The 71,588-nt window shown below is 41.0% G+C and overlaps 1 protein-coding gene and 8 non-coding genes across 9 annotated transcripts; 4 read left to right on the forward strand and 5 right to left on the reverse strand.

Moving 5' to 3' along the window:
- Positions 1-897: 897 nt before the first annotated feature.
- On the forward strand, positions 898-1,003 carry TRNAL-CAA (transfer RNA leucine (anticodon CAA)). Its single transcript has 2 exons — positions 898-935; positions 958-1,003. It is a non-coding gene; the product is annotated as a tRNA-Leu (tRNA).
- Positions 1,004-1,399: 396 nt separating this feature from the next.
- TRNAQ-CUG (transfer RNA glutamine (anticodon CUG)) lies at positions 1,400-1,471 on the reverse strand. The gene has a single exon. It is a non-coding gene; the product is annotated as a tRNA-Gln (tRNA).
- Positions 1,472-6,638: 5,167 nt separating this feature from the next.
- TRNAL-AAG (transfer RNA leucine (anticodon AAG)) lies at positions 6,639-6,720 on the reverse strand. The gene has a single exon. It is a non-coding gene; the product is annotated as a tRNA-Leu (tRNA).
- Positions 6,721-7,561: 841 nt separating this feature from the next.
- Positions 7,562-7,634, forward strand: TRNAM-CAU (transfer RNA methionine (anticodon CAU)). The gene has a single exon. It is a non-coding gene; the product is annotated as a tRNA-Met (tRNA).
- An 11,982-nt stretch (positions 7,635-19,616) lies between these two features.
- Positions 19,617-19,689, reverse strand: TRNAM-CAU (transfer RNA methionine (anticodon CAU)). Its single transcript has one exon. It is a non-coding gene; the product is annotated as a tRNA-Met (tRNA).
- A 12,270-nt stretch (positions 19,690-31,959) lies between these two features.
- On the reverse strand, positions 31,960-32,032 carry TRNAF-GAA (transfer RNA phenylalanine (anticodon GAA)). The gene has a single exon. It is a non-coding gene; the product is annotated as a tRNA-Phe (tRNA).
- A 667-nt stretch (positions 32,033-32,699) lies between these two features.
- On the forward strand, positions 32,700-32,771 carry TRNAE-CUC (transfer RNA glutamic acid (anticodon CUC)). The gene has a single exon. It is a non-coding gene; the product is annotated as a tRNA-Glu (tRNA).
- A 2,073-nt stretch (positions 32,772-34,844) lies between these two features.
- On the forward strand, positions 34,845-34,926 carry TRNAL-AAG (transfer RNA leucine (anticodon AAG)). Its single transcript has one exon. It is a non-coding gene; the product is annotated as a tRNA-Leu (tRNA).
- Positions 34,927-37,722: 2,796 nt separating this feature from the next.
- On the reverse strand, positions 37,723-54,217 carry ZNF311 (zinc finger protein 311). Its single transcript, XM_010601501.3, has 6 exons — positions 52,581-54,217; positions 49,027-49,105; positions 45,729-45,820; positions 45,286-45,436; positions 44,561-44,665; positions 37,723-42,241 (listed from the first exon to the last, which is right to left on the reverse strand). The coding sequence occupies exons 1-6, from the start codon at positions 52,803-52,805 to the stop codon at positions 40,665-40,667; spliced, it is 2,229 nt and encodes a 742-aa protein (XP_010599803.2). The 5' UTR covers positions 52,806-54,217; the 3' UTR covers positions 37,723-40,664.
- Positions 54,218-71,588: the final 17,371 nt, after the last annotated feature.

A 71,588-nucleotide genomic window follows, 5' to 3' on the forward strand; every position in this document is an offset into this window, starting at 1 on the left:
TTTATTGTAGAGGTATTTTCACAAACATCTGATCTTTGGTTATAATTAACATTTAAAATAAGGAACTAAAAAGCTGATTGTAGAAGCCCTGAAGGCAGCGCAAGCTTGTAGACTGGAAAGCCTTACTTAGGGAGTCTCATGGCGGCCTGGGCACTTCGTTGGGGGTACCTTCAAATGTCAGTGTCTGTCGTTCTTTATCTCTGGGGCCAGTTTCCTCTGACATATCTGGACCTCTTGCCAGAAGAGGGCGAAGGGGGCTATAAGTCTGATTCTTGAGTTCTGGAGGTCTGGCAGCGGAAGGTATCTAGGAATTCTCGGCTCTGTGCCTACGTTCCATCAGGCCTCTCTGGGTTTTTACCCCGCGTTTCTCCTCTTTCAACTTCTGACTATGCTAACTTCTGCAACTCACCTCAACAGCCAGTCTCAATGTCCAAGGCTCCGAAACCCCACACTCACTTTACCACTTGCTGGTCTACATTAGCTCGCCTGCTTTCTCCCCAGGTCTATACTAGTTCACTCACTTCCACCCGGTTGGGCTCCCGCCGATTCAATTGGTTTGCCAGGCAGCTTCTGGTGTCCCTCCTCGTCACACGGGTAACGGAAGCTCTCTCTTGTCCAATCCGGAGTTGGTGCGGGGTTGATAGGATCCTCGCGCTGTTGCGGCCTGAGAAGGAAAGGGCGGGGCGATAAACACTGAATTGTAGCTGGGACCGGGAGGAAAACCTCCGGCGGAGAATCAAAGTTTCTGATATCACTGAGAAGGAAGGTTCTGTTTTTCATTTACACAGATTTACATCCCCATTTCTTGGAGGAACCCTAAATCAAAGAACGACTAGTAGTTGGCCCACATTCACTAGAATTGAGTATTACGATCATTTAGAATAGTTCGTCTCAGGTGTCAGGATGGCCGAGTGGTCTAAGGCGCCAGACTCAAGTTTCACTTCCTCTGAGTGGGGATTCTGGTCTCCGAATGGAGGCGTGGGTTCGAATCCCACTCCTGACATAGCACTCCGTTTTCTTAGTTTTAACCATTTTCTAAATTTTCATTTTTCCCTCCACCTTCCCCCTCCCCCCCCATCCTAACTAAAATGACGGACCCTCAGTAAGGTCTGTTTCCTTTGTCTCCCGTTTTCGTTGCTACTTAATCATGGGTCACGTTTTGTTCTGTGTCCTGGTCAGTTCATTATCCTGAACGCACACAAATTCGGGGGCATCCTGGGGAAAAGCAGTCTGGTGGGGACAGAAAGAAGCTGCACACAGACACCGTGATAACAGGCTAGTCCTCAGCTCATGGTCCGTCGGCAGTGTCCTTCCACACTGCCGGAGTTCATCACCTCGAGCATGAGCTGAAACTAAAAGAAGCGTGGTTGAAATAGATAGGTGTCGGAAAATTACAGGAAGGTTCCACCGAGATTTGAACTCGGATCGCTGGATTCAGAGTCCAGAGTGCTAACCATTACACCATGGAACCCACGTTAACACGCACTGGACACACTGTGCATCTGAGGTTTGGTTTCCTCGTGTTCCTTTTTTTTTTCTTCCTCTTTAATAAGAAAGAGACGTATAGAGTACAATTCGAAAAAGAAACGCCACCCCAAACAACAGCTCTCCCTCTTTGTTCTAACTGACTCAAAAATTTTTACAAGGACAATTTTTTTCGCTAAATGATGATGATAATACTTTCTCACAGATGGCAGTATCTCTGCACTCCTCATCCACCCGGCTCTGGAAAAGCCAAACACAACCCCGGCGGTGTAGGGGTGGCGTTCACGGTTTCCACGCCCCCTCCCCCTTTTTTTTTTGTCTCTGATTTTATTCCCTCCTCGATCGTTGGGGCAGAGCAGGGTCCTGATCCACGAATATTGCTCCCTGTGGCGATTTTGATTGCTTTTATTTCCAACCTATACAAGGACAAAGTGGATTTTAGTCTCATCGTTTGTAAGGGAGAAAAGAAAATTACAATATCTCCTTTCTACAGCTTCACTTATTCGTTCTGTGGTACGTGAAGACCACTCTAGATCAATCCCTGAGTATCTTCGCTCTTCAGGTCTGCTGTGACTGTGGGCTTGAATTTTTAAAATCTACCCTTGCCCTCCAAACTGTCTGAAGCGCAGGGACCAGGGCTCATTCCTCTTTGACATCCCTACGTCTGGACGAAGTAAGAACTGAACAATGCTAGTTGCATGAATGCATAGATACAAGGATGAAGGAAAGCTTAGTGGGACAGCACGGCGTTAGAATTTTCTTTATTTGTTTGTTTGTTTTTGTGCCTTCAATCCATAGGGCCTAATCTGGCAAATAGAAAGAGGGTATATTATTCCTTTTTTTTTTTTCTTTCTAGGTCCCAGCTTCCAGATGGGCATCTCAGTGTTCAGATGGCTCCAGGAAGAGGTGTTCTGGAGTGTGGACGACCAAGAGAGGACGGCATAGTGCTGGACATTTTTTCCCCCCCAAATCTTAACTTTATTAAAATAACATGATTATCTGGTAAATGTAAGAACAGTATATAACACAGAGACCATATGTATAGCGTGGCTGGAAGATACACTCAGGTATAAATTACAATTTTAGTCAATCTAAATACTAATTATTGGCCATCTGTATTTAATGTGTCTCTGGTAGTCTCCCTAGGCTGAAGCGCTAAAAAAAAAAAAGGAATCTCTAAATCGTTTTCTGGCATTAATCCCTTATTCTATCTCCAATTAAGCAAAGTGCCTGTCACAAAACAGGTACTAAATAAAAGTGAGTTGAATTGAATATATCTTTTCTGGAGTGGAGTGGAAGCCAAGGAATTTTAAGACTTCTGGCTAGGTGACTATGCAGTGCTCTTAAATGTCTACCTCCGCCACCTCCCCCCACACATAACCTGTCCAGTCTGTCTTCACCAGTCTCCTGGTCTTGTTAAAAGATTGTATAACCTATCCCAGATCCAGCTGAATAATGGATCTAGTTCTTAGCACAGGCAGCATTCTTTTCATTCCACTAGCCATATCTTATTACTTAAAGAAAAACAAATGTCCCCTAGTCCTAAAATGATACTAGAAGCTCAAAAGCCCGCTCCTCACATGCAGATACTAAACTGTCTACTGAGGACTGGCAAGGGGAAGGATTTAGGTGATCTTTTTTTTTTTTTTTTTTCAGCTTTGGCACATTTATCCCCAAGGAATAGACAGTAGATAAAGACTTAGGAAATAGGGCAGATGGCCATGGAGGTCTGTTTATTTCTTCTTCTTCTTTTTTTTTAAAAAAACATTTTATTGTGGTTTAGGTGAAAGTATACAGAGCATGTTAATTTCCCATTCAACAATTTATACACGAGTTTATGTATTCTTGAGTCTGGAGTCTAAAAGGATTGCACCTTTTTCTTACAATTGTTCATGGCTGGTTCTTTTTTTGGTTCACAAAAATTGCAAAGCAAATGCAAGCACCTGAAGGCTACTGAGGAGAATAACTCTGGGAAAAGATGCCAGGACCACACAATACACAATCAATTCGTTCCCTGATAATCTGAGCAAAAATGTTTGCTGTCACTTCATAGCAGAAATAAGTGCAGAAAGAGCAAATCAGTGTGGCATAATTAGCAGTCCAGAACCAAGCTTGGCTGGAGCGCCCTGTGGAAAGGAAATGTCAAATGCATGGCTCTACCTAAAACTGAAGATCCCAGGGTCCTCTCGGCTCTTTCTCTCTGTATACCTTACCCATTTCACAAATTAGAAAGTTATTCTTTCATGTATTTATTCATTGAAGCCTACCACAAATATTTATTTAGTTTTCATGAGGTAGGGAATTTTTTAGGGAAGCAAGAGAAGTAAGGTTCTATATCTGACAAAGCTTATGGTTTCTGGGGAAAAGCAGACTATTACACAGAAATGTCCATATGGTGGGAATAATAATGCCCTAAGATAAGTGATGGATTGAGTGATAACAGAGCATACCCAATGCATACCAACCAGAGTGCCCAATTAAGGGACAGGGGGAGATGAGAAAAGCATGCCTGAGGGAGGAATGGCTGAGCTGAGGCCTACTCTATGTTCCTCAGTATATTGCATTTTCCTTTGTGAAGTTTATCAGCATTGGGGTATTTTTTAAATTCAGTTATTCTATTTACGAAATCACTCATTATGACCATACATATTTTTTTTTTTTTTTTTTTGGTGCCTAAAGTAAAATTTATAATCTTCCTATTTCCTCTCCGATCTCCCCCACCGTTAATCATTGGAAACAATTTCATGTGTGTGTTTCTATACATTGTACTGCGTACTACTTGGTAACATTCTGTGTTCTCATTACAATATACCTAAAACATCATTCATAGGTCAATCTCCTTCTTTGCAGTAGAAGTTGTACCATATTGGGGGCATTATGTGTTTAATGCTTTTCCTCCACAGTAGGCATGAGGGCAGGGATCCTCTGTCCTGTTCCCCTTCTTATCCTCAGTGGCTAGTTGTAACTCTGAAGGTGGATGGGGGAAATCAAGGGAAGCTTCCAGGAGGAAGCAACTTCCAAGCTGGGGTCTAGAAGATAAAGAGAAACGACGAGAGCAGAGGGACTGCTTTGAGCAGAGAGAGAGCGTGCGCCCTGGAAAACGCAGAGAGGAGGGCATAGCAGCAAGGGTGCCCCACGGGTGGAATCTGCGTGCAGAGGCTTACCTAAACTATGGCAGGTATGGCACATGCTCTGGACGCCACTTGAAGGGGAGGAGGGAAGTCACCCCAGTAATTTCTATTAACTATCGCAGTTCCCATCGCAGCTGTGAGAGATCACTCAGCAAGCTAAAACTAACACTTTCGTATTTGAGAACCCCCATGGGTAAAGGCTGACTGTGTGATCTTGCTCTACTGAGTGTAGAAAGATAAGAAACTAAAAAAAAAAAAAAAAAAAGACTTTGAGCACGTGGTAGATCAATTTTCATCAGTGAAAGCAAGGAAGGTGCAGTTGTAATTTTTATGTAGTGTCATAATGTGTTAAGTAAAACATTAATAAGCCTAACTTGTATTTTTGATCTAATATTATGGTAAAATTATCTAAAAGATGGGTGTCAGATGTTTGGACAAGCGAGCAATGTCAGTGCTTTCCAGAGGCACTACTTTCAGTTGACAACGCCTCTGCTGCAGCCAACCAAGTCCCTGCTCCTAATTTAGAGTCACCACAGCTCAGCTCATCACAATTAGAGTTCAAATGTGAAATGAGGAATCTGCAAGGATACTGAGAAGAACAAAGACTGGTTCTGGATAGAATTCACTCCTTCGGTGACATAGGCAGGACCTGTCTCCAGTGGGTTTTCGGGAGGCTCACAGCCATTCATTCATGAATCATTTATTGAATAATGTATTAAGAAAGTACTGCTGTATCTACAGACCCTGGTATTTTAGTTAACTAGTGGTGCTATAACAGAAATACCACAAGTGGGTGGCTTTAACAAACGGGAATTCATTTTCGTACAGTCTAGGAGGCTAGAAGTTCAAATTCAGGGCACCAGCTGCAGGGGAATGCTTCCTCTCTTTGTTGGCTCTGGAGGAAGGTCCTTGTCATGAATCATCCCCTGGTCTAGGATCTTCTCAGCCTGGGACCCCGGATCCAAAGGAATGCGCTCTTGCTCCTGGCACCTCTTTCTTGGTGATATGAAGTCCCTCTTCTTTCCTTTCGGATTCTCTCTTTTATACCTCAAAGGAGATTGACTCAAGATACAACTAATCCTGTAGATTTAGTCCTGCCTCATTAACCTGTTTCTAATCCTGCCTTATTAACGTCATAGAGGTTAGGATTTACAACACAAAGGATAATCACAAAGTGGTGGACAACCACACAATGCTGGGAATCATGGCCTAGCAAGCTGACACATATTTTGCGGGGACACAATTCAATCTATCTCACCTGGTAAGTACCTGCAAGTAGTAGGCACTGAATAAATGTTTTTACAATAAACAAGTGAATTAAGGCTTGGTTTTTTGGGGTTTTTTTTTTTGGTTTTATGTATTATATGGAAACCCTGGTGGCGTAGTGGTTAAGTGCTACGGCTGCTAACCAAAGGGTTAGGCAGTTTGAGTCTGCCAGGCGCCCCTTAGAAACTCAATGGGGTAGTTCTACTCTGTCCTATAGGTTCGCCGTGAGTTGGAATTGACCCTACAGCGCTGGGCTGGGTTTTTTTTTTTTTTTAAATGTGTTATATACTTTTCGGTGTCGAAAATACAATGGTGATCAGGGAGTAAATATCATGCATGTTGTTAGTTGCCCTCCGGTCGGCTCCGACTCATGGAGGCCTTATACATAACAGAAGGAAACATCGCCCCACCTTGAGCCATCCTCACAATTTTTGGTATGTTTCAGTCCATTGTTGCAGCTATTGTGCCAATCATACCAGCCCTCTACTTTATCAAGCATGTCCTTTTCTATAGAGAAGGGCTATCATATACAGTAGGTGCTCAATAAGTATTAACTATTGTTGAAATAATTCATAGGAGGCCTTAATGTGTTGGGCACTGTTCCGAGGGCGGTGCGTCTGGGCGTTATCACTGGCCCCGTGAAAACAGAAGTTGGGAGACGTTAAGAACCCGCCTGGCCTTAGAGTCTATGAGAACTGGATAAAACCAAGAATGCAGAAAGGAAGTCTGTTAGGCCTGAGTCAGGCGGAAAAGCCTTGGCAGCGGTGGGATTCGAACCCACGCCTCCGAAGAGACTGGAGCCTTAATCCAGCGCCTTAGACCGCTCGGCCACGCTACCACCCACAGGGAGCACATTTCTCTGCACTTTCCCGAAAGCAAATAGTGCCCCTTTCTGGTTCTTTTTCATCTCCCCTTCCTGCCGAGCTCAGCGCTCTCCCGGAGGTTTCTTTCCTCAGAACTCCCCGCCATAGCCTGGGAAGCCCCCTGCTCAGCCCGAGCCCGACAGTTCGCTTCCTTGCAGCTATCAGGATGACCCTGGACAGGACGCTGCGGGTGGCCCGAGAAGAGACGCTTGCCTAGTTTGTCGCCAGCACAGGAGGAAGGAGTCACGCGGACCGAGAATTCCCGAGAACTCGGGGGGCTTCAGATCCGTTCGGACTCCCGGGAGTACAGAAAGAGCAAGCCTCGGCGTTTGGTTTGAGGCCGGGAGCTGCTGAGGAGAAGCGAGGAGAGAATTCGCCCTGCACTCTCCCCCTCGCCCTCTTTCATTCACCTCAGGGAACCGAGCGCCTCCACGGGACCTCACGAGGGAGGCAAAAGAGTGCAGCCCGTGCTATTTAAATCTTGCTTCCTTTTCAGAAGGTGGCGCATCTACGCAGGCTTCGATCATAAAGGGAAACGCTGATGACCCTGGCCAGGCAGTGAGGCGAGAATCCAAGGACTCGTACAGAATTTCAGCAAAGACTGGACTTAGTTGCCCTCGCGGGCCCTAAAGTCTCCGCAGAAAAGTCTGAAGTGGAAATGGAATCGGTCCTTGTTCTGCGTGGCTTCGTCATCTGTGTTTTAAGTGTGAATTAAATCACAGTACCATTTTACTTTAAAAAGGTTGCGACTCAAAGAATTTGAAAGTTTCTTACAGTTAGCATGGTAGATATTTCGAGCAAGTGGGAGGGACAGTTGCCTCCTTAGCGCAGTAGGCAGCGCGTCAGTCTCATAATCTGAAGGTCCTGAGTTCGAACCTCAGAGGGGGCAGCGGGGTTTTTTGTTTTTTAATTTCTTAACCCAAAAGCAGACTGACAAATCCTTATTGTTTCTCTTTTTTTTGCCACAAAGTATACAGTATCGTCTTTCTAAAAAAGTCGAAGAAAGTGCTTCGATGAGACTGAACGGGTAATTTGCTGTTTAAAAGCATATAACGTTCCTTATGAAATAGTGATTTTCACTAAAAATTAAACACTTCAAAATTTCTTCCTTTTTCTTTTTTTAAATACTAATTGAAAATGGAGCTAGGTGATGTTTTAAATGCCTTTCAGATAAGCAGATGTCCCTTGCAGTTGTCTTTGCTACAAAAACACCAGGGTCAAGAAACTTACTGGTTCTAAGGGGCCAACTTGGGGCAGGAGGGATTGGATGGTTGTACTAGGAATGTGGACGGTTCAGTATGGTGTGAAATAAAAAATTTTATTAAGTACTGATTGGTTCTCTTACCATTCTTCTGAAACTGCTTATCACTAAGTCACCAATGAAGTTTCACATGAAAAAGGAAAAAAAAAAATACAACCTTAAGTCTCATTGGGTTGGACCTGGTCTCCTGTTTCCAATGCTGTTGACTACACCTTAAAATCAACTAAGATGCAGTAGTGCAGGAGGGGGTAAAAGAAAAAGGAGAAGACAAACTAATATTTAGAGAGGTAAGACAGGCACCTGATTCAAGTAATAAAGAACAAGATTGCTATTTAATACTCTGCTCTTAACATCTCAGTTTACTGAGTGACAAGTTTTCAACAGATATTTATTGAACACCTACTGTGTGCCAGCCACTGCTCAAAGCTGTGTCCCTATTAGTCTATTCTTTCTCAGCTTCAAATCAACTCTGGTCTGTGAGATTGGGGCTGGAAGTCTACAAACTGTATTTCCCACACTCCTTTGCCAGCTGGCTTCCTCTTAGGTTCTGTTAATAACAGGAGCCAGAAGGAGACTGGAAGGCAGGAACACAGAAGGGGCTGTTTTTCTAACTTTTTGTCTTCCTGTCAGGATCACGCCAACTATGGCAGTTGGCTCCAACCTCCATTCTCTTTATGCAATCTCTGAACAATTTCATTGTGCCCTTACAGAGATTCTACCACCACCAGCAGCAGAGCATGCTTTCACCTCGGAGATGTATGAACCCAAGCAATCTGGGAACTGGGCCCCTTAGATAATAGCAACACAGAAGGGCGGTGCCCTCTTCTTAGATCTCGATAGGGCTCTTCCTCAGAGCTCCCAATCTTTTCCCTTTTGTTCCCTCAGCCCTAGAAGGTGATGGCTGCTTCCCACAGTTCTTATCTCTGGGTTTCTGCAGTGTTTCGTGTTGAAATACCTAATGTTATTTCTTAACTAGTGCCTGACTGATACATAGGAGCTGGGGGCTTCACCACTGTACACAACAGAAAAGGCTCCTGCTCCAACGGACTTTACATTTTAGTGGGCAACGATGACAATAAATCTTTAACCAAGTATATAAGATGTCAAGTAATGATACAAACTAGGAAGAAAAAGAAACCAGAGTAAAGGGAATAAAGAATAGAGGGGAGGGAGTTTGCTTTATTATAAAGGGCAGCCAGGGAAGGCATTTCTGCTGAGGGGATATTTGAGCAGAGATCTGAAGGAAGTGCATGAGTGAGCCATGAGGCTTTCAGGATGAGTTCCAGGTCAAGGGAGCACTAGCGACAAAGCCTTGACAGGAGTGTGCTTGGCATGTTCCAGGAATAGCAAGAAGACTAGTGTGGCTGAAGGTCAGTTAGCAAGAGGGAACTTGGTAGGAGTTGAGAGTATAAGTGTATGTATAGATCATGTAGAGTCTTTCAGGTCATGGTAATGATCAGAGAGGAAATTTATTGCATAGGAGAAAGAAAAGACACCAAGAAAGCAAGTTAGGAAATTCAGGAGAAATTGTAGAAGTCAGCTAGACTGTCAGAAAGAGATTCTTAGTAAGGGAACAAAACAAGTACTAGCAACTATAATTCAAGAAAATTTTCCTAATTAGAAAAAAAAAAAAGAATTGAATCTACATATTGAAAGACTACCTTGTTTTCCTGAGAATATCAGCCTGAAAAGACAACTCCAATGACATATTCTAGTAACTGGATTTTTAAAGAAAAAATAAAAGAATAATTTGGGCATTTAGGCAAAGAGAACATGTGACTTTAAAAACATTTTTTTTTTTTAATGTGCATTAGGCAAAAGTTTAAATAGCAAATTAGTTTCCTATTTGTACATAAAGTGTTCCATAATGCTGGTTTCATTCCCCACAAGGGATCAGCACTCTCCCATTTCCATCCTAGCTTCCCCACTTTCTTTCTTCCTGATTTTCTACCCCTTCCTGCCTTCTCATTTTTACTTTTGGGCAAATATTGCATTTTTGATCTTGTATAATTGATTGTTCTGAGGAGCACTTGGGTGTTAGTGTTTATTCTATGGGCCTGTCTGTGGTTTGGCTGAAAGGTGGTGTCTGGGAATGGTTTAAGTTCCAGTTCAGAAGGGTGTCTTAGGGCCATCATCTTGGGGGTTCCTCCAGTCTTTGTCAGACCAGTAAATCTAATCTTCTTTGTGAATTTGATTTTTTGTTTTACAATTTTTCTCCCTCTCTGTCTAGGACCCTTTGTTGTGATCCCAGTCAAAGTGGTCAGTAGTGGTAGCCGGGCATCATCTAGTTCTTCTGGTCTGTGGATTGTGTATGCTATGGTCATATGGTATTTTTAATTCTAGCTTTTTAGAATAGGATGCACCATACCATTTTCCGTAGTGGTTGTGCCATTTTATGTTCCTACCAGTAGTAGATAAGAGTCCCAATCTCCCCACAACCTCTCTAACATTTGTTATTTTTTGTTTTTTTAATTAGTGCCAGTAATATTGGAGTGTGATGGTATCTCATTGTAGTTTTTGGGGAAATCTTGGTGGTATAGTCGTTAAGTGCTACAGCTGCTAATCAAAAGGTCAGCAGTTCAAATCCACCAGGAGCTCCTTGGAAACTCTATGGGGCAATTCTACTCTGTTCTATAGGGTCTTTCTGAGTCGTAATTGACTCGATGGCAATGGGTTTTTAAGGTTTTTATTAGCTAATGATCATGAGCATTTCCTCATGTGTTTGTTAACCATTCAAATATCCGTTTTGGTAAAGTAGAACATGTGACTTTAAGGGATGCAAATTAGGTTATAATTAACCTTTCCAATAGCAGTTCTTTGTGCCAGAATATATTGAGGTAGTTTACTTAAGATAGTCAAAGGAAGAAGAAATTGTGAGGCAAGCATTTCATATCCTGTAAACTGATTTACAAATATAAAAAGCACAAAGTGTTATCAACATGCAAGAACACGCATCAGGAATATATTTTGCTTGAAGGCTTTCTAAGTAATCTACTAAAGAGTAAGCTCCCGGTAATACAGCCTGTGATACAGTGAATTACTTAATATGGCCTTTGTAGCCATAATCTTCATAACTCCCCACCAAATGACTGGGTGAAAGCATGCAAAGGAAGTGCTTGTGGCCCACCCAGGGGCTTGAATAGCTTGGTAATAATGTAAATAAGGTGCATGTCACCCTTGTGGGGTTGGTACCACGCAAATAAGGTGTATGGAACCCTAAAGAGAGGATTGGTCCGTTTTGCCATCCTGTTAGGCTGAGGCTCACTGGCCCAGTTGGGTGACTCCTGGCACTTATTGGCATTGTTAATGAACTTTGTAACACTTACCCAAGCAGGGTAGAGGCTGGGTTAACCAAAAGGCCTGCCCACAGGCATGTTTTGAGAAGAGGCTATCCTGATGGAAGAACTGTATCCTGAGTGTTCCCGAGCCTGAGTTGTAACCTGTTATTTCCCTAATAAACCCCATAATCTTGAGTTTTGTCTGTGAGTTCTGTGTGGCCATTGTAATGAATTATCAAATCCAGTAGAGAAGTAGAGTGCACCGTGGGAGGGATGGCTGGTGTCAGAAAAGGTAATAAGGTTGGAGGGCGGAGGCATGTCTGACCTCTGCCTCATAGGAATCAACCTTGGGTGTTGATCTTGATTCTCCTCCTTGCTTGTGAAGTAAGAGGTCAGACACCACCACCATGCCATTTTTACACACACGTGCCACCAAGAAGAGAAAATTTTATTGCACAGCTCCAGAGAGGCACCAGTCACATGCTATTTATATGGACAATATCCTCTGGTATTTTGCAATCCAGAGATTCTTCCAAAAATTCACTCTGGCCACCCTGGCAACAAAACCTCACCCTGTGATAATGAAGAAAGCTGCATGCAAATGTAGGAAAAAATTATTAGAGAATGTAATCATAATACAATACTTGGTTCGAGAGAGAACTACTATTCTTTATTATTAGCCTTGTAGTATAATATGACTTTTAAAAACATGTACAAGTATTAATGTGATAAAAGTAACATAAATGTACTTTGCGTTATAGCCTTTCAGATATTTAAAGACAGCACATCCCCAAGTGTCATCAACCTAAAGGTTTATAATACCTTTAACAGATATTTAGATTTGATATGTAATTTGCCCAAGCCACACAGCTTCCATCCCATTGTCACTGAGTCCATTCCAACTCATAGTGACCCTGTAGGACAGAGCAGAACTGCCCCATAGGGTTTTCCAAGACTGTAATCTTTACAGAAGCAGGCTGTCACATCTTTCTCCTACAGAGCACGGGTGGATTCAAACCTCCAACTTTTTGGTTTGCAGCCAAGTGCTTAACTACTGCGGCAGCAGGGCTCCTTCTTTAAGATATCTAGTTGGCAGGTTTTTTTTGTTATTGAAGGCCTATGCTAAGTCAGTTCACCGTGAAAGAAAGAAAGACAGAGAGAGATAGAAACCATTTGCTGTTGAGCTCATTCTGATTCATGGCAAACCCATGTATGTCTGAGTAGAACTGTGCTCCATAGTGTTTTCAAAGGTTGATTTTTCAGAAGTAAATCTCCAGGCCTTTCTTCCAAGGCACATATGGGTGAAATCCAACCTCCAGCCTTTCAGTTAGCAGACAAGTACACCGTTTGCACCACTCAGGGACTCCATACTAGGTATTTTATAGTCAATATCTCATATTTTGGAGCCCTGGTGGCAAAGTGGTTAAGAGCTCAGGCTGCTTCCAAAAGGTCGGCAGTTCGAATCCACTAGCTGCTCCTTGGAAACCCTATGGGGCAGTTCTACTCTGTCCTATAGGGACACTATGTGTTGGAATTGACAGCACATGACAACAACATCTCATATTTTAATCCTCAAAACAATTCTTTGAAGAAGATGGTATAATCCCCATTACGGAGAAAAGGAGCCTGAGAAATGAACATCTTACTTGACCTCTCAATACTGTTTGTCACTGTTGACCACACCCTTCTTGAATCATTCACTCTTTTCCTGAACTGCTGTGGCATTACTCTCTCCAGATTGTCCTCCTATCTCTCTAACTGGGTTATCTCACTCTCCTTAGAGAACACTTCTTCTCCTCTCTGCTTATGTATCAGGGTTTCCCAGGGCTTCCTTCTCTGTGATTCTTTTTTCCCCTGCAGGATTTTTGACTGACCTCATTCAAACCATTGGCTTTTTGTATCCCCAAATCTACACCTTTAGTCCAGAGGGTTCCACTCTGCTCCACTAGCCTGCAGGAAATCTCTGCTTGGATCTCCCACATCTGACACCGAAATCCTCACCCTGCACTCCTTTGACTGCTCTTGTTCCTACTAACTTGCTACTCAATCTCCCCAGCTAGAAGCTTGGGAGTCATTCTCAGCCTTCCTTCTAACTTGCCTCAAATTCAATCAGCATCCAAGTCCTTCAGATCCTAACTTGTTAACGACCCTCTAATGCTCCCCTGTCTCTCCATTCTTTAATTCACAGTCTAGGCCTTCATTCCTTATCATTGGGATTCCTGAAAGAGACCTCTTCCTGGTCTCCTTGCCAGTGGCATCATCCCCCATCAACGTATTCACATGTCTGTCAGAGTGATCTTCCTAAAACCCAAGTTCAGTCATGACATTTTTCTGTTTAAAATCGTTCAGTATCTCCCCAAACTTTCAGGGAAAACATTGGAACTTTCTAACAGGGCATACAGTGCACCTCCTGTTTAATCTGGCTCCTGTCCAACATTATAACTTCATTGCCCTCTTCTCCTCCATAGGTCCAGGGATATAGTAATATGGTACATAGGTTCAGGTACATTCCAAGTTGCAAATCATCCTCCACGGCAGAGATGATGGAAACAAAATAGGAGGCAAACAAATTTATCTTCTCATATCTTCTCATAGCATATATTAACATGGCAGTCTCCTTCAACTCTCAAAGAGTGAGTCCAGTCTTTGTTTGCTAGTTCTTTGTATTGTCCTTAGCTCTCATAGTCCATCTTCGATTATTTTATGTGTTGTAAAAATAAAAATCTTCCTGGCTACTTCACTCCCACCTCCACCAACACTGTCCCAAGCTAGCTACATTCAAGCTGTTTAGCCCTTCCTTCAGTTCTCTGAAAGAGCTCAGCTCTTTGCTCTTACTGGAACGTTGGTGTGCAGTAGTTAAGGGCTTGGCGGCTAACCAGAAGGTAGGCAGTTCGAATCCACCAGTAGCTGCTTGAAAACCCTATGGGGCAATTCTACTATAGCCTTATAGTGTCGCTATGAGTCGGAATTGACTAAACGGCAACGGATTTGTTTTTTTTTGGTTTAACAACTGCTAAAACTTCAGCTCTCAGTTTAAACATCATTTCCTGTTTAGCACTGGTTTAAACAAGTCTTCCATAACATCCTGGAAAAGGTCATCTCTCCTGGAGTTGTAAGTGGGTTTACAGAATGTGTAATATTCTTTTTTACTGGGTGGTGTAAATGGTTAATTGATCGACTATTAGCCGGAAAGATTGGCGGTTGGAGCCCACCCAGCCAGCCCCTGGGGAGACAGGCCTGGCGATCTGCTTCCCAAAGGTCACAGCCTTGAAAAACTATGGAGCAGTCCTATTCTGCACACGTGGGTTTGCTATGAGTTGGAATCAATTTGGTAACAACAGTTTCATCTTAGTTTCCTATCTCTACTTTCCCTTTATCTCGATTTTCATTTTATTAACATTTTCCACTTTATCTTATAGTTTAGTCATGTTGACTACCTGAAATCCATCTTTGAATAGTGTCATGAATAAATACGTAATTAGACATATGCCAAGTGACAATCATTGTGTAAAACCCAAACTTTGAGGAAAACATTTCTGTTTCTAGATTTAAAGGAGGAAAGTGATGAGAGATTAAGTAATTTATCCAAGGTGGCACAACTAAAACGATTAAACATAAGGTTCTAATTGATCTATATTTTACAATAATAACAGTAATAATAATGACAATAGTAACAGCTGACTTTCATTGAACTGTTTTTATGTTCCAGGCATTATTCCAAGAGTTTACTTGCATTATCTCATTTAATTTAGAAATTCAGGTTATGAGATTACACTTGTTTCTTTCTCTAAACATCTTGTAACCCGTACTTCTTGAGAGCATTTATAGCAATGGGTATTTAAACACTAATGGTGTAATTTGTCATTTAATATCTGTCTCTCCTTTTTTTTTTTAAGGAAACCCTGGTGGCGTAGTGGTTAAGAGCTACAGCTGCTAGCCAAAAGCTTGGCAATTCGAATTCACCAGGCCCTCCTTGGAAACTCTGTGAGGCAGTTCTCCTGTGTCTTACAGGGTTGCTTTGACTTGGACTCCAGGGCAAGTCCTCCCCCCACCCCCCTTCTAAAGTGTAAACTCCAGAGGGCAGAGGTAGTGCCTTTTCACAGCTGTGAACCCGGAGCCAAAGAGAGGGCCTTGCTCAAATAAGTTCTCAAAAACAATTTGAGTGCACCTTGTGCCAGGCATTCTTAGGGTCTTGGGGGAAGACTGGAGCATAAGCTCTGAAGAGGAAGCACAAATCAACCAGGTTATTACATCTCTAGTTATAGGCTACTTTTAGCATTAATTGACTGGGGGGATTCCTTTTTCCATGAAGTAAAGGCAGAAATAGTGGTGAGCCATATTAAAAGAGGCACAGGTAGAATTTGGAATACGGAAAAAAGAACAGAGAAAGAATTTAAAAAGAAAGATAGTTGAGGGAATTTTGTTGGATCACCTCTCTTTACACTAGTTCAGTCAGTAGAGCATCAGACCTTTAACCGGAGGGCTTGGGGTTCAAGTCCCTGTTTGAGAGTGTTTCCTATTGTTTTTTTAGAGTCTAACCAGAAATCTTAAGGTCAAATATTTTGGCCCCCAAAAGGGTAGTTGAATCTGGTGCAAACTCGAGAATGAATGGTAGTGAGATGAGTGCAGGGAAGCTCTTCAGTGAGATGGCCCCAAGTTTTGTGAGGAGAACTAACATTTCAGGAGCACCTGGGAGTACATGGCCTTACGCCAGAACCTGTACTTGTCTGTCAATTTCATTTAACTAAAAAATAATGCCAGAGTGAAGTTACTACATTCCTCTTGCTAAGAATGAGCTTAACCATCTGTATAAGTCCTTAAGAGTGAAGTAGAAGTGATCTACTAAAGAGTTGCTTGGTAAATGAGTGGCTGAGGAGGCTTTTTTGGACATCCAAGTTCAAGAAAGGTAGAAAGGAAATAATAAAATAGAACTAAAAATCTTTTCTCTGACCAATGGTATTGTAATCTTGTTTAAGGAAATAGTATCTTATGATCTGAACTCTGTCTTTCCATCTCTGCTCAGGGCTGACCACATGGGCCAACACAGCTATAAGTTTGCTTGGCTCAGCTTGTTGTTGGTAAATGCACCAGACTATCATTAATATTTTATTACTTCCATTATTCTGACTACAAGTGCACAGAGCAAATTTCTAATGTTATTTGCTTTCCCCTGAAGAGTTTATTTTACATCAAAGAGAATATGCTGGCCAACCACCAATGGAACTATAATCATTATTTATTAATTCCTTGGCACTCTATCTTAGGATGTCTCTGACATATGGTTATTGTTAGTCTGTCCTGGAAACTTGAAAAACTCTAGGTGAATGGAAAAAGTAATTTGATTCTGCAAAGGAGATTAAGAGAATTTGAATGGTGATGCCTCCAACAAGACCCAACCATTCTCTGAGGAACTGCCTGAACAGCCAGGTATTCCAGCTTCTTGGCTACTCCCAAATCTTTAACTGCATCTCTTTAATTGTTGCATATGCAGTTTCCTGGAACCAGAGGCTGAGGGTCCAGAAGCATTTTTAAGATGTCCGCTATTAAATGATTCCCTAAGTCTGCACAAGAATGAACTGTTGAGAAAGCTATGCTGAAATAGACTATTTGGCGCCTAGGGTCTTAAAAGCTTGTGAGCGGCCATTTAAGATACTCCACTGGTTTCACCCCGTTGGGAGCAAGGGAGAATGAAGAAAACCAAAGACACAAGAGAAAGATTAGTCCAGAAGGTGCCTGGCTACCACCACCAACTGCTCTGACAGGGATCACGGTAGGGGGTCCTGGGCAGAGCTGGAGAAAAATGTAGGACAAAATTCTAACTCACAAAAAAAAAAAGACCAGACTTACTGCCCTGACAGAGACTGGAGAAGCCGTAAGTCTACGTCCCCCATATACCCTTCTAGCTCAGTAATGAAGTCACTCCTGAGATTCACCCCCAGCCAAAGATTAGAGAGGCCCATGAAACAAATCAAGACTAAAGGGGTGCACCAGCACAGGGGCAAGGACTAGAAGGCAGGAGAGGACATGAAAGCTGGTAATAGGGAATCCAAGGTCGAGAAGAGAGAGTGTTGACATGTTGTGGGGTTGGTAACCAATGTCGCAAAACAATATGTGTACTAATTGTTTAATGAGAAATTAGTTTGTTCTGTAAACCCTCATCTAAAGTACAATATATATTTAAAAAAAGTAATTATGTTATGAAAAAAAGAGAAAAAGAAATAAAGGCTCTTTAAGGCCCAGACCCTTTGGAGGAGCAAAGTATTATCCTTTCTTTTTCCAACCCAGAGCCGGCCAGAGAGGTATAACCTGCAAGATGAATTTCAGTAAATGTGATCCCTGAGGGGACAGTTACAATTGATTGCCTGGAGTAGGATAGTGACAGGGAAAATGGGAGAAAAAGAATAAAATTTAATGTTAATTAATTCACAGATATATTCAGCAAATATTAGTTGTTTGCTAGATGCTGTGCTAGGCACAGGGAACATAAGGATGGATAAAACTTACACTGTGATAAATTGTATGGAACTTACAATCTAATCAGTATGGGGGTGAAGAATAGACAATCAAAGTGTTAAATAAAAGGGCAAGGCAACTTTTATTCTTAATTTAAATTTATTTATTTATGTGTTTATGGTGCTTTAAGTGAAAGTTTACAAATCAAGCCAGTCTCTTACACAAAAAGTTATACACACCTTGCCATGTACTCCTAGCTGCTCTTTCCCTAATGAGACAGTACATTCCTTCTCTCCTCCCTGTATTTCCTGTGTCCATTCAACCAGCTCCTGTCTCTCTCTTCCTTCTCATCTCTCCTCCAGACAGGAGTTGCCCACATAGTCTCATGTGTCTACTTGAGCCAAAAAGCTCACTCCTCACCAGTATTATCACCTATCTTATAGTCCAGTCCAATCCCTGCCTGAAGAGTTGGCTTTGGGAGTGGTTCCAGTCTTGGGGCAAAGCAACTTTGTACAATACTAAGTGCTACTAAGAAAATAAAGTAGGATGAGGTAATCTGATGAAAGATTGGTGAGAGATGGGATGGGAAACTAGTTAGGACCTGATGATAAGGGGAGGCGATAAAGCAAGGAGATTTCATGTATGAATGAAAAAATAAAAATGGGACTTGGTAAATGTTTAGGTTATAAGGGCTTAACGAAGTCCAAATTAGTCTTATTTTTTGAGATTGGGAGAACTGAATATCAGATTTTCATCGATCTGTCTATCAATTTTTTCAACAGCTTAAGTTGCACCATTACAAGGATACTGTCTCAAGAAGAAAGTGATATTCTTACTGTGTTTTGCATTAATCAGAAAACTTCCTCAGTATTGAAATCAGAAGAACTTGGACAAAATGGCTGTCCACCATAGTTTCAGAGGACATCTAGATCAACTGGCATAATAAAATCTATTAAGAAAGCATTCTACATTCCACTTTGGGGAGTGGCGTCTGGGGTCTTAGGCACTAGCAAGCCACCATCTAAGTTGCATCATTTGGTCTCAGCCCACTTGGAGCAAAGGCGAATGAAGAACACCAACGACACAAGGTAACTATGAGCCCGAGATAGAAAGGGCCACATAAACCAGAGACTACATCAGCCTGAGACCAGAAGAACTAGATGGTGCCTGGCTACAACCGAGGACTGCTCTGACAGGGAACACAAGTGAGAACCCCTGAGGGAGCAGGAGAGCAGTGGGATGCAGACCTCAAATTCTCCTAAAAAAAAAAAAATAAAAAGACCAGACTTAATGGTCTGATTGAGGCTAGAAGAACCCCAGAGGTCATGGTTCCCAGACCTTCTGTTAGCCCAAGACAGGAACCATTTCCAAAGCCAACTCTTCAGACAGGGATTGGACTGGACTATGGGATAGAAAATGATACTGGCGAGGAGTGAGCTTCTTGGATCAAGTAGACACATGAGACTATGTGGGCAGCTCCTGTCTCGATGGGAGATGAGAGGGCAGAAGGGGTCAGACGCTGGCGGAATGGACATGAAAACAGAGAGTGGAGGGAAGGAGTGTGCTGTCTCATTAGGGGGAGAGGAACTAGGAGTATATAGCAAGGTGTATATAAATTTTTGTATGACAGACTGACTTGATTGTTAACTTTCACTTAAAGAACAATAAAAATTGAAAAAAAAAAAAGAGCTTGTCGATTGTAAAGAGATGGAGACTATGTGTCTATTCAAGGAGAGGAGAACTAAAGTAGGAAATACAGGAGTCTTCCAGAAATTGAATGGCAGTTACGTAGGAGAAAGTTTAGACAACATACATCAGGCTCAATAGAAATAGAAGCACATCCAACAACAGCTTTCGAAGAACGTGGGCAAAACGCTACTGCCCCCTCTGAGGTTCGAACTCAGGACCTTCAGATTATGAGACTGACGCGCTGCCTACTGCGCTAAGGAGGCAGACAGAAGACGCCCCTCATCATATAATTTTACCACTAAAAATTTTACTTTCTTTAAACAGCTTCATTTTACTGTTCTAGATTGTCTTCATCTTAAATGTGTAAAATGAAGCCTTCTCCAAGAACGTCTTGAATAGCGTCAACAGCTTTCAATACCTGAATGAGATGAAGAAAAATCGCTGTAGATCCTTTTGCCTTCTTTCCCCGACTCTGAACAGATTATCCCCACCTCTGACGTCAGATGGAAATTTTTCTCAACTTCCTATCTGGAAACCTGCATACTTACCTGCGCTGCCGCCGGTCCATTTTTTTCTCCCTCACTATCCCTCTCTCCCTCCTTACCGGATCTTTCCGCTCAGTATTTAAACACAATTCAAGTGTTTACTACTAAACAACAGCAAACTTCCTTTGACTCCGCCCCTAGGTCTCCAGCTACCAATTTATCTCGTTTACCCCTTTCTCAAACTTTTCCTAGAGCTGTCTGTCCCCATTGCAAGAAAGAAAGCACTTCCCCAAGTCCCACTTTTCAACCCACTACAATCTTCCCCCATAAATTCTCTATCCTGAGGAAGTCCAAAGGGTTCCCGGACATGTGGGACTTGAAGGTTTAAAGGAACAAGGTGATCTTGGTGCCAATTCTTGGGAATCTGCTAGTATGTGAGAGAGGTAGTAAGAGGAACAGGCAGAGGTGAAAAGCCTGTTGTACTCACTGTCTATTTGTTTCCCCAGACACTGTCCCGGCTTTACCACTGAAAGTTCCATCTCTTGGGAAACTCCTACTGTTACGAAAAGTTCGGGCTTTAGGTTTTCAGAGATGAGTACGGAAGACTGACGGAAGTATAAAAACCCACCTGACAGCTTCACTCCCTGCCAAATAGGGGCTTTAAGCAACACTGATTTTAGCGTCAAATGGGTAGGAAAACGTCCCTGGGTGACTCAAACGCTTTGCTCTCAGTTGAGAACCTAAAGGTTGGAGATCCAAACCCACCACTGTGGCGCCGCGGGAGAAAGGCCTGGCAATCTGCTTCCGGGAAGATTACGGCCAAGAAAAACCTACGGAGCAGTCCTACTCCGTAATACAGGGATTCACCATGGGTCAGAATCAACTCGACGACAGTAGTTTGGTGTTTTTTGGGTAGGGCATAGATTCTCTGACTTCTGTAGATGCTGCCGCTGTTTCCCCCTGACTCTGCTGATGGCAACCTTGATTTTCGGTTCACAGTAATGAATCGTCGAGTGTTGCTTCACCCCTATTGATGCGAATTAAATAGGCAATATAAGTGTGTCCTAGTCGTGAGGGTCAACAGCCCCTCTTTGGCTCTGCCTTTGGATTAACTGTCATGATTGTATGAATATAGTGCTGGTGTGTGTGTATATATACGTATATATACATTTTAACTATTATGACCATGTTTTCTAAGAATTCATAATGAAAATGAGAACGATTACAATGCCAACACCAGTATCACTGGAAAAGTGTAAATGACTACCCTATTTTAATGACAGATGGAACAACACATATGACTAACTGGATTAAGGAGGTAAATGAAACAGAACATACTGCACAATATGCAGAAAAGAATTTGGGATTGGGCATGACGGAGAAGGGGGTGTAAAAGCATATGCGGATACTGAATGTCACAAGTCCGGCATGAGACAGGCATGAGCTTCTAAATCAATCAAAAGTGTTTTCTGTTTCCTGAAATGACACAAACGTTCAGTCGAAAATCACGTTGGGCATACCACAGGAATGAACTTGCATTATCTTAAGGTTTCCTTTATGACTTCAGTTCCAGAGTCAGAGGTTACAACTAAAATGTCTGTGGGCAAACAAAAGGGGCCATTTTGATAACATGTATCAGACCCTTACAATGTAGAGCTGATTTTTTCAGATCTTACCAACCTTGCTTTCTACAGTATAGCAACTTCAAGTGATACAACAAAAAATGTTTCCCCTAGCTTTTAGATACTTTGAAACTCTGAGTTTCCAATCACCTCCTTGATATGTATGAAGATTTAATAAAACCACAGAAAACATAAAAGATTGTTGATATCTTGCTCAAATAGAAATTAGGGCTTGCTCATCTATTTGCATATTCTGCAGACAGTGCTGATGTAAATTTTGGCAAATTTCCATTATGTCTATGTCTCAGTCATCTGGTGCTGCTAAAACAGAAATAGCGCAAGTGGATGGCTTTGACAGAAATTTGTCTTCACATATCATTCACCCTGGTGGTGTACTGGTTAAGTGCTATGGCTATTAGCCAAGAGGTCTGCAGTTCAAATCCACCAGGGCTCCTTGGGAACTCTCTGGGGCAGTTTTACTCTGTCCTGTAGGGTCGCTGTGAATCTAATCCACAGCAGTAGGTTTGGTTTTGTTTTTTTAGTGGGCTAGAAGCCCAAATTCAGGGCATCAGCTCCAGGGGAAGGCTTCCTTTCTCTGTTGGCTCTGGAGGAAGGTCCTTCTCGTCTATCCTCCCCTGAACCAGGAATCCCGGTCCAAAGGACGCTCTCTGTTCCTGGTGCTTCTTTCTTGGTGGCATGAGGCCCCCAACTTTCTGCTTGCTCCCCTTTCCTTTTATCTCTTGTAAGATAAATGGTGGCACAGGCTACACTCCAGGGAAACTCCCTTTACACTGTATCAGAGATGTGACCTTAGTAAGGGTGTTACAGTCCCACCCTAATCCTCTTTAATACAAAATTACAATCACAAAATAGAGGACAACACCACAATACTGGGAATTACGGCCGAGCCGAAGTGATACACACATTTTTTGGGGGGACATAATTCAGTCCATGACAGCCTACGAACTTTTTACCAAAGAAAATGAAAAGATTTAGCTGCTAAATGTCTTTCACATTTTATACTCAGCACTGCTAAAGAGGACTGTGATTTGCCTACTTGGGATTTTGAGACTTTCATGGTCTATTGAAGTTTATAGTCACTTTTTAAACAAAACAAAACAAAAAAACCCAGTGCCGTCGAGTCGATTCCGACTCATAGCGACCCTATAGGACAGAGTAGAACTGCTCCACAGTTTCCAAGGAGCGCCTGGCGGATTCAAACTGCCGACCTTTTCGTTGGCAGCCGTAGCACTTAACCACTACAAAATACGTAGATGTGCTTAATGAAATTTTTTACTTTATAGAAATGGAGGGAGATAGCTTCCTTAGGCTTGTGCCTAGAAGATGGCTGTCATTGCGGCCAGATGTAGAAAAGGTGTTGGCCTTCAGGAAAGTAATGTTTTCATAGTGTGGGACAAGAAGAACGGGCTTCTCTAATTTGGAAATACTTTGAGAATCAGAATGGAGAAAAGGCTTACAGTAAGTCAAATTTATATGCTTTTTCCAACATTGTTCAATGTTAGGTGTACCTGACCTAACCTATCCTGTTGCCGTCGAGTCGATTCCGACTCATAGTGACCCTCTAGGACAGAGTAGAACTAACTGCCCTGTAGAGTTTCCAAGGAGCATCTGCTGGATTCAAATTGCTGACCTTTTGGTTAACAGCCGTAATACTTAACCACTACACCACCAGGGTGTAGGCTGTGACAAAAAACAAAAACAAAAAAATGACTTTTTTTAAAGAAATAAGACTACTTTAGAATGAAAAAAATTAAAACAAAAAAAAAAGTCACCAGAAGAGGGAGCTAAGTTAAACAGGCTTTTCTCAATTTCTTTACTAAAACTATAACTTATTTGGAGTCCAGCTTTGATTTCACATATTCAGATTACTCCTGTACTTCAAAACCATTTTCCCTGAGAAATGGAAGATTACATTGTGATATGGCCAATGTGTTCTGGAGTGTTTAAAAATGATGGACAGTTTATTTATTTACTTCAATTGTACTTTAGGTGAAAGTTTACGGAACAAACTAGTTTCTCATCAAACAGTATACACCTTGTTCTATGACATTGGTTAACAATCCCATGACATGTCAACACACTCCCTTCTCAATCCTGGGTTCCCTAATACGAGCTTTCCTGTTCCCTTCTGCCTTCAGTTCCTGCCCCAGGGCTGGTGCATCCCTTTAGTCTTGTTTTGTTCCATGGGCCTGTTCAGTCTTTGGCTGAAGGGGGAAGAACCTCAGGAGTGACCTCATTACTGAGCTGAAAGGGTGTCTGGGGGGCCATACTCGCAGGGTTCCTCCAGTGTCTGTCAGGCAAGCAGGTCTGGTCTTTTTTTTTTTTTTAGTTTTTATTGTGCTTTAAGTGAAAGTTTGTAATCAAGTCAGTCTCTCACGCAAAAACTTATATACACCGTGCTACATACTCCCAACTGCTCTCCCCCTAATGAGACAGCCCGCTCCCTCCCTCCACTCTCTTTTTTATTGTCTATTTCTCCAGCTTCTAACCCCCTCTACCCTCTCATCTCCCCTCTAGGCAGGAGATGCCAACATAGTCTCAAGTGCCACCTGATCCAAAAAGCTCACTCCTCACCACCATGCCTCTCCATCCCATTGTCCAGTCCAATCCCTGTCTGAAGAGTTGGCTTTGGGAATGGTTCCTCACCTGGGCCAACAGAAGGTCTGGGGGTCATGACCACTGGGGTCCTTCTAGCCTCAGTCAGGCCATTAAGTCTGATCTTTTTAGAAGAATTTGAGGTCTGCATCCCACTGATCTCCTGCTCCCTCAGGAGCTCTCACTCGTGTTCCCTGTCAGAGCAGTCCTCGGTTGTAGCCGGGCACCAACTAGTTCTTCTGGTCTCAGGCTGATGTAGTCTCTGGTTTATGTGGCCATTTCTGTCTCTTGGGCTCGTAATTACCTTGTGTCCTTGGTGTTCTTCATTTTCCTTTGATCCAGGTGGGTTGAGACCAATTGATGCATCTTAGATGGTCTTTCTTTTTGAGTTAGAATTTTGTTCTACATTTTTCTCCAGCTCTGTCTGGGACCATCTCTTGTGATCCCTGTCAGAGCAGTCAGTGGTGGTAGCTGGGCACCATCTTGTTGTGCTGGACTCAGTCTGGTGGAGGCCATGGTAGATGTGGTCCCTTGGACAATCTTTCCCTTGTATCTTTAGTTTTCTTCATTCTTCCTTGCTCCCAAAGGGGTGAGACCAGTGGAGTATCCTAGATGGCTGCTCACAAGCTTTTAAGGCCCCAGATGCTACTCACCAAAGTAGGATGTAAAACATATTCTTTATAAATTATGTTATGCCAATTGAGCTAGATGTTCCCTGAGACCATGGTCCCCACAGCCCTCAGCCCAGCAATTCCGTCCCTCAGGGAGTTTTGATGTGTCTATGGAGCTACAATGACCTTGCCTTTTACAGATTGTGCTGGCTTCCCCAGTATTGTGTACTGTCTTACCCTTCACCCAAGTTTCCACTTACCTATTGTCTATTAAGTGTTTTTCCCTCCCCACCCCTCCCCTCACTCTTAACCATCAAAGATTGTTTCTTTTTGTATGTAAAGCTTTTCGTGAGTTTTACAGTAGTGGTCTCATACAATATTTGTCTTTTTGTGATTGACTTATTTCACTTACCACAATGCCCTCTAAATTCATCCATGTTATGAGATGCTTCACAGATTCATCTTTGTTCTTGATCATTGTGTAATAGGAAGAGGGACATCATGCTTGGTAAGGTACACGGGGTCAGTGGAAAAGATGAAGACCCTCAATGAGGTAGACTGACACAGTGGCTGCAACAGTGGGCTCAAACATGGCAACGATTGTGAGGATGGCACAGGACCAGGCAGTGTTTTGTTCTGTTGTGCATGGGTTTGCTATGAGTTGGAACTGACTCGATGGCACCTAACGACAACAACAATACTCTGTTGTGTATACGTACCACAGTTTGTTTATCCATTCATTTGTTGATGGGCATCTAGGTTGTTTCCATCTTAAAAATGATAGACATTTTAGACATGGAGATGATATGATGAATTTATAGATGTAAAGGACCTGATTGACAAACAGATGATAGTCTATCAAAAACAAACTAGTAGATACAAAGTAGATGGACATTTCTAGGGGAGCTAAATAGTAATTCCAACAAGTCTAAAAATCTACTCTTGCTAACTAGTAAAATCCTGAGTATTCCATGCTCCGTGCTCAAATGTTTTTTGTTGAGAAGATATTTAGCTTGATGTCATCACATTGGAATAATACAAGGAATCAGGATAATATGAGCTTGGTAAGAGCAGAGCTGCAAGTCAAAATGAATTTTGTCTTTGACTGTGTTCAATTACTCTGTAAAAGAAAATGAGGATGTCCTAAAAGGCTGCAGTCAGTTCAGAGAAGTAATATTGGAAAAGTAGGCAGAAAAGGTAAAAATATCTTACTGTATCATGCGACAGGAAGAACCATGTCATTGTTATTTTTTAAGTGTAAGTAATATCTGTTTAAGTAGTCTTATTGTATTTATATTCCTTTATGTTCTTAATTTTATTTTACATTCTTCTTTGTATTTATGTTCCTCTTACATTAACGTAGCTTAAGAAACCAAATAACAGTCTATGAAATTTTAATATCCAATAAAAATAAAGACTTTTAAAAAGTTTAAAAACATTACTAACTCAGAGAACAGAAAGAAACATTACAAAATACTATTACATTTTCTCACACGTATTATTTATGTAATTAGTCCTATTGTTAATTACTACTAATTACCCAGAAAAAAACCCAGTGCTGTCGAATCAATTCCGACTCATAGCGACCCTACAGGACAGAGTAGAACTGCCCCACAGAGTTCCCAAGGAGTGTCTGGTGGATTCAAACTGCTGACCCTTTGATTAGCAGCCATAGCACTTAACCACTACACCACCAGAGTTTCCTACTACTAATTACCTTTGTTAAATCATCCTATTGTTTTTAAAAATAATAGCATTTATGTAACACAGAAAATAAATAACATGATTTTAAATAAACATCTACTTTTAAGATTTTTATGTAAAATGCCACATGTGTATGTAACTGTTGATATATAATTATGTTTCTTTGGTCTCTTTGGCTATGTCCTAGTTGGCTATCTAAAAAATTGTACACTCAAAGCAGCTACCTCACCAAAGATTGAAGAAACACTCTGTTTAAGAACAGAACAAAGAATTAAGGAGAGGTTCCAGCAAGCTTCAAGGTCAAGGTCTCGCTTAGGATAAAAATGGATGATTTCTGATAGGCCAAAAAAAAAAAAAAAAAAAAAGATTTCTTATTAAGTTTTCAAAATGACTGGAGATAATGAATAAGATGGCTGTCAATGCCTCTGAGAGTTTGATTGGGCTAGAATATCCAAGATGGCTCACTCACGTAACTGGCAGTGGCAACTGATGTGGGTGGTCTGCTAGGAGCTGAGCTAAGGCTGTCGCCCAGAGTGCATAGGCATGGCCCTTCCACGTGACTTGGGCTTCTCACAGCCTGGTGACTGGGTTCTGAGAGAGAGCTCCCCAAGACTGAGCACTGTAAGAAACAAAGGTAGAAGCTGCAAGATTTCTATTGGCTCAGGCCTGGAACTGCCACAATGTCACTTCAATGAAATTCTATTAGGTCAGCCAAGATTCACTGTGGGAAGGGGCTACACAACTGCTGATTACCGAGAGGCATGCTACATTGGGGACCATTTTTGGAGATAGCTACCACACAAGGTAACTCTTTCCCCTCTCCCCCCTTTGCAGCCTCATCTTCTTCCCCTTGCCCCATGGACCCTTGACTCTATGCTCAGGTCTAAATGAACTATGCAACTAGTTATTTTCCCAGACATTCATACATTTTCAGCTTTGTACATGCTGTTACCTCATCCTCAAAAGTTCTTTCCCATGTTCTTCCTTACCTGTCTAATTATCCACCACCAGTTGCCATTGAGTTCATTCTGACTCATGGTGATTCCATGTGTGTCTGAGTAAAACTGTGCCTAATTATAGGTCATCTTTAAGTCACATTTTAGCTATCACCTCCTCCAGTAAACCATATCTATCTTATGATAGGTGCCTATATTGGTGATCTGATATAAAGCACCCTGACTTTACATCTATCTAAGAACATATGAGTGTATATTAATTCTTACTGGTTTATTTGTCTCTATTCTTCATCAAAGGGGCCCTGGTGGCACAGCGTTTAAGTGCTTAGCTGCAAACCTAAAGTTCGGCAGTTTGAACCAACCAGCTGCTCCTCTGGAGAAAAAAGTTGGCAAGTCTGCTTCTGTAAAGAAGGCCTGAGAAGCTGTGTGGGGCAGTTCTACTCTGTCCTATAAGGTCACTATGAGTGGGAATTGATATGGCGGCAAACAACAACAACAACATTCTTCATCAGGTCATAAATTCCTTGGAAGAATGTATTTTGAGCTCTCAGATTCCCCAGCTGGGCCTGGGTATATATGGTATAAAGAAGGGCCTTAGTAGATGTTGGCTGACAGAAGGAGTGATTGAACAGTTCTCTGCATTTATTTGCCACTCACCACAAAATAAAAATACACACAACATGAAACTGTGCAAATACCATGGTTTCAACCATGTAAAAAATTTTGTATGAATAGGAACAAGAACTAAGTATAAAAAAGGTAAAAGGGAAATATCCATAAACAGTTGTGGGGGTAGAACTATCAATATCTTAAAAAAAAATTGTATTCTAATGTTTATTTTTTATCCTGATGCTCCAATATCATAATTACGTGGCTGTTAAATGAAACAGTAGAACCATCACATTCCAAAGTATCAATGACCTCGTCACTGACAGCATGAACCACTGATCAGCATCATATGCCTACCCTGAGAGCTTCTTTTTTTTTTGCATTTTAGTTGAAGGTTTACAGAGAAATTAATTTCTCATTAAACAATTAACACACAAATTGCTTTGTGACATTGGTTGCCAACCCCACAACATGTCAACACTCTCCGCTTCTCCACCTTGGGTTCCCCATTACCACCTTTCCTGTCCCCTCTTGCCTTCTCCTCCTTGACCTTGGGCTTGTGTGCTCAGTCTCATTTTGTTTTATGGACCTGCCTAATCCTTGGCTGAAGCGTGAACCTCAGGATTGACTTCATTACTGAGCTAAATGGGTGGCCGAGGCCACACTGTCTGGGTTTCTCCAGTCTCTGTCAGTCCAGTAAGTCTGGTCTTTTGTGCGTGTGTGTGTGTGAGTTAGAATTTTCTTGTACATTTTTCTCCACCTCTGTCCAGGACACTGTATTGTGATCCCTGTCAGAGCAGTCAGTGGTGGTAGTAGCTGGGCACCACTTTCTTGTGCTGGACTCAGTCTGGTGGAGGCTGTGGTAGTTGTGGTCCATGAGTCCATTGGACTAATCTTCCCCTTGTGTCTTTGGTTTTCTTCATTCTCCCTTGCTCCTGATGCGCTGGTACCAGTGGAGTATATTAGATGGCTGCACACAAGCTTTTAAGACCCCAGAAACTGCTTACCAGAGTAGGATGTAGAACATTTTCTTCATAAACCCTGTTGTGCCAATTGAGCCAGTTGTCCCCCAAGACCATGGACCCCAGCCCTAAATCCATAATTGAATGTGTCTTTGACGCTTCCATGACCTTGCTTTGTTGAAACTGTGCTGACTTCCCCAGTATTGTGTACTGTCTTCCCCTTCACCGGTACCACTTATCTATTGTCTAGAGTTCCTGAGAGCTTCTTAAAAATGCTGACCCCCAGACTTTTTTTCTTATTGCACTTTAGATGAAGGTTTACAGATAAATTAGTTTCCCGTTAAACACTTAATGCACATATTGCTTTGTGACATTGGTTTCCAACGCCATGACATGTCATCACTCCCAGACTCGACCCCAGACCTGCAGAATTAGAATCTGTATTTTAGTAAGATCCCCACGTGATTTCCTATACGTATCTAAGTTTGCGAAACACATTCAACACAGCCCGCACCCTTTCCCTTATTAAATTTACAGCCGTTTGTTCAACCGGCCTTTTGCAAAGATTCCGAAGACAACGTAGTAAGGGATACTGATTGACATCTCTGCTGGTTCTTTCTGAGTCTCTTCAGTTGGATTCTATGAACCATCCCTGCAGTCTAGAGTGGGACGCTGGCTGGGGAGTGAAGGAACCGCAGGCGGGTCTGGCCGCCCCGCCCCGCCCCGCCCCGCCCACTCGGCGGTCAGCCTCAGCCTCTAGACCCGCAGCGCGGCTGCAGCCAGCGCCGGGCACGGTGGCGCGCGCCTGTAATCCCAGCTCCTCCGGGAGGCTGAGGTCGGCGGATCGTGGATGCTCGGGGGTTCGGGACTAAGGCGCTGTGTGGAGCGGGCGTCCGCACCAGGCATGGCACCAACATGGGGCTCCTGGGGGAGCCCGGGGGCACCAGGTTGTCTAAGGAGGGGGGGACCCGGCCCAGGTCGGAAACGGAGCAGGTCAAACTCCCCGTGCTGGGCGGCGGTGGGATCGCGCCTGCGAGCAGTGTCCTCAGTTCCGCCCGAGACGTCCGACGAGACCCGGTCTCTTTTTTTCAAGTTTCCTTTTTCAGGATTTTCTTCTTAAAAACTGTTTGTTTTACTCCAGTTTTATGTTTGCACACAGAGGATGGCGTGACTGCACGTGGGGGGCAGGGCCACATACTACCCTTTGCTCGATTTTCAGGTTTTGCACGCACGGGAGAGTGTTTCAGTTAGTAGGCACCCGAAGAAACTCTTCTTAGTGGCCTATTACCCTAGAATTTCTCCACGCTGCGCTCTGCCTTTTCCAAAACGTCAAGGCAAAGGTATGTATTGCGTTTTCAAATACCGTTGGGTAAAGGGCACATGGAATCTCTCCGTGTTATTTTTTATAGCTGCATGCAAATCTACAAATTATCTTTAAAAAGCAAAACAAACCAAATCAAAACAGAAAACGGAACAGAACAACAACAACAACAAAAAACAACCAAAGTCAGGACCCTGACCAGTAGCCATTTCTAAGGAGTTATGGGGCGGGAGGAGGGGTGGGGGGGGGTGGGGAATTAAATGGAGCTTCCAGAGAGCTCAGAAAGAATTGGAAAAGATTCGAGTCCAAGGTCTGAAAGAGGAGTTTCTTGAAGAAAGTGTTGTCAATAGATTTGCATACTGAACAAAATTAAGTCTAGAACCTTTTTTTGAGCCAAGCAAGGCATTCGAAAGTTAGGGATTTGATGGTAATGGTCTGATGGAATTGGAAGGCAGATTTCAGTTGATGAGCAGGTGATGAGGAAAGAAGTGGAGGCAAACAGCTTCTTGCACTGTTCTCGTGTCTGGAGACCTGGGCATTCTGTAGTTTGAAGAATTAGTTAAGGGAGAGAGAGATCAAAGACATTAGGACAAAAAGAGAAATAGATAACGCATAGTCCCTTAAGGAATGGGAAAAGGGACTAAAAACTCAGACGGAGTGTTAGCCTTGGCAATGAGGGAAAACTTTTTGTCAGAGTACGAAGGAAGAAGGCTGGGGTATGCAAAGAGCTAGCAAATTAAGAGGTAAGGAAAAAGGAGGCTGAGGGAATATTCTGGTTCTCTTTCACTCCTTCAAGACTAAAAAAAAAAAAAGAAAAAAAAGAGCTAAACCGGTGGCGTCAATTCAGACTCAGAGCGATCCTACAGACTGATTAGAGCTGCCCCATAGTTTCCAAAACGCGACTTTGAGGATTTGAACTGCCAGGCTTTCGCTTAACGGCCATAGCATTTAAACACTTCGCCACCAGAATTTCCTCGGCATGTAAACTCCCCAACTATTCCTGAATTAATTTGGTCGGCTCACTGTTCTAAGAACCTTTCCTTCAGCGCCCCTGCCCTCCCTCTCTCTTTCCCTTCAGAGTCGCTTAAGAGGCCACTTAATAAATACTGAGGAAACATAAGCTCGAAAACAAAATGTAAATTTTATTGAACTCTCTTTCCACATCTATCTGGAGGACAGGTCCCCCTTTGTTATTAGAAGCTGGTGGAAAAGAAGATCAGATAAAAAAAAAAGTTTAGAAATGAACAAGAGAAAGGAGGATCCTTAGGGCTCCTGGATTTTGGGTTTTAAGGTTGTTGGGACAACTCCATGAGAATGAAGCAGGGGTAGTGTTGGAGAAAGAGGAACATAGCAGAAGTGGAACACAGCCCGAACCAAGAAAGTGAAAGGAAATACTGAACATAACGAGGAAGGGAGAAAAGTGGTTCTTCTTTAGCCTCTGCCTTTTTTATTTACTGAAATTTCGAAGCCCAACCCTATGTCCCTACTATTGGAACAATCCTTCAATCATACAATCCCCTTGTGTCTTCCTTTATGACTTAGAGATATATTTTCGTCTTGTCTTTCGGTTTGAGGGGATATATCCATATTTGCAAGGAAAAAATTCAGTATTTTTATTGTAACAGGCTCTAAAAGTGGATTTACGTCTGCCGAAACCCGGGATCGAACCAGGGACCTTTAGATCTTCAGTCTAACGCTCTCCCAACTGAGCTATTTCGGCTCCGCCCACAAAGGGGATGAAATAAAGTGTGATGGGTTTGTGTTTTCAATCTTATTCCCTAAATACTATCTCCTTAATAACATCGGAAAAAAGACGTGGCAGTCGGCTTCTGTAAAGATTTACAGCCTTGGAAACCCTATATGGCAGTTCTACGCTGTTCTAGAGGGTCGGTATGAGTCGGAATCGACTGAAAGGCAGGGGTTTCGGTTTTTTGATTTAATAGATAACGTGGCAAACACTTTGCGGGAACCAAGGATAAATAAAAAAAAGGCTTCTGTTTTCAAACGCTCATCATTTTATGATGAGAAAGGAAAGAAGTCAATTATGAATTAATGTGATAACTGTCGGAGTGACTTAGTGAAATGCTGCAGTTTGTCTTCAGTTGAATCCATCGGCCCGGGACAGAGCAGAGGCCCTACCTAGCTACATGTTCCGTAAATTACTCCTTCAGCACTGTCAACCCCCCCGCCCCGTTCTTATTTAATTGTTTGGTACAGAACAGAAGGTTGGTGCATATATGAATAAAATTTAGCTGTAGTTTGTTGGCTATAAATCAAAATCGGCAGGACAGCAGTGGTTTGTTTTTTTTTTTGATAGCTTACGGGAGAGTCGGGAAGTAAGTGTAGCATTCAACTGGTAAGAATATTTCAAAGGGCTTACTCAAGCTTCCCTGGTGGTCTAGTGGTTAGGATTCGGCGCTCTCACCGCCGCGGCCCGGGTTCGATTCCCGGTCAGGGAAAAGTGTCTCTTTTGCATCGTTTTGAGCTTTTGACCCGGGACGAAGGGGAAATATGTAACGGCTAAAAGTTAAGCTGTATATAAATTAACTTTCAATGTTCATATGAGGCATTTTCTGCTTAGAAACCCAGCGCCGAATTTGAAGTTTCAACTGCAAAATGACAAGCCATGGAATTTTCAACGAATTGTTTATTCAATAAACACTCAGCGTTTCACGAGTGCCAGGCACTGTTCTAAGCCATTTAAAATATTAACTCATTGAATTGGATGATTCACTGAGAGGGAAATTTTGGAGACAACTGATTAACTCTAGAAGGTGATGGATATTAACACGTTACAAAAGACAGTTATGAAGATGAGAGAGAAGAAACGGGGAATTCATTCCTCGGAGCTTTGATTTAGCAGCAGGAGTAACTCCCCCTGTTCCGGATTTTCTAGGTCAGTTCCACATTGGTGCAACTGAGTGCTGGGACATACCCCCTGAAATAGTGACTCGGTAATTTAATCCTTTACGGAAGCGGTTTCGGGACTGCTGATCTCTCTAGCGCCTCCACCTGTTTCCCGCTATGAATGCACAATTTATCTGAATTTTCCTAAGAAATAGGAAAAAATCCTAAGTATTTTTTATCGAGGGAAAACTACTGTGACAAAACTGAGAAACAGGCAAACGGTGGATTCAGCATCTCTGAATACCTGAGAAATTTACTAATAATTATTTGAGAAAAAACAAACTTTGTTGTTCTGCGAATTGGCTTTCAGCAAGGATGTCCTACAGGGTCATTGTGAGTCGGAATCGTTTCTTTTGGTTTGGTTGCCTCTGTGTTAACTGGCTCCGGTGTTGGGGTACGAAATTTTGTTAACTTGGTTTGTCTAAATAGCAGCTACAGATGTATTGCTTATTGTTTCCTTCTTATTTCTTATAAAATGTTCGATGCTAGTGTGACCTCTCCGGATATTTCCAAACAAGATCGTGGTGCCCTGATCTTACTTTAGGAACAGGTGGGGACATGATGTTTGTGTGATTATGGTAAATGAAGCAGTGATCTCTTTCTAATTAATTAAACTAATTACACATTCCTTCTCCTCTTCCCCCAACATATAATTTCACAATTTCCAAAACCTCTTTGAACTGGGAACCTCCTTTGTCATCTTGCCAATTCTCTCTTTGAGTTAATAAACATTGACACGTACGTGAGGTCAATTTGTCTAAGGAATTTTGTTTTGACATAAGCATAAAAGTAGTATAGCTGGTCAAATTTCTGGCTATACTGCAGCTTATTCGTGTCTTTCCGCCTAATGTTTCACAAGAAATCAACCTTCTAGACCTGGTGGCAATTACTTCCTGAACAACCCTCTTCCCATCATGTCATATTTTGTCTCCTCTTTATGTGTATTTGTAGCAAGAATCCTTTGCCTCATTCTTTTTATATCCTAGCTTTTAGGGAGCAGTCTCGGTGGGACCCCTGAATATGCTTGGGGAAGGGACTATATTGATTTATGCCTGTTTTTTTACTTTTCCAAATCAAGCTGATTAGAGACAAGCAGCCGTCTTCGAAAATTACATGATTTTTCCTCCTGTTATGAGCTCTCGTTCATTGTCCATGAAGAAAAAAATTCCCTAATCCTGTATTTTAGTGCAGTAGGCTCTGCTCCCTCACCAGGCTGCTACCTGATTACTAGCAAGGACCGCTCTTTCTTCCCCTTCCTTGGTGTTCCGCGGAGGTGCTCGGTTCTCGGTGGTGGGTGAATGTGGGTCCCCTTCAGTTTTCTTTCGTAGCGTCTCCTTTGCCAAAACTACTCAAGGGCTCATTCCGGGGGGTCTGGGCTCCCGCCAGGCGTCACTATCCATGGTGACAAACAGGCAGGCGTTTCGGGTCCGCTGGTCTCCTCACCTCTCTCAGCAGTGGTGAAGCGAAGTGTCGAGAGTCGGGCTGGGTGGTGAGGATCGCCAGGCAGGTGTTCACCAGGTGTGTTACAGGAAGGGCCAGAGAAAAGATAGTGGTGGGGAAAAGCTTCCCTGGTGCGAGAAAGGGCAAATGTTTACTCTTAAAAGAAAAACAAAGCACAACGACATGGTAGTGTGGCCGAGCGGTCTAAGGCGCTGGATTAAGGCTCCAGTCTCTTCGGGGGCGTGGGTTCGAATCCCACCGCTGCCAGCTCCTTTTCTGCCTCACTCCGGCGTACCTAATACACGTTCATTCTTCGCTCTCACTGTGGCCTCTACTCACAGCCTCAAAGGTGAGGCAGGTTTTCCCTCTTCTGACTTGTGTTCCCAGGGGCTGGGGATAACTACTGGGCGCATAACTCCCAGAACTGTACCCAACGCAAATTATTCAATTAATCAGTTTCTCTATTATTGAGCAGCAAATATATTCTAGGTAAAGTGGATACAGAAATAGACAGCACATTAAAATAAATAAATAGATAAATAGATTTAAAAAAAAGCTTCCATAGAGCGTATTTCCTTATTACAAAGTCTGAATGGATGTCAGACTCCTGGGATTCACTTGTAACGGAAGATAGGTCTTGCCCAAGCCTCCGAATTACTTTTTGGAATCTGCCGCTGGCAGCGAGGAAGTCTCTCATTTCATATTTCGTACTCTAATTATACGGAGCTGAGAACGTAGAGCAGTTAAGCGGAACGGAAGAAATGATGAAGTAAAAGAGTTAAACAGATTTCAAAGGGCGGCTCCAGGAGACAAGGTAAAGTATTATAATGAAATGTGCTGACACGTAAGAAAACCAAACGGGAAGAACACCCTGGATATTTCTCAAGCTCAAAGAACTGAAGAAAAAATCCAAACCTCGAGTTGCAATATTTAAGGATTCTAAAGGGGATATATCGAACAATGCAGGAAACATCAAAAAAGATGGAAGGAACATAGTCACAGTACCAGGAAGAATTGGTCGAAGTTCAATCATTTCAGGAGGTAGCTTGTGATCAAGAACCAACGCTTTCGAAGAAAGAAGTCCAAGCTGCACTGAAGACATTGGTGAAAAACAAGGCTCCAGAAACTGACAGAACACCAACTGAGACGTTTCAACAAACGAAGGCAGCTGTGGCGCTGGAATGCTGACTTGTCTATGCCTAGAAATTTGGAAGACAGTTATCTGACCAACTGACTGGAAGAGCTCCATATTTGTGCCCATTCCAAAGAAAGGTGATTCAACAGAATGTGGAAATTATCAAACAGTATCATTAATATCACACGCAAGTAAAATTTTGCAACACATCGGCAGGGAACTGCCAGAAATTCAAGCCGGACTCAGAAGAGGATGAGGAATGAGGGATAACATTGCTGATATCAGATGGATCTTGGCTGAAAGCAGAAAATACCAGAAGGATGTTTACCTGTGTTTTATTGACTATGCAAAGGCATTTTACTGCATGCATCATAACAAACTATAGATAACATTGCCAAGAATGGGAATTCCAGAACACTTAACTGTGCTCATGAGGAACCTGTACACAGACCAAGAAGCAGTTGTGGAAACAGAACAAGGGGATATTGTGTGGTTTAAAATCAGGGAAGGTGTGCGTCAGGGTTGTATCCTTTCACCATATTCAGTCTGTATGCTTAGCAAGTAATCTGAGAAGCTGGACTATATGAAGAAGAATAGGGCATCAGGATTGCAGGAAGACTCTTTAACAACCCGTGATATGCAGATGACACAACCTTGCTTGCTGAGGGTGAAGAAGACTTGAAGCACGTACTGATGAAGATTAAATACTACAGCCTTCAGAATGGATTAAAACTCAATGTAAAGAGAACAAAAGTCCTCAATACTGGTCCAATAATATTTTTTCTGATAAGCAGAAAAACTATTTAAAGATGTAAAGAATTTCATTTTACTTGGATCTACAATGAATGCACATGGAAGCTGCAGCCAAGAAATCAAACAACGTATTGCATTGGGCAAATCTGTTACAAAAGACCTCTTTAAAGCATTAAAGAGCAAAGATGTCACTCTGAGGACTAAGGTGGACCTGACCTAAGCCATGGTATTTTCAGTTGCCTTATATACCTGCAAATGTTGGACAATGAATAAGACTGAAAAAGAATGATGCCTTTGAATTATGGTGTTGATGAAGAATATTGACTATACCATAGACTGCCAGAAGAATGGACAAATATGTCTTGGAAGAAGTACAGCCAGAATGCTCCTTAGAAGCCACGATAACGAGACTTCATCTCATGTACTTTGGACATGTTATCAGGAGGGCCAGTCCTTAGAGAAGAACATCGTGCTTGGTAAAGTAGAGGATCAGTGAAAGAGAGGAAGACCCTCAATGAGATGGATTGACACAGTGGCTACGACAAAGGGCTCAAGCAGAGCAATGATTGTGAGAATGGCACAGGACTGGGCAGGTTTGGTTCTGTTGTACATAGGGTCACTATGAGTTGGAACTGACTTGATGGCACTTAATGACAACAACAGCACACCTTGGGTTGCAAGTTGTTTCCTCCTGGAAGCCTTCTCGATTTCCCCCATCCCTCCTACGAACTCCAGCATTATAATTAGAGAGGATATGGAGGAAAACAACAGAATAGAGGGTTCCTGCTGTCATGGAATTTAAGAGACTTGTGGAGTTCACAAGCATTAGTTATTGTTCAAATATGTCACAATCTCTATTAAAAAAGTTTTTTCTGTGTAGACTTTGAATGATGTTCCAGATATATTATTAAAAGAATAAAAATTTAGCAAATAATATGTATTAACATATGGTAGATGGAAGGATAAGCAAATTGTTCACAGTGGTTACTGTAAGGAGACAATTCTCCACGGATCTCTCAGTTTCTGCAGGTAGTGTGAAAAAAAAAAAGGCACTGCCTTTTTTCTGGACTATTTTTTCAAGGATACTTGTATAAAGAACAGCCTTGGAAGTCACAGTGCGTCTTTCTGGAGCAAAGGACAGGCATGCTTACTGGGTACCCTAAACTCAGGTTTCCTAGCCTATAGTGCTACTTCTAATACTAGTTTCCTTGTCCTTTGTATTTGAATTCGTTTTTCCTGCCTGAAAACTTGGGGAATCTTTTGATCAGTGTTTTGAAATCGCTCATCTATATGCTTTCTTGTAGGTCTTTTGTCATTCATTGAACTGGGTGTTTGGCAGGCCTTTCCTTCTAGGAACAAATTTTCTTAATTCCTGGCAAATGTGCTTATGTAATTATTTTGATAATTTTCACCTCTGTTTTTATGTTCTATTTTGGAGCTTCTATTAATTGGGATCTCTGGATTGAATCCTTAGTTTTTTTTTTCTTTTATTACATTTAATACATATAAAAACATACGCAGCAAGTATATGAGTTTTTGAAACAATATTACAACGAACACTTTTGAACCCATCACTCAGGATCTAGAATTACACTGTCCAATACACTGGCTGCTAGTCACACGTGGCTATTCAGCACTTGAAATGTGGCTAGTGTGCCTGAAGAACTGAATTTGAAATTTTATTTTAGTTTAAAAAAGTATTCTCGATTAAATTATTGGAAAGCTTTTAAGTATGTTTGGGACAACTTGGATATGTGAGCCTACTTTTTCAACTCTAAATTTTATGAAATTTATGTACAGATCAAGTATTTCTTGTCAAAACTAAGATGTTGTTAAGTATAAATTACACACAGGACTTCAAAGACTTAGCAAAAAATAGAAATGCAAAATATTTCATTAATACGTTCTGATTACGTTAAAATATTTTGGAAACCCTCAGCATATATAAAATATATTTTTAAAATCAATTTCACCTCTTTTACTTTTTTAATGAGAACATTTAAATTTATATATGTGGTTGGCATTAAATTTCTATTGGACAGCTCTAGGCTAAAGCATCACTAAGTTTTGCATCAACCTACATGCTGCTCTCCTATCCCACCACTCTAACTCCCCGTCAGAGGAAACTAACCTGAACTCTGTGTTTATCATTCCCTGGCATATAAAAATAATTTACATGTATATCACTCTCCAACCAACAACACAAAATATCAACACTCTAGCAAAGTCCAGAATTTAAGCTGGCTTGCCAGATTCTGTTAAAGGACCAACTGGAGAAGCGATATCAAGGGATGCCCTTTAGGGCAATGGTTCTTAAGTTGGGCTGAGGACTTGGGAGTCCAAAATCCATACGCACACCATAGTCTGTCAGTGAAATAAGTGTCCTGCACATGTATTGCATTTTCCAAAAGAATATACATGCTGTTGTGATAGAAAACAAAAAAACTCTCATTTTCTAGAAGAGCATGACAACTTCCCTCATGGGTGCATGAGGTGGTGGTCTGTGAGATTCGTTGATCATCAAATATGGGACCCTCATACTCCTGAAGACTGGAAAACCACTGCTAATTCTCCAGTCTAAGCTCTGTTCTTATGTTGTTTCATCTGAAAGCCACATATCCAATTTGATCCTCCTCAGAAACAATTCCACTGAGTTATGTTCTAAATGTTTTCATCTTGGCTTTCATCAGAAACTACATAAGAAATGGTCATATAAAGAATATGCCTTAATTTTCTGTAGAAACTGAACCTTTAATCATACTCTTTTGTATAATAAATCATGTAATTTCCTTGGGATTTATTACTAGAAAATTGAGTTTCTTGGACGCCTACTCCTTCATTATTAGGTATGTGTAATCAACATTTCTCAAAATGTTTTCTGTGAAACAAGATTCATAAGGATTCTCCCCTAAACTGAATTCTGTGGTCAAATAATTTTGGAAAGCAACACTTATAGCTAGCTCCCTTGTTTAAGACTCAGAAGGACATGAGCACACTATAAGCCCTGAGAAGTCTTTGAGGGTGTGAATAAAAACACCACCTGGCTGGTATTTCCCGTACTTATTATTTAAACAAACAACTGTAAAACACCTTTGAGAAATGCTGAGTAATCCATTGTTTACCTCTTTCTTTACATCCAGGAAACTCAGAGCTAAATTTAATTCTCAATTATGGTCATTATGTTAATTAAGCTTCCACATTTGAATCCTCTTCTAGGAGTTTCAATTTCTATTTTAATAGCCTTATTGTATGTGGGTTTTTACGATAATTTTGTCTGCAGTAACGACTTCATAGCATTTGGTAGAGAAAGGGATAGATGTCAGAGACAGAGAGACTGTGAAAGAGATAAATTACCTAATAAACTTGAAAGAGCATTTCATATGTCATGCAAATAGACATAGCAAATATTTAAGAAATAAAAAAACAAAGTTTTGGTGTACTTATAACAAAGTAGGACAGGGTTCATGTTCTTTCCATATGTAAACCGCTATTTGAACAGTACACAGTTGACTTCTACTTAACTGTAATTTTTAAATCTGCCCTTCTCCCACTCCTTCTTGTCCCTGAATCTCAACAATATTAATCCCATTTAGAGAAGTACCAGTTAGGCTTTAAAAAAAAAAAAAAAAAAGCTTACCAATAAAAAAAAAGTGTTTTTTCTTTTTCCTGAACTGAGGTATACCTTCACCACCAAGATGTCTCTTAAGCATATGGAAATTGCTGAGATAAGTCTGAACATTGTAAGGATCATTTGCGCAGGATTTAACCAGTCACGTGAGCCTGGGAAAATTTCTTAACCTTTCTATGCCTCAATTTCCTCATCTTACAGGGATGTTGTATGGACAAAACCAGTTAAAATGTGTAAAGCCCTTGTAACAGTGCCTAGCACATAGTAAGCACTAGTAACTATTTGATATTGTTCTGAAGTGATAGACAAAGCCTTGGGAGTGAATGTGCTCACTGAAGAAATAAATACTAAACAGGAAGGTCAAGGATATCCCTGGGATCTCACAATTAGGGGTCAGGGAATCAAGGAGAACCAATACATGGGACTGAGAAGGACCACTCCAAGAGGTAGGAGGAGAAACAAGAAGTGTAAACACCAGAATCATTACTCTCAGGTGTTGGTGGCCAAAATATTGACTACTGAGACAGTCTGGGAAACAGATTTCCCATTCTCCTCAAGTTCATGGGTTCTCCACAGTCTATGTTTTCTTTTTTTATGTCCAGTAAGATTTGAACTCACTTTGAAAGCTTTTCCACACTGCTCACATTCATAAGGTTTCTCCCCAGTATGAATTCTCTTATGTCCAATTAGAGCTGAGCACTGACGGAAAGATGTGCCACACTCATTGCAGGTATATGGCTTCTCACCAGTGTGGATTCTTTTGTGCTGCCTCAAGACTGAACTATGATGAAAGGCCTTTCCACATTCTTCACATTTGTAAGGTTTTTCTCCAGTGTGAATTCTTTGATGACTGTTCAAATTTGACTTCCCATTGAAAGCCTTACCACACTTCGAACATTTATAAGGTTTCTCTCCAGTGTGGATTCTTTGATGGATGGTAAGGCAGTGGCGATCCTGGAATGTTTTCCCACACTCCCCACATTGATAGGGCTTCTCCCCAGTGTGTTCTCGTTCATGAGCCCTGCGTTTACAGTTATGACGAAAGGCCTTCCCACACTCCTTACACTTGTAAGGTTTTTCTTCAGTGTGGATTCTTCTATGTTTGGTGAGCTCTGCCTTGATATTGAAGGCTTTCTCACACTGAGGGCATCCATAGTTTTTCTCCCGAGTATGGATTCTTTTGTGTTTGCTTAGGTCTGAGCTCCGAATGAAGGCCCTCCCACACTCATCGCATTCATAAGGTCGCTCACCAGTATGGATTCTTGTGTGTTTGGTGAGGTCTGAGCTCCCGCTGAAGGCCTTCCCACACTCCTCACATTCATATGGTTTCTCCCCAGTGTGGATCCTGTCATGTATGGTAAGGGAATGCCTAAACTGGAAGGCTTTACCGCAGCTGTTACATTCATAAGGCTTCTCCCCAGTATGGATGATCTGATGCATACTGAGACGGCTCTTGGTCTTGAAGGCCTTCCCACAGTCACTGCACTCATGAGGCCTCTCTCCGCTGTGAATTTTTTTATGTCGGCAAAGAGCAGACCTACTATTGAAGGCCTTTCCACACTGGGTACAGTTAAAGGGTTTCTCCCCTGTATGGATTATCTGATGCATAGAAAGCTGATTTCTGGTCTTGAATGCTTTCCCACACTCATTACATGCATAGGATTTTTCACCAGAATGAATTCGCTCGTGGATAATGAGGTCTGAATGCCAACTGAAGTTTCTGCCACATTTGGCACAGCGATGGAGTTTCTGTTCTGTAGGAACTCTATTATATAGGGTATGTTTTGAGTTTGGATTGACGTTTTTTCTAAGTACCTTCTGGTTCTTTCCTTTCTTGACAGTCACTTCCTCAGAGACTTGTTTCTCTTCTCTCAGTTTCTCCCTCATGGGCGTTTCCCATTGATTCTCTAATTTGACATCCTGTACACCAACCTCTCCAACCTCAAGACCCTGAGAAGCAACTTCCAGGTGGCTTCTTAATTTCATCCACCAAACATCTCCATTTTCAAAAACCTCTTGTTTTGAACACGCTTTCTCATTCTCAGGCCATGTCTTGTCAGTTGACACTTAATAGAGAAAATAAAAATGTCAGAAGTTCAGAAGAAAGGAAATAAGTGAGATGGGAGAAGTAAAAAGTAAATGACTTTTCCATGTTTGAAAATTGCTAACATTATGATCAAGGGTTGGGATAGGCTGAATAATAAAAAATACCAAGACATTTCAAAATCAGTGAACTTTATAAAAAATCTTTACAAACCTTCTCCTCCTCTAGAATCTCCTAGTTTAGTGAATGGCAATTCCATACATCTAGTCACCAGCCGGAAAGCTAGAAATCATCTTTAACTTCTCCCTCTACCCTCATATTTGCTCAGCTAACATTGTACAAATTCTGTCTGTGAAGTGAGCCACAGAGGGGGTGCTGAAGTGTTGGTATAGTACCTCTTTAGGTCTGCCCTGTGGGCCTTGGTGAGCCAATATCTGCTGTGTGACTCTGATCATCTGGGTAGGGTAGATTAGAAAAGTGGAATATCTGATCCAAACCAGGTGACCCAAACCAGGCCAGATTCTCTCTTCTTGGCCTTTGGAACTGTGACTGCAGAATAGATAAGGTAAGGCTCTGAGAGTAGCTAGGAATTTAACATTTAAATTTGAGGACCAGTAGTTTGTAGTAGCAGGGTGGTATATGCTGCAGGGGAGAGAATGTTTTCCTATACGGTCTGAGAGAGAAGCAGAGATGGTCAATCTGCGAAGAAAGAAGAATGAAGCAGACTCACAGAGAAGCAGAGGAGACAGCTGGGGAGAGGGTCCTGATGGCTTTCCAGACCCTTCTTGAGCCTGAAGCATACCTGCGCTTAGGATCCATGATACACCCCTGAAGCTTCATAAGAAATTCCTGTTTTTTTTTTTAAGTACCTTGAGTTAATTTCTGCTGTTGGCAACCAAAGAGTACAAATCAACCTTCTTATTGTCTCTTAACTCTATTCTTTTCTCCCCATTTCCACTGCCAGCACATTTTCACTAGCTAACTGCAGTACCTCCCAAATATCCTTTAATCTGGCTCTCCTCTAATCCATCCTCTATACTGTTTCCAGATTATTCTTTCTAAAAATTAAATCTGATCATGTCACCCCTTAGCTTAAAATACTTCAGTGGCACTCACAGTTAACCAGATGGGAAGGAAGTAAAGTGTAGGATTAAGAGCCTTGACTCTGGAGTAAGTCTGTCAAATCCAACTAGACTTTAAGCTTCTTGAGGGCAAGGATGATATCTTATTTGACTCTATATCCCTAATACCTTGTATAGCGCTTGGTACACATTGTTGCTTGATATTTTTTAAGGATTGAAGGAAGGAAGGAAGGGTGGGTATTGCAATTGGGTAGTTGAAGTGGGCATATAAACAAAGGCAAAAAGTCAAGAAATCTTCTAAAGAACAAATTCAGAAAATAGTTTGAATGAAGAACTGGTAATATTTCATGACTAGACAAGAGGGTCAAAGAGAATGGGAAGGAAAAGTAAGAAAAAAAAAAGGTAGAATGTGAGATAAAAATAGGGATAGCTTAATGAAGAGACAGCCTTGTGGGAAGAGATGAGTTTGGTTTTAGATATGTTGCTCTTCAGATGACAACAGTATATCCAAATGAAAACCAGGAGTTAGAAGCATGAGTCTGGTGCCCATGAAAGTGCTAAAGATTATTGTTATCAAAGTGCATCTGCATTGTAGCTGATAGCTGAAGCTATGAGAGAAACTAACTTCACAATAGGAGAATAGAGAAAGGCAAGGGTAGAAGGCCCACAACTCAAACAGAGAAGGTCCTGAAGAAAAACTGGAGGCAGAAGAGTGATGTTCTCTGAGCTTTTCTTGAGGGCCAAATTCCAAAGAGTCTATTAAATAGGTTATATTAGATAGGTTAGACATGATGATGGTTTTTTTTTTGAGGGCCAACTACTCTTGACATGTTATCAGGAGGACCAGTCCCTGGAGAAGGACATCATACTTGGTAAAGTAGAGGGTCAGCGAAAAAGAGGAAGAACCTCAACGAGATGGAGTGACACAGTGGCTGCAATAATGGGCTCAAATATAGCAATGATTGCGAAGATGGTGCAAGAATGGGCGGTGTTTTGTTCTAGTACACATAGGGTCACTATGAGTCGGAACAGACTTGATGGCACCTAACAACAACCACAACAACATCAGATAGGTTGCAAAGAGCCAATTAGATGATAGGATAATTACCCAAGTAGTTTGTTGTTGTTTTCTCTTCCTTACGGTTTTTTAAATGGACTTCCTTTATGGGTCCTTCATGACAGATGACCCACCAGTGTGATCATTCTGTAACCATTTCATCATATGTAAAGTAGGAGAGAACTAAAGTTCTATCACTCACCTGGGTGGGAGCAGCTCAGGGACTCCTTGTCCTGTAGATCCTGAACCCAGGGCTCTGTCCCTCGCTCCAGATGGGAGATCAAAGGAGGTTTAGGAAAGGGAAATCCTGGTTATAGAGAAGGAATACGACAGTGTATAGAGCAACAAAGAACTATTTTAACACTTAGCCTGGCCCCTCTCTTAGCATATGGAGACAGGGAAGAAATGTCCATTTGGGTAGTGGAAAAGGGTTTTTTCAGGGGTCTGGTAACATGTAAAACAACATAGTTAGGTAGGGCCTTTCTCAGAAAAATCATATGTGTAAGGGCAAAGAAGGGGATTCTGGGAAATAGTCATCTGAGTGTATTTCCCTGTTCTTTTTAGGAGGATGGGAGGCTATAGTTTTGGGCTCTTGGATGGGAATTCATGACTAGGAGCTGAATACAGAGCACCTAACGGGAAATGCTAGAGAAAGCAAGAATCAGGGTGAAAAGAGGCTTAGTCTCTTTTTCACCCAGGGAGAGTCCTATTCCAAAGAATTGGAAAATAGCAACTAGGTTGGCTTCAAAATTCTCTTGCTATGTAACAAAGGCAACTAAAAATTCTAATTTTGGCGGACAATCCTGACAATAAAAGGACTCTGATTTTCAATATGAGTCCCCAGGAGCATCAATATAATGCCAAAAAAAAAAAAAAAGACAGAGAGAGAGAAGAAAATACAGAACCAAGCATAGGAAAGTTCCTTACCAAGTGATACCATATTCCCATAATTTTCCAACATCACATCTTTATAGAGATGTCTTTGAGCATGGGTCAGACACTGCCACTCCCTGTCAGTGAAGTTCACGGCTACATCCTCAAATGTCACAGACTCCTGAATCAATATGCTCCTGTGGTCCTGGAAGAAACCCCAGAGTTCTCTCAGGAAACAGAAGCAGAAGAAAAGAATTTGTAAGGAGAGAGTTTACAGAAGTGAAAGGCTATAACTGCTTTGGTGAGTATCTGGGGATGCAAAAGGGAACATGGGCTTTTAGTAGTGAAAAATGAAAGAAGAAACAGTCTATAAGTGGTTCCTTATGGGATGGAACACCTGTGCTTGAGAGTTACATAGCAAAGAAGGCAGTGAAGTAAAGTCATGTTTAGAAGGCAGTGATACATTTTCAGGAAGGTTGGAAGGGGCTTCAGCTCACTTGGGCCTGGGTCATCAGTGTGATATCTGCTTCTGGCAGGTTTCCTTGGCTTCTATCTTTGGCAAAGGCAGGATGCTGAGAAGCTGGGAGAGCTGAGGCAGGGTAAATAAGCCAAGAGTTAATATGATACAGCATTAATAAAACCCTTCACTTTTAATTTATTTCCCCAAATACAGAAGCTTCTGTAGGTCTAACTTAGGGGCAAGCCTACTGCCTTATCGTTTCCTCCACCATTATTTCTTGAGTTTCAGCTCATGGTGTTGGGCATCAGGCCCAGGCCTGCAGTCAAGCTAGCTGTAGGTACACTTTCTTCCTCCCCTCTCCTACTATGTGTTTTTCTCTGGTTTGTCTTCATCTTGAAACAACCTTACTCCCTCCCCAAACAGGTTAAAAAGACCAAATCACTGACTCCCAGCTTCTGTGTTCAAAAGTTGAAGTAATTTTCTCCAGAAATACCTTTTATTTGGGGGGCGGGGGACACAGAAATATCCAGGGTTAAGTCCTAAAGCTTATTTATTTAGGTAGTTTAATGGCTGTTCTACCACTAGTTAATTTATTAGAAGAATATTTTCCTCGTTCCTATTACAGAAGAATCACTTTTCCCGATTCTCTTACTAATTCCCTAGTACCCTCTCTACAACAAAGTGTAAAAGTGTCCAGGTATAGTCCATATGGATTGGATGAGAAGTATAGTTTCACATTATTAATTAATGCGGCTCTTTTGTATTCCTTGGAAACCCTGGTGGTTAAGTGCTATGGCTGCTAACCAAAAGATCGGCAGTTCAAAGCCACCAGGCGCTCCTTGGAAACGCCATGGGGCCATTCTACTCCATCCTACAGGGTTGCTATGAGTTGGAATTGACTTGATGACAATGGGTTTTTTTTTTTTTTTTTTATATTCCTTGTAGGCTAGCTCACCCTTTCTGTAGTTGCAATGTTTAAGGTGACTTACCTTTCTTGATGGTTCATCAACACACTCCCAAGTCCAAGTCCAAGTCCAAGCAATTTATTTTTGCTCTCAAGATACCAGCAGCATCAGAATCATCTATTGTTAAGGCTTAGCCTGAGGCTTAGCCATCTATTGTCACCCTTAGCCTGAGGCCTCAAAAGCTATCATTTCAGTTTTCCTTTATGAGCAAACTGAATTCTTCTCACAGGAGTTTCCCAATAAGACCCTTCTTTGGTCCGGGCTATGCTTAGCTTTTGACCAAGACCAAGGCTGTGTCTCAATCATGTAGATTCCACTCAGCTTTTCCAGTTTCACTTTAAAAGCCCCAAACCCACTTGGATAATACAGAACTCACAGGAGACACGTTCCATCCCATAATGTTCTGTAACAGTTCTTTTCCTTGTGATATCAATAAACTTAAACTTTGCAATTAGGTTTTTTTCAACCGGCATTTTATTGCGAACATTTTCAAATATACAGAAAAGTTGAAAGAACTGTATGGTAAAACATCCATATACCCACCACATACATTTTACAATTAACCTTTTGCAAAATTTGCTTTATCACATATCTATCCATCTATTAACCCATTTTATTCTTTGATGCATTTCAAAAGGCTGAACACATCAGTATACTTTATTTCTAAACACTTTAGCATGGCTATCGTTAACTAGAGTTCAATGTTTACATTTTTTTTTTTAGGTAAAATTTACATATGGTGAAATGTACAAATCTTAAGTGTACTTACCAATGGATGAGTTTTGACAACTGCATACCCCTAAATAACCCAAACTAATCTTTAGAGACATCCCAATTGGATTTTTACCATATCCTTTGCGTACACTGGGAGTTTTGTCAACTTAGGGTAATTCTCAAGTGGAAGTTTGTTTTTAGCTGTAGAATTTGAAAGGTCAGTTGCTGCCCTCAAGTTAAAAATGAACTTAGGAGACCAGCTACGTGTTCAAACAATAACATGAAACTCTTTGTGAAAGCACCGTACAGGTATTTTTCTGGGGTGATATTACTTCATTTATATGTTAGGTAATTATAGACTTTATGGCCCTGAAAATCTGCCATGAGAGGAAAATTCAAGGTGGAAGAACTTAAAATCTTTTGAGAAAAAGAGAACTGGGTGGCTCACAATCAGATATGAACCATAAGAGCATATATATATTTATATTAAAAACAAAACAAATGAACACACAAATTAAGAAAATTCCACTATTTTCTACCTCTCTTAAATTTACAATAAATAATTTTTTTTTTTTTTATGTTATTTTCACTAATGAGTCCTCATACAGTGGAAATTTCAGGATTTTTCACCCCTGTAAGTTTCAAAAGAGGGGCCCTGGTGATGCAGTGGTTAAATGCTTGGCTGGTAACCGAAAGGTGGGCAGTTTGAACCCAGCTGCTGCTCTGCAGGAGAAAGACGTGGCAGTCTGTTTCTGTAAAGATTACAGCCTTGGAAACTCTATGGGGCAATTCTACTCTGTCCTGTAGGGTTGCTATGAGTTGAAATTGACTCGATGGCAATGGGTGTGGTTTAGTTTGAAGTTTCAACAATATACTTAGAAATAATTTTACTTTTTTTTGAAAGTAATATATACTTTATAAAAAGCCTATTTTTGGGTGTACCTAGTTCTCTGTCCAAAAGTCTATGTCTTTCTGGTCTGATTTTATGACTTCAGAATTGCTAGGTCCCACCTTTATCAGCCTCTTTTATACACATCTTAACCACCTTCTTTTTCACAGATGCCAACGAAGAGCATTTCTAAAGCCCAGACTCACATTTCTCCATCTTATTTTTCCCATAGCTTTCATGGCAAACTTTTGCTCTTCCTTTTGCTACTGCTTTTATATCTTCTTTTCTATTGCCTATCCCTAGTTTTTTCTCAGGTACCTGTATTACATTTTGAAATCTCAGGGTTCCAAAAAGGTCCACAAAAGTAAAATTATAAGTATTCCAAATTTTGCATGTTGGTAAACTGGTGGTTGGGTATGAGTTACTGAAGTTATCACAAGTTTCATATGTGTAAATATTTGTATTATATATATCAAGTCATATACAGTAAATGATGGAATTCATTCAATTTATTTGTAGAATCTTTTCTTATGAATCTTAAGACTTTTTTTTTTTTTACAAATTCGATTTAAAAAGAAGGCAAAACCTGAATAATGTAATTGCTCTTGATACTGACCCAGACTCAGTATACAGCTATGCAATAGAAGACATTTTATAAAGGCTCAATAATGAGCAGATTTCTGGGCCCTGGGAAGGTACCTCCCACTCACTCTGTGTCCTTGCTCCATTCTCAGCTGCCATGACTCCCATCACGCTGTGTGACTCACCTCTCTCCTGTGGGTGCCATGCATCAGGGGTCCAAAGAAGTTTGCTTGGTGGTCCTGGATTTTCACCTGATAGCACAATCTATTGTAGGGTACAGAATGAAATTGAGGAGACTAGGGAGGCGAGGAAAATATACAGGAATCCTCAACAAAAGTCTAGTCAACAGAATTCAACAGCATATCAAAAAAATAATACATCCTGATCAGGTGGGATTCATACCAGGGATAAAAACTTCTCAGCAAACTAGGAATAGAAGGGAAATTCCTCAACATATTTAAGGGCATATATGCAAAATCAACAGCCAATATTATTCTCAATGGAGAAACACTGAAAAAATTTCCCTTGAGAATGGAAATGAGACAAGAATGCCCATTATAACCACTCTTATTCAGTATTGTACTGGAAGTCCTAGCCAGAGCAATAAGGCAAGAAAAGGAAATATAAAGGGCATCCAATTTGGAAAGGAAGAAAACAAAATTATTTATAACAGCCCCCAAAAGAATAAAATACCTAGGAAAAAACCTAACCAGGGCATAAAAGAATTACACAAGGAAAACTATAAAACACTACTATAAAAAACCAAAAGAGAACTACATAAATGGAAAAATATTCCATGCTCATGGACTGGAAGACTCAACATTGTGCAAATATCAATACTATCCAAAGTGATCTACAGATACAATGCGATCCTGATCCAAATCCCAAGAACATTCTTTAATGAAATGGAAAAACTAATCTCTAATTTTATATGGAATAGAAAGAGGCCCCAAATAGCTAAAGCAATACTGAAGAAGAACAAAGCAGGAGGCCTCACTTACCAATCTCAAAATTTACTATATAGCCACAGTAATCAAAACAGCCTGGTACTGGTTTAATGACAGACACATAGACCAATGGCATAGAATTGAGAACCCAGAAGTAAATCTATCCATCTATGGGCAGCTGATCTTTAACAAGGGGTTGAAGTCCATTCAATGGGGGAAGAAACAGTCTCTTTAACAAATGGTGCTGGCAAAACTGGATATCCAGTTGCAGAAAAATGAAACAGGATCCATACCTCACACCACACAAAAATGGATCAAAGACCTAAATGTTAAAGCTAAAACTATAAAGTTCCTGGAAGATAACACAGAGACAAAACTAGGGGACCTAATTTTTGGCATAAATAACCTATGAAACACAACTAAAAATGCGTGAAAAACAGAAGATAAATTAGATAACTGGGACCTTCTTAAAGATTAAATACTTGTGCTCATCAGAAGACTTTACCAAAAGAGTAAAAAGAGAACCTACAGACTGGGAAAAAATCTTTGGTAACAACATACCTGATAAGGGTCGAATCTCTAAAATACACAGAAAATTTTAACAACTTGATGACAAAAAAGACAAACAATCCAATCAAAAAATGGGCAAAGCACATGAATAGACACTTCACTAAAGAAGACATTCAGATGGCCAACAAACACATGAAAAAATGCTCAATTGTTAGCCGTTAGAGAAATACAAATCAAAACTACAATGAGATACTATCTCACCTCTGCAAAAACAGCACTGATCAAAAAAAAAAAAAAACCAGAAAACAACAAATGCTGGCAAGGTTGTGGGGAGATTGGAACTCTTATACACTGCTGGTGGGATTTAAAATGGTACAACCACTATGAAAAATGGTATGGCGCTTCCTCAAAAAGCTAGAAATACCTTATGATCCAGCATTTCCACTCCTAGGTATATCCAAGAGATATAAGAGCAGTGACACAAATATATGCACAACTATGTTCACTGCAGCATCATGCACAATAGCAAAAAGATGGAAACAACCTAAGTGTCCACCAGTGGATGAATGGATAAACAAAATGTGGTACATACACACCACGGAATACTACACAACTATGAAGAATAATGAGGTGTTCAGGAAACATCTTATAACATGGATGAATCTGGAGGACATTATGCTGAGTAAAATAAGCCAATCACAAAAGGACAATATTGCATGGTCTTACTATTATAAAAAGTCAAGACTAGGTATACACAGAAAACCATATTCTTTGATGGCTACCAGGGATGGGAGGGGAAGAAGGGGGAATCACCTTCTAGATAGTAGACACTTGTTATTTTTGGTGATGCAAAAGGCAATACCCAACACAGGTGAAATCTGCAAAACTTGACCAGGGTAAAAGACACTAAAAAAGTATGCAAAAATAAGGGACAATTTCAGTAAATGCTATAACATATACAATTTTGCAACAACAGTAATAACCAAAAAATATGTGTGTGGTTGCACAGGTAGATATGTCTGCATACATAAGTACAGGAAGGCATATACGAGTACATGTGTGTGCATGTATAGGTGTATCTGTAGGCACATCTATATACATGCTTCTGTGTGTTGAATATATAATCATTTATATAATGAGGCATGCAGGGAGCACAGTTAAGGTGACTTCCTAGATATATCCAAACACCTCACAAGATTGGTTTACTGGGTTAAAAGGCTTAGGACCATAGTCTCGTGGGACAACTCAGTCAGCTGGTATAACATAGTTCATAAAGATAATGTTCTATATCCTAGTTTGGTGAGTAGCATCTGGGGTATTAAAAGCTTGTGAGCGGCCATCTATGATACAAATATTGGTCACTACTTGTCCGGACCAGAAGAGAATGAAGGAAACCAAAGGTTCAAGAAGAAACCAGTTCACAAGGGTAATAGCCTATATGAACCACAGCTTCTTCTAGCCTGAGACCAGAAGATCTAGATGGTACCTGGCTACTCTTACTGACTGTTCTAAACAGGGACACCATAGAAGCTCTTGGATAGAATAGAAGAAATATGTAGGAAAAAAATCCAAATTCTAAAAAAGACCAGATTTACTGGACTGATAGAGGTTAGAAGAACCCCCAAGACTATCGCCCTAAAGTAACCTTTGAACTTGGAACTGAAGCCACTCCAGAGGTTACCTTTCAGCCAAATAATAGATTCACTTATAAAATAAACAATATCACCCATGAGTAATGTGCTCCCTTAAACAATCAACTATATGAAACCAAATGGTGAACATTTACCCAAAAGCAAAAACAATAAGGCAAGGAGGAGAAGTTAGATCAATGGAACACAAGAAACAGAATGGAAATAGTAAGAATGCTGACACATTGTGAAAGCTGTAACCAACGTCATGAAACAATTTGTATAAAAATTGTTAAATGGGAACCTAATTTGCTGTGTAAACCTCCACCTAAAACACAGTACTTAAAAAAAGAAAATATATGGGAAGGTGCAGCCAACCATAAATGGTTGTTCATGGAAATTGTCTCTACCAAAAAAAAGGGGAGAGAAAAAACCAGGGACTCAGTTCCTAACATATCTTACTAAAAATGGAAATAGCATCCAATTACTCTCTATAATTAGTTTTAATGATCAGCAGGTCATACAGGAAAAATAACATCCAGAAGGAAAAGACTTCCACAAGGACAATTCAGGCCCACCATTTCCACTGCTCTCCTCCTTTCTTGAACACACTTCTTCCTCCTTGTGATATATTACAGAACTCCCTTTTCTTACCTGTTGCATCTTTTTACCCAGTTTTCTTTTACAATCTTCCACCACTCTGCTGATTGGATCCAGCTCCTGAAGCCAGTTTTGGCTTTGTCCAGACAAGATGTTTTGAAGTGGTTTCCACAGATCCCAGCCTCTTTTGGGAACACGAGTCTTGGTGATGTCAGCCAAAGGACCCTCTATTCGGTTTGATGTGTCAAAGACTGCCCTGGATTTGGGGTTTGTGAGCATATTTGGTGAAGGGAAAAGAGAGGAATGTAATTACAGCAACAAGATGAAATCACTGAGAAACTGAGGCATCTGTAGGTGATGAGGAGCACCGGAAGACAAATTGAAAATGTTAATATATCCAGAATAAAACCTCTTCTCACTACTTGCACTGCGACCACCATGATCCAAGTAACCATCACCATCCTGCACCTCCCATTTATGCAGTAGCTTTCAAACTGGTCTCCTTGCTTTCTTCCTGTCTCTTCACAGTAAAGCAATTAGAGTGGTCCTTTTAAAACTTAAGTTGGATCCTTTCATCTTTGCTCAAAATCCTCCAATGGCTTTCTTAAAATAAAAGCTGAGGTCCTTGCAATGGCATACAAATCTACCAGATGGGCCCATTGTCTCTGACCTCCCCCTACTATTCTTCCCTTCACTTGATCCTCCTCAGCCACACTGAGCTTCTTTCCCTTCCATCTTAGGCACGGTTTCATCTCAGGGCCTTTGCACTGGCTGTTCCCTCCACCTCAAGCTATCTCCACGGCTTGCCTCTTTCAAGCGTTTTTTTATGTCATCTTCCCAAGGAGGCCTACTCTAAGTAGCCTACTTAAAACGCAAGGTTCCAATCCTGATATACCTTGCCTTGCTTTACATTTTTTTCCCCCTATGGCACTTTATCACTTTCCAACATGGTGCACAAGTTACTTGTGTACTATGACTACTTATTGTCGGTCTCCTCTCGCTAAAATGTGGGCTTCTAGGCTCCGTGAAGGCAGGAATTTATGTCAGTTTTGTTCACTGCGGTATTGCCAATGCTTAGAACAGCGCCTACACTAGTAGGCGCTCGATTAAAAATCGGCTGAATGAATGAATAAATGAATGGATGCTGGAGAGAAGAATAAAAAGGAAAAGAATGGGTAAGGAATCGATGCGATGAAGAAGGGATGGAGGCGGGTAGGCAAAAAGGGAGGGGAAAGACCTGTCTGGAGGTGGCCGTAAACTGACCACCCTCTCAAATCCAGCCACAACACCCAGCCCCCTTCCGGCCAGCAATCCGGGTGTTCCTGGCCGCGAGTGTATTAAACACCGCCCGTGGCGGCGTCGGGTTCCTCCCCACCCGCCCCTCTGCCGGCTCCGGGACTCCGCAGGCAGCCCAGAAGCGTCCCCACTGCAGAGCCCGCCCCACGCAGGCCGGAGACACCGACCTTCCTGCCGATACGCTCTCCAAGAAACGAGAAAACAGAGAAATCTAGACTAGCTCCACTTCCTAGTCCGCTAATAACCATTTCCGGTGACTTTCTAGGAAAAGCCTCAACTCGGTGGTGGAGACGTTCCCCAGAAAACTGGTCCGCCACTCCTCACCCCTGCCCAGAGTCTTCAGGAGATTGCTCAAGTTAACTAGGGATGGAAAGGGTGTCGCGGTTGCAGATACATTTCCATATCGGCCGTTATTATCATAGATAAGTCATAGGTCAGTGAATGTTGAGCGAAGGCACTATGCAACTGGTTGCAGGAGATATATTTTGCATGGCCATCTACCCTCTAGGCTGACTGGGTACGCTTTCTTCCCAATATTAATGTTAACGTTACTAACATCCAGTTCACATATCTTCATGGGGTACATTCATGAGAAACCACTAAAACCTTCAGTGAAATGAAGATACTTCTACAGCTGACCCAGAGTATACGACTTTAATGATCTAGTCCAATTTAGATACAATTTATTTACACTGTTTGTTCTTGGTTAAACTTCATTGCTTAATAAATGATCTCTTAAAACAATGAAATACTGGATTTTTGCAAGGATCCATGTAAAGTTTATCAGGTCACCTTTTTTACTTTTTGAAAATTTGGACATTTGCTAGTCTTGGACATTTGCTAGTATTGCACTCCTGGAAAGTGGCCTTCAGGCATCCTGTGTCCTATGAGCCTGACTTTCAGGACCCTTTGACCGATTTTATCTGAGCATGAAGACATGCAGTCGCTTAAGAGGAGTAGTCACTCTTTTACATCTTCTTGTCTGTCCCGAAATTTAATTTCCGCATATTGATATCTGTGCTACTGTTTCCAATTTAAAGGTCATGATTCTGGGTAGAGAAATAGAAGCCTGATTGGTGTTAAGCAGTTCCATGGCCCCTCTGCCATTTATCGAAATTACCAATTTCATTTTCTGGGACTTTTGAAAAAATTGCAAATATTTCAGGCATCCAAAAGTGTAATATAAGGAACAGAACACGTAGCTTAAGACAAAACGTTTCTAGTTTACCAGTTGCTGTGGAGAACAGAACTGTGCTCCATTAGGTTTTCAATGTTGATTTTTTGGAAGTAGATCACCAGGCCATTCTTCCAAGGAACTCTGGTTGGACTTAAACCTCCAACCTTTTGGTTAGCAACCCAGTACGTTAACCTTTTGCAATTACCCAGCAACTCATTGCACCACCTAAAAACCAAAAGCAAATAAACAAAAGAAACACCCATTGCTGTCGAGTTGATTCCAATGAGACTCCTAAAGCATTAGGGATACAATTAAATCCTCTCGCCTACGCTTTCCCAGTTCCTTCCCCCTTCCTTCTCAGGGTTAACTACTATCCTGATTTTGATCTTATCATTCCTGTGCAGGAGCCCTGGTGTCTAAGTGGTGTAAGCATTCAGCTGCTAACCAAAAGGTCAGCAATTCAGATCTACCAGCAGCTGCTTGGAAACCCTGGGGGGCAGTTCTATTCTGTCTAGACACAAACAGTATATAGTATAATTTATATGTTTTACAGATTTCATACAAATAGTTTCACTTTGTGCCTGTTCTTTAAGCTTGAAAGGCTTGATTTGATCTAGGTTTAATATTTTTGGCAAAAATATTTCACGGAGGTTAATATGTACTTTGTACTCAACTTTATGGTTTTGAGATTTATCCTTTATGAAAAATATAACTAGCTCATTCATTTTAGCTGCCACAGGTCTTTCTCATTATGCTTCCAATAATCTCCTTAATGATCCTGATTATTTTTCCAGTTCAATTCTGAACTTTTGTCAGTGTTTATTTTTTGCCTTTGCTTATATGGATCTCGTTTGTTTATATTGGCTTTCTTTTGGAAATAATTGTTTTCTTGAGAGTTTCCCCTTTTAAAAAGACAATTTCTCATAACTTTATTTTAGGAATTTTATATTCTAGCATAGGAAATAATAATTTAAAAAGTATTTACCACCTCTAACTTTTAAATATATCTTTTGCGCTTAACCTTATTACTTACAAATGTGGAATATTTTCTGTTTAAATTCTCACTGCTAATCATTATGTTAAGGTATAACATACTGAGAAATACATTATAGAAAAATGCAATATTTTGGAAGGTATTCGTTGCTGTTAGTTGCTGTAGAGTTGGTTCCAACTCATGGCAACTTTATGTTACTGCTGAGGGCACGGAGGCCCTCCGGACTCAATGGATCCTTGTCCTTCTCTTGTAAGAATACACAGAGAAGACAGTTTTGGGTTCAACTCTAACAGATTTATTTTACTTGTGACAAGTAAAAGCAGTCATTGAGGGCTCGTGCCCCTCCAAAGGGGTGACTGGAAAAGGGAAGCAAGGCGTGGGCTTATATAGGTTTGTGGGGACAGTAAAGCAATGAATATTCAGTGGCTGCCCAAGGGGAGGGGGTGAGGGATTTCCAGGCACAGGAGTGGTTAACTACATAGGCTGTGAGTGCATCTGGAACCCAAGACTGGCGGTCACTTTGGCTGGGACTGAGCATGCCTGGCACCTGTGGATTCTAGAAAAACAACTTAAGACAAACATGTTATTGCTTGATCAGCTAGTTTTGCACATAACAAGGATGTAGGCTGGGGTCTAGGTACTGGCAGTGCAGATTAAACAATGTTGGCTAATGTGTAGGTGCAATTCTCAGCAAGATCAGGGGTGCCATCCCCTTCTGGCTCACTGGCCCAAGTTTTTGTTAACCCTATCTGTCTCATATATGAGTAACAGAACAAAATAGTGCCCAGTCTTGTGCTGTCTTCATGCTCTTTGGTATGTTTGAGTCCATTTTTGTGGCTACTGTGTCAATCTATCTCATTGAGGCTTTCCTTTGTTTTTAATGACCCTCTACTTGGACTCGATGGCACTGGGTTCTGTGTACTTTACCTCTTTAGTTACTATGGGTTTAATAGTATACCAGCCACTTTTTATGCCTCTGGACCTTGTAGGTAGTACGTTATTCCTGTTCTAATGCATTTAGCGTCAAGGTGGGTCCCTTTGGAAATGCATGAAGCTCAGCAGACCAGAGTTGGAGCCTCATTGTTGTGTAGGTTGATCATTATATCAGGTGATGCTTCCTGGATGTGTTAGTTCTGTAAGCTTTTCCTTTTTCCGTTAATTTCTGTGAGATTAGGCTTGCATGCATAATTATGGCTTTCCTGTGTGATAGTTAGGGAGCCCTGATGGTTTGTTTGTTTTTTCTGTATCATATTTGGAAAACCAGAGGTCCCCCATGTAACCTAACGAAAGGCACCTGCAACAAATTCTCTATTTAGTTCTTAGTAGTGTATTGTCTTACCACACACAGATCAGTAGCGCCAGAGTGCCACTCACCTTTTGGTGGCTTGTATTACCAGATCATATTTCTCAAAATCCGTACTGCCAGCCAAAAATTTAAACACAATTAGTAAGCATGCATTCCAATACTGAAAACACATGCCATCAAAACTTTTTTAAAAAAATAAAATTTTGTTAACGAAAGCGTTACCAAACATGATATCCTCTAGCTATTGATCTTTCCTGATGAATGTTATTATTTATAATGCATACTTTTGGGTTTTCATAATCCTAAAAATTATGTGACACATAGTGTATTGGAAGACAAAAATGCTGGTATCAGTCAAAAAGCTGTTTGTGGCAGTTTTTTTTTTTTTCAGACTCATTTGGTTTGCAGCAATTTTTTTTTAACACTTATTTAAATTCATTCATTCATTCAACAAATATTTCTCCAGCAACTGTTCTAAGAGCTTGGGATAATGAGTGAACAAAATGGTTGAATATCTCTGCCCTGTGGAGTTTACATTAAAATACTTTGGTTAACTTGAGCTTCCATTTTTTCTTCCTTTTCTCTGTTCATTCACTGAAGAAGATAAATTTCACATTCAAACTAATCTGTTCCCAAAACATGGCAAAAGTCCCAAACAAGTCAGGCTGTGACACAAACCGCCCAGCTACATTAGGGAAATCAACTATGAACTACTTCAGGGCAGTGCGCGTGGATTCGTTACTGTGCCAATGTTTGGTAATGAGTGCCTGCCTGCACTCCTTTTAACAACAACAACAACAACAAAAAATTGCTTTCAGAAGCCTGTGAAGTATACGGATTGCAAAATGCTTGGAAAATCTTCCTGCTCTCTACTTTTATTCATTAATATAAAACAGAAAGTAGATAAAACAGAATGTAGTGATAATGAATAGAAGAAGGTATGCCTAAGAACTTTTTCTTATTATCTAATTTGTCAGATTAGCTTAGGCAGGGGTCCCTATTTAGGACCCTGGATCTTTACACAGATGCCTAAGTTTCTGTCCATCACAGCCCTGTCCCAGGTCCTAAGTAGGGACCCCTGCCTAAGCTAATCTGACAAACCCGACTTTCAGCTCCCTTCTATTGCATGGTATTAGCTGTAAAGATTAACTTGTGGCTTAATGAGAAGGAAGGAATCTAGGATAGATGTTTGAGGGGAGAGACAAAAAAACAAACAAAACCCAAAAAAGGTGCCATGGTTTTTCCTGCTGAAGATAAATCAGACTGAGATGTAAGGGAGGCAAAGGCAGGGGAAGAGGGGTACTAACAGGGTGGAGGAGAGTGACCTTGAGATCTCAGCCTTTTTTATGACAATGCACATTTTTAATACTAGTACTTTTGGTGGTGCACTTAAAGGGATAACATCTGCATATCTGATTTTTTATTTTTAGCACTTTCCTACTTTGCATGATTGTGGAAGCCCTGAACCCTAACTGTGAAGGAGTTGTGTTGCTCTGGGTGGGAAGCATTGGTTTAGAGTCTGACCTCTCTATCTTCCTCACCTACCTTGTACAACCAATTAACGAATTCTGTCAATTTTACCTTTGAAATAATTCTCAATTCTGTTTAACTCCATCCCAGTTCAGGACTCTATCATCTCTCATCCTCCCCCTCTTATTGCAAAGTTCTCCATTTTGAGAGAATAAGGTCACATTTGTGTGTGTGCATGCATACATGTATGTATATAAGCTAATACACATACATGTAAGCATGCATATATAGACACACACGTAGTGTGTATATATGTTAGCTTCAATTGAATTCCATTTATGTTGCTTTTAACTGTGCTGTTTATATTTTGTAGCACATAAGAAAGATCATTCTCAACCTGAGTAATCAGCTAAAGGATTTCCTGAAAGGACAAGGTGTCTCTTCTGTCTGGATATTAATACTGAATCGCTGTTCCATGGTAAGCTGTCATTGTATGAACAGAGATTCATGGGAACTCCTACTATTCTTAAAGTACATTGGTCTATCACACTCTAGCCATCTAAGCATGGCAAGGCCCAAGTATAAGATTAATTATTGGACTTTTTTGCTGCATAAATTGATCTTCCACATAAAAAGACATATTCATATGGGGCACATAACATAGCTTTTCCAGTTTGGATATCAAAATGGAATGGACTGATTGGCTCTTTTAAGCTAGGTTACATTAATGAGTCATCACAGATGGGCAGTTTTCCAAAATTCAGTAGTTTCTGGAGGCAAGTACAAACAGGGAGATTTGATCAAATTCAATACAGTCATCAATTATTCAGGGATAATATTGAGCACTAGTAACCAAAACTTTGCATCTTGTGACTAGAGTAGAATGTTCTATCCATGCGTAGGAAAGATTGAAACAGGGAGTTGATGAATAAGTAGATAATTCTGGAGGTAGCCACAGTTTAACTCAGATGGCTTGCTTAAATGGTTTTTTATAATCAATAGTAAAATTAGGTGTGAGTTTATAATCTAAAACCAGCATAGCAAGAGGATCAGTGTGGTCCTGTGTGGCTTGTGGGGCAGAGTGACATACCTATCATACTGTTAAATTGCTGGTGCTGGCAACCATGGTATAATGGATTGCTTTTTGTGTGGCCTTTCTAGCTATGGTCTTGTAACTCCACCCAGGCCATTTGTTGGGACTGTGATAGGGTAATTGTGGCCCACCAAAGGGATTGGAAAGTTTTGCTATCCTACTGGTCTTGAAATGAGCCACCAAAGAGGTTGGAAAGAGAAGAGCCCACCACCACCAAGGAAGGAGAGACCAGAAGGAGAGATCCATAGGAGAGACCTACAGGACAGTCTGGCAGGAGAGACACTCGGGAGACAGAGCAGTGGGCTTCCTGGCCCATGAAGCTAGAAACCTGAGTACCTTTGGGCAGAGACTGAGGGCGAGAGAGAGGTGTACCTGTGAGCACGGCTGGGAAGAGGCCGTCCTGATGGAAGAATTGTGCAGTGGTGACAGCCCATGTTTGAATTTTTACCGATGCATGGGCAGTGGCCAACGGCCTGGCTATATGGTCAAGCAAATGGGTGATAGAAAATTGGACTATTAAGGGGACACCTGTATGGGGCATGAACCTACAGAAAGCACTCTAGAAACTTAGAAGAGGGTGCATCAGAGTAGGGTATGTTGATGTCCATCAGAAAAACTCCCTTTCTGGATTGGAAGGTGATTGGAATCAGCAAGTGGACCTGTTGGTACACTCACTTGAGGTGGCCTATTGGGTCCATGAAATGAGTTGACATGAATGTGCTGCAGCAATGCAGAGATGGGCTGAATCTAGACACAGTTCCCCTTGCACCTTCTGAGGCACAAAATGCCAGTAAGAATCGTTCTGTCTGCCAGCAGGAAAGACAGAGGTTGCGGTTGGCTATGGGGAAGATTCCTTGGGTGGAAGGCCCTGAACATAGCTGACGATTATATTGGATCAATGATGCCGGTGGCACCAGGTGGCTGGCTACAAATGGGTCCTTACAGGAATAGATACTCTGGACTCGGCTTTGCATATCCTGTGACAGAGGCAAATGCCAAAAATACCGTTAAGGGATTGGAATAAAAGATGCTGTACCAATTTGGGTCTCTGAGTTGTATATTATCAGACCAAGGAACATACGTTACAGCCCACAGGGTGCAGCGATGGACCAAGAAACATCATATTAAATGGACATACCATGTTGCATACCACCCTCAGAGTAATGGTTTGGACAATTTTAACATTTGTTCTCTAAAACTGTGGGAAGACAAAGGCATGAAGGGCTGGCTCACACACCCTTCATGAGTGTGTGCTCACACTCAACATGAGGGGGACAAAGGGAGGATCACTACTGGACAGATTCTTACCTTCTCTGTGGGGCCTGGGGAAGAGGGGTGGGGGAGGATGCTGGTGCCACTGTACAGTTCTTCCCCACATTAAATAAAATTGCTTTTTTCCTGCCAGATGCTGTGGTCCCAGGACCAGGGATGCAGCTGCGGGTGCTGGAATCAGGGGTGATCTTTAAGCAAGAGACTATGACCATAGCCCTGAACACGTATGTCAGAATTCCCAAGAACCTGATGGGATGGATTGTACCTAACCCCTATCTGGCAAAATTGGGGTCGTGACCCTAATACTTCGCAACTTGTTTTCTCCTTTTCAAAACGGGCAATTGAGAGCTTGACATAATTAACACCGTGATGAACCTGTAATTTTTTTTTCTGCTTGCCTTCTCCTTTCCGCGTACCATTGCTAATGACCTTGTTTTGTTCTATCCAGCAACCTGGCCACCTGTGACTTACGACCTGCCACATGAAGATTAGAGCCCAGTTGTCTGGCATATATATCTTTAGCCTGATAAGGAGATGTCTGGCATGTATCTCTTTAGTTTGATAAAGAGTCTATTGTAATTATCTTGTAATGAATAACTCTTCTGGCCATACTATCTGTGGGCTATGTGCCAAAAAGCTGCTTCTGACCCTTGCAACGGTGATATGTAAGCTCTAATGTAAAATTGCCTTTTGGGACTCCATGAAAACAGCCTGTGTTGCTGCTGGATTCTCCATTGGTGTCACCTCCTAAATAAACTTTCTCTTTCTGACTTGGACCATGTTTCATTGGCTTGACTGCTCGAGGGCATGAACCCTAATCAGGCAACAGGGTTGACAGTGAATACTGCCATATTGCCTAGTGGGCAAGTTAGTCCAGTAGTGTTGTGCGTACGTAACCCTACCCAACATGAATGGGAGTGAACTGAGAGGAAAGCCCTTGCTAGGCTGGTCGTCCTACCAGCAATCTGGACTAGCACAGCAGCTGAACCTGTTGTTCCTTCCCAAGGTGGAAAAGTTTGGGTAAAAATCAATGACAAATAGAAGGAAAGAGAAATAATAGATGAAGGTAAAGGAATGAATAAATGGGTTATGTAGTGGCAGAAACCTAACATTATGCTGATACCTTGAGAGAGATTCAGAGCAAGGGAATAATTTCTCAGTTGAATTTTGTGAAAGGCCAGAAAGGGTGAGGATAACCTGACTTTTGGGGAACCTGACAAGATCGGACAGAAACCCGCAGAAGACCTGAATGGCTGGCACCTGAGTAAACTCACCCTTTGGGCTTTTTGCCCTATTGAAGGACTAATTGTTAATGATTGTTTTGGACTGGTAAAATGATTGGGAGGGGGAAGTTATCCTGCAAGTATAAAAGAACCATGGCTAGGAAAGTCAGGGGGTGACCTGTGTTGTAATGGATTGTTTTTTGTCTTGCCTTTCTAGGCATGGTCTTTTAATTCCCATCCAGATAATTGGTCAGGACTGTGTGCTAGGGTAACTGTGGTCCACTAAGGGGATTGGTCAGTTTTGCCATTCTGCAGCAAGGGGTAGGAAAGAAAAGAGCCCACCACCACCAAGGAAGGAGAGACTCATAGGAGATGGCTCAGTGAGATTCCTGGCCCACAGAGTGAGAAAGCTGAGTGCCTTTGGGCAGAGACTGAAGGCTGGGGAGAAGCCTACACCTGACCCATGAATTTGAGACTTGCTAGTCTTCACAACCTCGGGAGCCATTTTCTTTACATGGTTGATGCATAAATTCTGTGAGAAATTGTAGGGAATTAGGAAACCCAAAGAAGGGAGGAGAGTACTGAGGAAAGATGGAGTAGTTGATGTTAGAGATGATGGAGTGGTACAGCAATTTGGAAAATTTGAACATTTGGAACATCTTTAACCTCTGCTTCATAAAAACCAGCTTTATGCTGATCCTCATAAAAGAAATTATTTGTTTACAACTGATTGAGCTAGCCTAACAAAAGCATTTTCTTTTCAAGCATCTGTGGTGGTTATAAAAAACAAAAAGAAAAATCTTATTATTACAAACTCCATAATAAAAAAGGTTAATTAAACAATATACTAAAGTAAAAAGGAACTTAATGAGCATAAACACATTTTCTTTTCTAGTAATTAACAAAGAAATGAATACAGTAGGTAAAAAATTATTTCAAAAAGGTTATAAGTATTAAACTATTCCAATTATTGGTATAAGAAATAAAAAGTTAAACTTCGAGACTTAAATACATTCAATGATTACTAGAGCAAAAAATATAATAATTTTACAACTGAACAAAAATAATCAAGACTATTAAAATACCAGCATTTAAGAACCAGAGATTATAGATTTTCAGCAGTTCACATGCAATCTTGCACTGCACCTTTGGGGTCAGTGGCTGGCTTTGAAGTGGTTTGTTTGAAATTGCTGACAAGCTTTTTCAGTTTGAGTTTCAAATCTCTGGCTGGATGGTAAGTCCAGGTGGTTTCTTTGCTTTCTTTAACTATGATAAATGAATCCAAGGGTTAATTCCTTCTAGTTTAGCTGCACAAGGATTAGTTAAGAGGACAAGATAGGCTCCCCTCCAACGAGGCTCTAATGAGTCTTTTAAACATAATCTCCTGGGTTAATATTAACTAATGGAAGAGGGTCATATTTCTGCTCCTCGAATGCCTTTTTAACTTGAGAGAGATAGTTTTTAGAGTATTGTATTAAAGATTGACAGTATTTTAATAATTTGGGTTGTAATAGATTAGGATCAGTAGAGGCAATGTAGGCCTTCCAGTAATTATTTCATAGAGTAAGTTTATGAGATTCAAAAGAAATACTTCTTAAAGTTAGAAGGACTTAAAGGAGAACTTTAGTTCAGGGCAACCATAAGGATTCAGAAAGTTTAGCAAGTTGAATTTTTATCATACTATTAGTTCTTCCCACAAGACTGGAGCAGTGTAGGTGGTAAGGGCAATGCAATCTCTGGGGTATGGAGAAACCGCGGCGCAATTCTTGAATAACTTTTCTGGTAAAATGATTTCCTTGATCACTGCAAAGAATCCTGGGTGTTCCTTGACTGGATATTATGTTTTCAAGAAGCTTCTTTGCTACAAAAGAAGCAGTAGCTCATTGGCAGACAACAGCTTCTACCCAGAGTGAAAATCTACAAATCATCACTAAGACTTATTTGTAGCCTCTCAAAGGTGGGAGCTGGATGAAGTCCAACTGCCATTCAAGCATAGGTCCAGAAGGCAAAGGATATTGTCCAGGGGAAGTCTTAAGATGTTTCCCAGGATTATAACAAGGACAAATAGAACAGAACAGTGAGCAGTCACATGCTCAGCTGCTTTGGAAAAATTTCCCTACAGGTATTTCTTTAAAACGTCAATCGTTTTATCTCTCCCTAGATGAGTATTCTCATGTACAGTCATCATCATAGGGATGTGCAAAAATTTTAGGAAAAACAATTTTGGCCTTAGGTACTGACCATAGCTTAGTGTCGGTCTCTTGATAACAGCCTGACTTTTTCCACACTTCAACTTCTTTAGACTGAGCCAACTGCTGATGTTTTTAAAAGCTGTTCTTTGGTGTGTGTGAATGTATCAGTGGTTTCATGTGAACAGCCCTCTATAGATTCTCCCAAAAGCCCCTCTGTGTCTTCTTTTGCTATTACAGAGACAATAATAATTTTGGAAGCAGCCTTTTTTGCAGCTGCATCTGCCAAATTATTTCCTCCTATTTCTTCAGTTTGGGGCACTCCCTTTGGCTGGTGTGCTTGTATTTTAACTACGGCAATTTCAGAAGGAAGCAGTAAGGCATCTAATAGGCCTACAACTAAAACCTCGTTTTTAATAGTTTAACCAGAAGAGGTTTAAAAAAAAAAAACTCTCTGTTTCCATAATACCCCCAAATCATGAATAATTCCACGTGCGTATTTTGAATCCATGTAAATTGTCATGGACTTCTGTTTAGCCTATTTATAGGCTCGGGTAAGAGAAATAAGTTTGGCTTGTTCAGCCTAAGTAATTTTGGAGAGGGACACGGTCTTTGGTAGAAGTTGTTATAGCATAAGCAGCCTGATTGTAAGAACTAGGAGTAGGTTTCAAATAAGAGCTATCTACAAATAATATATCAGGGTTTGCCAAAGGAATTTCCTTTAAATCACTCCGAGGAGTCAGAGCTGCTTAGTCAAGTCCAAACAGTTATGGAAAAGACAGTCATCTTTATCAACAATAGGGAGAAGGTAGCTGGGTTTAAAGTGGCTACCGTATATAACCTAATATTAGGGCTGCCAGGAGGAGCACTTCATAAGAAGTGAGTCTGCCAGCAGATTTAGGCTGGGTTAAAGCAGAATTAAGCAATGCAAACACAGCATTGGGTACATATACATTTAAAAGGTTTCCCAAGGCTATATCCGCAGTGTTTTCTACTAACTTTGCTATAGCAGCCACTTCCCTAAGACATGAGGGGTAGACTTTGGCTAAGGGGTCCAGCTGTAGGCTATAGTGACTCACAGGTCTGTCTTGTCCCCCTTGTCTCTGGGTAAGAACACCTAATGCATTGCCAGAAACTTCATGGGCAAAAAGTGTGAAGTCTGAATGATAGTTCGGGAATCCTAAAGCAGGCATTTTAATCAAAGCTTCTTTTAATTTAATTATTGCCTTGTGATCTTCAGGGGTGAGATAGGTTGGATCAGGCTGAGAGGCTTTCAAATATTTATATAGAGATTGTGTCATTAAAGAATAATTAGGAATCCAAACTAGACAATTACCGCAAAAACCCAGAAGCCCCTTGCTTCTTTGTCTTAGGCAAGGGAAAAGCGTTGATAGCCTCTTTTCTCTTGGGGTCAATAGAAATGCCTTCTGCAGAGATTTAATGACCTAGGTATTTGACAGAAGGCTGAGCTAATTGTAATTTTTCCTTTGAAACTTTATGTTGACCAAGGGCTAAATGTTTTAACAATTCAATACTATCTTCTGAACAAGCCTGCAGAGATACTGAGCACACCAGGAAGTTGTCTACATACTCTAACAATCTAGATTTATTTGGGAATTGCAAAGGTTGCAAGCCTGCATGTAAAATTTGAGAAAAATAACTGGGAGCCTCTGTATACCCCTGGGGCTTGACATTTCAAGATAGCTGTTGATTTTCCTATGTAAAACAGACAGAGATCTACTTTCAGGGTCAACAGGAATGTTGAAAAATGCACTACAAAGTTCTATAACGATAAATCACAGGGCCTCAGAGGGAACATTAGAAAGTAGCAGGTATGGATTAGGAACAATGGGATATTTAGGAATAACAATGTGGTTTATTGCATGTAGGTCTTGAACAAATCACCAGTGCCTTCCATGAGGTTTTTTAACTGGAAGGATTGGGGTGTTGCAAGGGCTTGTGCAGGGGATAAGTAATCCTTTAGAAAGAAATTCTTGAATAATAGGAGTTTGTGATGGTTAAGACTGTGTCAACTTGACTGGGCCATGATTGTCAGCTTTGCTGTTGTATAATGTGATCATTTCCCTGTTGAGATCTGATATGTGATCATCCCCATGATGGGATCTGTTAAGAGTAGACAATCAGTTGAAAGGGAATTTCCTTGGGTGTGTGGCCTTCATGCAAATATAAGTGGACATCCTGGCAAGGCTTGGAGGCTATTGCTCATTCTGGATCCTGCAGGTGGCTCCTGTTCATCTGACTTCTAGTTCTTGGGACTTGAGCTAGCAGCTTACCTGTGGTCTTGCCTGCTGATCTTGGGATTTGTTGATCTTCACAGCCTGTGAATAAGAGCCCTGTTCTGTGATCTGCTGATCTTGGGTTCACCAGCTTCTGTGGCTACGTGAATCAGAAGAACCTCTATTCTGATCACGGACTTGGGACATTCCAGCCTCTACAACCACATGAGCCATTTCCTTGATATAAATCTCTCTTTGTATATATTTATACATTTTATTGGTTTTGCTATTCTAGAGAGCCCAGCCTAAGACATTTGATACTGAGAGTGGAGTTCTAGAGAAATAAAATTGTAAGGATGAGTTTTCAAAATTGGTTCTCAAGCCTGGTTAGTCTTAAGGATGTTGGCGACTCCGTTTCCAATAGTAAAGAGGGCACTGCTAATCCATGGCATGAGGTGGGAATTCAAATACACAAAATATCACCACCAATAGATCATGCACTGGTGAAAGGAGAGGTTCTGGGTGACTGCATGTGTGAAACCATTCTACAATTTTGCCATAATGAGAAGTAAAAGGCAGCCAGTTGGTTGGTCCTACTTTCACTAGGCAAACCAGTGAAAGAAAGAGATGTGCTCAGGGCTTCAGGGTCAAAGTGCAAGTGCCACATAAATGACCTAAAATTTCCACTTGTTTCTTGAAAGAAAGCCTTATTTCTTGTAGTTACAGCTGAAATCTCTGAAAACCAGACCCAGGGTCTTATTGTAAGAGTAGCTGAATTACAATACCTACTCAACTGCCAACCTCGAGAGGTGTCTGAAGTTAAAGTGAAGGCATTGATTGGGAAGGAATGGGTTTCTGAAACTTGAGATGGGGTCATATGAGCAGATAAGCAGGAAGCTGGAGATACTGAGCCCCTAAATTCCTTTGAATCACTTCTGCCAACAGAATCGGCCCTCTCACTCCCATCTGAAGAGATTACTCCATGTGTGCCTGCTAAACTACCCTGCCCAGTAAAATCATTATCCCCTCCACTCCCATCTGATGAGATTAACTTAGCTGCATTTAAAGCACATTTGTCTGAGTCATTGTCTGGGACATTGCCTGAGGCAAATGCTTTACGAGACAATTCTGAATATTCTCAAAACATTTTCCCACCAATTTTGGCTTCTAGACCTATAAGCAGACTTAAGTCCCAGTGAGCCCCAAAAGGTGAAGTACAAAGTGTGATCCAGGAGGAGGTACACTACACTCGAAAAGAACTGTTTGATTTTTCTAATATGTACATACAGAAACCTGGGGAATATGTGTGGGAATGGCTATTAAGGGTGTGGATAATGGTGCAAGAAGCATAAAGATGGATCAGTCTGAGTTTATTGATATGGGCTCACTAAGCACAGATTCTTCATTCAATATTTCAGCTCTAGAAGTTATGAAAGGATCTACTAGTTTATTTGGTTGGGTTGCTGAAGCATAGATTAGGTGGAGGCCTACAGTAAATCAAATAGAAGTACCAGACCTGCTTTGGTATACTGTAGAAGAAGGTATCAAAGGGCTTAGGGAAATTGGCACACTAGGGTGAATTTATCAGGTTAGACCCAAAGACCGACACATAGAGTACCTAGAGTACACACCTTTTGCCTCAAAGGTGAGGAACAAATTTATGAAGGGAGACCCAGCACCCTTGAAGACTGCTGTGATTGCTATTTTATGTAAGTCAGATTTGAAAGTGAGAACTACCCTAACTGAAGTAAGGCACCTAACTACAATGGGGCTGATTGAACCCTGTGGTGGTAGGCACCAAGTGGTGGCACTCAGTTGACAAAGACGAGGTGGGTGTGGTTACCAAAATGGACAGCAGAGTCAAAGCAGCAATCAGAATAGTCTGACTCGCATGGACTTATGGCGTTGGCTGCTTAGTCGTGGTATTCCTAGGAGAGAAATAGATAGGAAATCTACTAAATAATTACTTGATCTGTATGAGCAGATGAATTCTAGGTCAAGTGAACAGCATTAAACTTGAATCACCAGAATAAAGAGTCATGTCCCCTCAATCAATTCCCAGACTTGAGCAAGTTTGGAGACTTGATCGAAAAGGAGGCTGTATCCCCTTGGGGAAGGACTCCAATATACTGCTAAAAACATATACTGTTAATCTTTCTCACAGCCTTCCGCAAAGGGAGCTCTGGCCTTTTACAAGAGTGACTGTTCATTGGGGAGAAGGAAATAATCAGACTTTTCAGGGATTACTGAATACTGGCTCCGAACTGACACTAATTCCAGGACACTCAAAATATTACTGCAGCCCACTAGCCCGAGTAGGGGCATATGGAAGTCAGGCTATTAATGGAGTCTTAGCTCTTGTCCATCTCACAGTAGGTCTGGTGGAGGATGAGAATGCTTGCACAACTCAAGGAATTTAATCAATGTCACTGAATGATACATGCAGAAACTGTTGAATTGATGCATGTTTTGCTGTGTATATTCTCAACAACAACAAAATAATAATAAAAAAAGAATAGTTTTGCAGCATACAGACCCCACAAATTGGTTGAAATAGTGGTAGCTAATACGTATCGGATGTTTACTGTGTGATAACCGGTGTTGTAATATTTCACATAAATTAAACTCATTCAATATCGTACTAACCCTACAGTAGGCACCATTACGATTCTCCTGTTATATGTAAGAATCCAAGGCATTTCGTTGGCGGGAGAAGAAAGAAAACTCAGACTTGTATGGGCTGATTCTTCCGGTTTTCTGTCAGAAGTATAAGGAACTTGTTCAATTCACACAGCAGGTAAGAGGAACTACCAGGATTTGAGCCCAGGAACTCTGACTCTAGAACCTATCCATCTAATCATCACACCATACTATCTCACAAATGTAGAATATAATGATTACTGTCATAAAGAAGCAGAAAATGAAAATTGTTTTATTGTTTGGTGATGAGAAGTCATCCACATTTAAACATGAGACAGTTTGTGCTTATATATTATATTAACTATTGGTGGCATATAATTTTAATTCAGGGAACACATTGTAACTTAGTGATTATAAACTAACTTATAAAAATCTTCAGAGTATACACTTGCTCCAGGACCTAGGGTTCAAACAGTGACCTTTCAGTCACCAGTAAACTAATTGTCATAGGCACTGAAGTCTTTGAATCACCAATGGTAGTCATCAAGACAAAGGCATGTTAGCACTGAATAACAATATAAATTTCTTGTGATCTTCAACTTAATGTTTAGTGCTTTATAGATTGAATATCTCCTTTTTCACAAAGAAGAAACATCTTGGGTATCAGAGTTCAGAAGTCAGAGGTAAATATTAGAGGGACCTTGTTTACATAGCTGCTCAGAGCACATTTATTTCCAAAATCGGTATGTGTGCTATTAATGTGTGATTATCTTATAGTCAGTGTATGTTAAAATTTGAGTGTTGGAATTATACATTATTTCAGAGCAAATTTTGTTATTTGCAATGCAATTCACCACCTAAACAAAAATTTTTTTGAAAATCTATTTTTCACATTTCCCCACCCTAGTTTTCCTTCATATTGGATAAGTTTTGCATTTACCGAATTTGTCCTTGTGAAATACCAGGAGATGGTCTAATTCTCCAACCACTTCATCAACTAGCTTTTTCTATAGCATTTTACTCAATTGGATGCAGTCCTGGGTGCTTTAGATAATCTTTCTTGATGATCTGAATTTCTGTGCAATTTTGGGAGATTTTATTCAATTCTTATTCTGAATTGGAGTCCTTGGGTGGTGCAAAACGTTAACAAGTTGGGTAACAGAAAGATTGGTGGTTCTAGCCCATGGAGAAAGGGCTCAGAATCATCTGATTACTTTGTGTAATGTTTCTCCAGGATTAAGACCAAGCATTTGCAAGTTCATTTAAAATAGTAAGACCTTCTGACAGGTTTATCCCATTATTTGAAGTCACATGTTCAAGAAGGAGGAGTCCTGTCAAGAATCTGTACCTTACTCAACACGTGTCAGGTAAACAGCAGAATTTGCAATGGCACTGCAGGGACCACACGAGAGAGCGCTGCAGCCTGGAGAGCAAATGCTGAACTAGAATCTGTTTTCTTCAGAGTGGGCTCTACACAGATGGAGAAGGGACTTTACTCTGGAGCACAGTAAGGTAGATCTTTAATAGCTCTTAGAAAATAGAGTGCCTGAGTTTGTAAAACAATTTGTTGGAGGTTAAAGAAAGAAAACTTAGACTTGAATGGGTTGATTCTTTTGGTTTTCTGTCAGAAGACTCAGATTAAGTACATATTGTAAATCTCTGCAGAAAAATCTTCCTGTTTATCTGTTTTATGAAGGAAAGAAGAAAATTATTCTTTATTATAAAAGGAGCACATAAAGTTATTTCTTTATTTATGATTTCAGACATTTTGATTCAGCAGAAATAAAGGAGGAAGACTGTAGATTAAAATGAGAAGTACTGAAATATCATACTTTGTTAATGAAGACTGTGAAGCTAGGAAGCACCCAGGTATTTTTGATTTGTTTCTAAATCTCACGTGCATGAAAAGTTATTCGCAGACTCCTAATGTCAGTAGCAGGATTTTTAACCCTTTCTGACTTAATCTTTGGGAGCTGTACTGATAATGAAAATGTTGAACTATGAAAATAGTTAACAGCATGGAGTTTAATTTTAAAAGAATTTTTATTTTTACATTCATATAATTTAACTTTAAGTTTAAATTTTACATAACTTAAACTTAGTTTTAATTTAAATATAAAACTTTAATACAATTTATTAAATTTAATGTGATTTTCATGTTTTAT

Source organism: Loxodonta africana, chromosome 1 (genome assembly GCF_030014295.1).
Source record: "Loxodonta africana isolate mLoxAfr1 chromosome 1, mLoxAfr1.hap2, whole genome shotgun sequence".
NCBI lineage: Eukaryota > Metazoa > Chordata > Mammalia > Proboscidea > Elephantidae > Loxodonta > Loxodonta africana.

Bases quoted from the DNA above. Each gene is read 5' to 3' on its own strand.
- ZNF311 (XM_010601501.3), bottom strand. From the start codon at position 52,805: ATGCTCACAAACCCCAAATCCAGGGCAGTCTTTGACACATCAAACCGA. The intron at 45,821-49,026 runs GTGAGTCACACA...ACCCTGCCTCAG, and splicing joins ATGGCACCCACAGGAGAGAG to CTCTCCCAGCTTCTCAGCAT. The intron at 42,242-44,560 runs GTGAGTGATAGA...TTCTCTATTAAG, and splicing joins CCTGAGCTGCTCCCACCCAG to TGTCAACTGACAAGACATGG.